The following is a 72,089-nucleotide window of genomic DNA, read 5'->3' on the forward strand; positions in this document are numbered from 1 at the left end:
AAAAATTCTGAATACTAAAGCAATTAATTGACTCAGATTCCAAAAAGATAACTGTAGGATGCAAGTGGCTTTTTTACTTATGACATAGTTTATTTTCCAAAACAATTTAAAATAATTCTTATGATGTTTATCTAAGTGTATCATTTACACACTCATCTTCCACCATCTAAAACACCAGCCCTCCTTTTCCTAAAGTAAATTTACATTTGGAGAAAGGTTTTGATAAGAGATTTTTTTTCCAGCCTGGAATTTGATAAGCTTATCAGTTTGAGATAAACTCCAGTTTCACAAACTGGCTAGAAAATTCAATGTCATTCTAGGGACAACATGATTTCTAATATTATCAGTTTTATTTGTATCTTCTCCAATTCTTGTTATATGCAAGTGATAAGAATTCCTTTAAGTTGTCTGCCTGGGCAACCAGGCTCCCTTGCTGAAGGAGTTTGTCAGCCTTGGGTCCTGTTGCTTCTTTGAGTAGACTCTAAAATGTATCCAGTTCAGGGCAGAAGCCTCCATATTAGGACTTTTCTTGTTCTTGTTTGTTTCTTTGCCCCATTCCCCACCCCACCCCTTTAAATGTTTACTTTTGCAAATGGAAAACATCAGCGAATCTATCTAAGCTTAAAAGAAAAGAATAGGCCGTTATAAAAACATCTACCATAACCAAGATTATCTATTATCTCCTTCAATTTCCAGGTGCAAAAAGAAATAAACTTCAGCTTTTCTAAATTTCTGTTTCATGTCATTGTATTTTTCAAAAGAAATACAAAATATAGAAAGGCTACTATCTTGGTTCTTACTAGGAAGAAAACAGAACAAAGCAGGGTTAAAAATAAAACCACAAAATCAAACTAGTAAGATCAAGAAAGAACTAAATACAAGCAACAGAGTCTATAATTTCCAAAGAAGATTCACTCTGGAGTATTTTTCTTCACTTCTCTTGAGAAAGTTGTCAAAGTTGGCCACACCTGTAATCCCAGCGCTTTGGGAGGCTGAGGTGGGTGGATCACCTGAGGTCAGGAGTTTGAGACCAGTCTGGCCAACATGGTGAAACCCTGTCTCTACTAAAAATACAAAAACTAGCCAGCGTGGTGGTGTGTGCCTGTAATCCCAGCTACTCAGGAGGCTGAGGGAGGAGAATCACTTGAGCCCAGGAGGCAGAGGATGCAGTAAGCCAAGGTCACGCCACTGCACTCCAGCCTGGGCAACAGAGTGAGACTCCGTCTCCAAAAAAAAAAAAAGAAAAAGAAAGTTGTCAAAGTTCAGAACAATATAACTTTTTTTAAACAACAGTTTTTCTTATTTATATACAATGACATGTTTTATGGAAAAGCAGAGAATAAAACATGGACAAGGGAAAAATAGTTCCTAAAACACTTCTTTTAACATTTCAGTTACAGTTGAAACTTCATAAGGAGTACTCCTTCCCATTCTGGAATCTCACTCCATAGAAGTGGCTGTTTCTTCTAATTTATATTACTGTATTTCAAAATAACCCCTTCTCCTGCCTTCCTACCTCCCTTCCCTCCTCTCCCCTCCCCCTCTCCCTTCCTCTTTCATTTAAGGGACAGGGTTTCCATCACCCCAGCAGAAGTACAGTGGCAAGATCATAGCTCACTGCAGCCTGGAACTCCTGGGCTGAAGCAATCTTCCTGCCTCAGCTTCCTAAGTAGCTGGGACTACAGGCATGAGCCACCATACCAAACTAATTTTTAAATTTTTCTTGTAGAGATGAGGTCTCACTACATTGCCCAAGCTGGTCTTGAACTCCTGGGCTCAAGCAATCCTCCTGCCTTGACCTCCCAAAGTATTGGGATTACAGGCATAAGCCATGGCACCCAGCCATTCTATTTCTTGTGGGGGTTTTTGTTGTTGTTCTTGTTCTTAATATTGTCTTTTGACTTTTTCCTATGGAAAGTCAAGATTTCTTACCTACCCACCCCTACCAAACAAGCAAACCACTTTACTTCCCCCCAATTATAGTTACAGCATAATGAATCAACTTTCTATGATTCATAATTACAACCATAAATCTGCACAGCGAAGTCACATAGGGTTCTATAAGTTTTCCCAGATATTTTATTTTGCTTGGTTTTTTTCTGTCTCTATCTTGAATTGATTCACACACTCTCCAAAGCAAACCTCCAACCTTCTGAGGGGTTGAGGAAAGGTAGCCGCCAAGCCCTGAAAGGGGAAGGAGGTAATCTGGAAGCCCAAAGCCTTTCAAATTATTCTTTGAATGTCAGTGCCACTTTGTACTCCCTGTTTTAGAGGTTTCTGCTTCCTACAAATTCCTGTGGCTTTCTGGGGTTCTGCAGAGAGAAGTGGCTTTTTTGGCTGGCTCCTCACCCAAGGTTTTGGGCATCATATTCATGCCACTAAATTAGTTATCCCTCATTTTGCTTTCCTGATCTTCCATCTCCGTTGACATCTTTCGTCTGTTGTCATTTCTTCTGCCATTCTCTTTGTTCTTTTTTAATCCTTTAATATCATTTTAGTGCGGTTTACAGAGGGAACATATATAAATGCATCTGTTCAATCCACCATGTTTAACCGGAAGCCTTTGTGCTGATTGTTTGTAAAGCATGATTGGGTATTTTTTTAAAAAATATCATCACACCCATTTCTCTTTTGTCTATTCAAAGTTATCTGCAGGTAAGTCTGATTAACTAATTAGAATGGATTTTTTTAAGTGGGGACAACACCTAGTCCTAAGCAAAACTGTAAAGCTGATGAGATTCACATCGAATGCTTTTAGCTTGCCCATTCTTTTGCCATTTTCCCCACTTGATGGCACCCTTTTCCAATATCCATTATCTTCATGGTCCCTCCAGAAACTAGATGGGGTAGTGGGGTGTGCGGAACAAATGTGCCTGGGAACTTATTCATACTAGAATGTAAATGATTGACAGCATTATAATGGTATTTGTATAATGGTACTTCCCAGCATACAAAAACAATGCAACTCCTCAGCTGAAATTAAGGTAAACTGGAATTTCCAAAGATGTGTTTTAGAAACTTTCTCTGGGAGTAGGAATGTGTTGGGAGGAGTGAAGTAGAGGAAAATGAGCAAGAAGGGACAAAGAAAATGAAACGGCAATGAAAAATCAGAGACAAGAGATTGGCGATAATGTCCGATTTCAAGAGATTTTTTTCCTTCCTATACATGCAAATCTTGAAAATTCCAGGGTAAAAACATTAAGAAAACAAAGTTCTATGGACTTCAGAAGTTATAACAAGAGATATGGCACTGGGAAAATGTAAATATCATAAAATTTCTTACATGCCTGGTAAACAAATTATAACAATGTGTCCCAAATTCCATTTATGCTCCTACCTAATATTAATTAGTGGCCTCACTTTTCTGATGAATGACATTAGTAGCCAGAACACTCAGATTTCAGATCAGAGAAATTAAATTTTTTTGACTACTCCAGCAACAATATAAAGGAAAAGAAGCCATTATTTACCAGAAAAAATAGCATCGTTTTTTGACATGACAATCAAGGAACTCTAATGGCTACTGGAAATGATGACTGGGCCTTTCTAGGTACATGATCTCTAAGGGGCTTTGGCCAGCACAAGCAGAGAATGAAGCTGTCTTCAGAAAAAAAAAAAAGAAAAAGAAACACTCATGCATCAGCCTTACTGAGCTTCTTAAAGTATGTTTAGATATCCATGGACAGGAATTCTAATTTGCTCATCCATAAAACAAAGAGATTGGCTTAGGTTTGTGGTTCCCAGTGCAGGCATGTTAAGCGACTTCCCTCTGTCATTAAATTTCCACCAGTCCACAGCATAGCAAGGAAAGAAGGGCTGTGTAACAGCTGTCCATGAAGCCAACTTTTCTCAATTTAAACAACCGTCCTCTATTTTGAAATTGAGTCCCACCTTTTATGAAAGAGTGATGAAAATGGACAGCAGTTTTTCTTTACTTCCTCCTTCTCCTCTCCCTACTGTTAAATCTTGGTTAGCAAAATTTAAAACTTAAAGGATTTGCATTGAACACCAACATTTATAAGATTTTAAAAATGCAAACACCTGCTGATCAATGATAGCTAAAGTTTCTGCCAATATTTATGCAAATTAACTCAAAACAGTCCTCCAGTTTTTTTACACCAGAGAATCTCAACATAGTTATTTTAAACCTCAGTCTTTCTCTTACACTGTTAAACTTCTATGTTGGTCTATGTTTAAATTATGGGTAAAAACCATTTAAAATGCATCAAATACTCAATTGAAGGTCAACATTGGTAGTTCTAGGGTCCACCTAGATGCTTGGTGATGGCAGACTAGTTGAGAGGAAAGCTACAGGAATTGCCTTTAAAATGAATTACACAGTAAGCACACTTTGCTTAAATTGTCTGTTACAGATTAATGACGATAGCAGTAATAGATCTCTAAAGACATTTTTATTCATTCACTCTATTCGATTATAAGAAAATGTCAATCACCTGTAACAAAGAAGAACAATAAGTATATGAAATCACTTTAATATGCAAGTGAATATAGTGATGCTTTCACTTTGTTTCATGTGTGTGTGTCCCCCTCCCCCACCCACTCTCTGGTATTGGAGCAAGTTCTCCCTGGCTAATGACATCAAGCTAATCTCCATAAGGGTTGGTAGATCTAGTGTCCGTGCTTGATAAGAACAGGCGTTTTATAAATCTTTGATCTTAAAGATCACATTTCCTCTAAAAGTACTAAATGAGGGCTCACAGACTTGAGCCGCTCTCCGGGATCTGCAATTCACCTTGGACTGTTGCCAAATAACTTCACCTCTTTGTGCCCTCAGCCTCCTGGTCTATAAGTAGGGAGAATAATATCTCAGTAGATCCTCAAGACACTCGTGAGGTAGATAACAGTCAGGAAAATTCTTTGAAAAATATGAAGCATAAAATGTTTAAAAGGTTATTTAAAATACTTAAAGGTATGCTCAGATTCAATAAACATCATTTCCTGACTTAGGACTTCCAGAATATATCCTTATTTGTGTACAGCATTCAATTCAAATACCATAAATTACTATGAATTTTTATTCATTCGTGTACAACCACTAGCTTTTCCATTTACTCCCAGTTACTTGTATCTCCACCAACACAGTGACCTCCACCAACCCAGAAACCACAGACAAAAGTCTGTGCTTTCTAAAAATGGCTCCATGAGGCAATTCCTTCATGATGGTTAATGAAAGTCTATGTTACCCTACAAAATGCCACTAAAAGTTCTAATCTAACTTTTCTATGGAATTTCTTTTCCTAGTCCATTGTTCAGTTTACTGTGAGAAACCAAATGATTTCAAGATCCAGAAACCAAATAGAGAGAAGAGAGTGATTCATCTGAAGGAATACTAGCAGCTACAAATCCATTGGCGGCTGGATTTAGGGACCTCCAGCAGTGGGTTTCCCAATATTTCAAGTATGAGAACTCTGTTTTAATGTTCAGATCCCTCCACAACTGAAAATTATATAATGACCAAAAAAGAAACTATAAAATTAGTGGTGCTTTTGAGTGAATTTGTATTTTTCTAATCATAACGACATCTGTATACATTTGAGAATTAGCACACAATGATTGGTAAGCATAGAGTTGGAGAAATTTCACCAGTTTTTGACTCATACGATGGCAACCACTGTCTCACAGCTAACTCTAGCCACGTTTTTTACCTTCCGATAGAAAATAATGAATTTCCCTCTTAAAATGAGAGAGAATAATAAAAATTCAGAAATTGATGTAGCAAGTTTCTGCCTTATTGGTTGTCTTTTTAAATCTGGGAACTGACTGGTTTTTAATCCAAGTGATCTATTGTTAGGGAAAAAAAATCTTGGCAAGTTGCTGAACCTTTTAAAAGTCATAAGGGGAACGTGTTTACTGTCTGTGACAGTGGTTCTCAACAATGTCTGATTTAACAACTCTTTTTTATAAGGATTATGCTGTAATGACTCCCTTTGATAGCCTATTTTATCTACCGAGTGAAATAAACCATCCTAAACAGCAATATATGACTTCTCATGATTCTGTGGGTTGACTGGGCAGTTCTGCTTGACAAAGTAACGGCAGCTGGGGCTCTGGGCCTCTAAGAAGTCAAAGTGGCCTCACTCACATAACTGAGCTGGCACTGGCTGCTAATCCGGAGCTCAGCTGGGGCTGCTGGCCTAGGACCACCCTTTTCTTCCAGGTCAACCTCTCATGTGGCTTCTCGGGCTTCCTGGTAGCATGGCAGCAAGGTTCAAAGAAAGAGCATTCCTGGAAGCAAAGGTGGAAGCTGCAAGCCTCTTAAGGCCAAGCCCCAAACTTACACAACATTATTTCACTGCATTCTATTGCCAAAACAGGTCACAGGACCAGCCCACATTCAAGGAAAGGGAAAACAGATCCCACCTCTTGATGTTGAAATGGCGGTTATATTCGATGTACATGTGGGGCGGGCGCGGTGGATCACACCTGTAATCCCAGCACTTTGGGAGGCCGAGGACTTCGAGACCAACCTGGGCAATACAAAAAATTAGCTGGGCGTGCGCCTGTAGTCCCAGCTTTTTGGGAGACTGAAGCGCGAGAATCGCTTGAGTCTGGGAGGCGGAAGTTGCAGTGAGCAGAGATTGCGCCACCGCACACCTGGCTTGGTCTGCAGAAAGAAAATAGATGTGGAATGGGAGATATTGCTATGGCCACCTTTGGAAACATAATCCATTACATATTTGGGAATGAAATTCCTGGGTGATATAATCTAACTACATAAACAATGTTTTAGAAATGAAAATAGCATCTCAACAGTTTAACAGAGAACTAAAAGGAAAATAATTCATACCATGTATTTCAATATGTAAATGCTCAGATATGACTACACTACAAGATCCATTAAAATAGCCAGATCCTTGCACTGACTTAATGATTACATTTTGATTTAAGAAAAGATAAGTCATTCCATAAAAGAGATCTCCTGAAATGAACAGAGGTACAGGAGAACACCAGAACCATAACAAAAAATTGTGCTAGGATAAATAATGCATCAGATTTATTTCAACATAATTATAAAAAATCATCAAGACAAATTAGAGAAGAAATACAATAATCTTAAAAACGATCTGGGCCTTATCTATAAAGAATAAAATTTAAAAACGCATGTGACTACAGAAAACATTTCAATTATTTCAAAATTCTACCACATGTCAAAGCATATTCTTAGCCTCCAGTACTTAAAAAGACTTTGGAGATCACATCTTTCAGTGGCCAGAGAATATTGGATGGATTCTTTTAAAGAAGTAAATAAAAGATTATAGAGAAGTTACAATAGATGTCAGAGACATATCAGACCAAGATTGAAAACAATAGGTAACACTCAGGTAATTTTAGAATGTGATTTTCACATAATTTCTTTTTATATGTAAATACAAGGATTAGTTCACGTATTTGTTAGTCAAATCCCAAACTCCCGTACCCACGAAGGATGTTAAGTGTATATGGATCCATGTCACTTCCTCTGGAGATTTTCCGAGCAGATGTCATTCAAACTAGACGGAGTGTAATAGTTGATCCTGGTATAAAGTCAAGGGCTTCAAATCCAGAAAATGTGGGACTCCTTCTTTTGGCCCAGTAGTTTGCTGCTGTTGCTAGGTTTGGGAACATTCGTGGTGATAGCTCCCCAATAACAGGGTGGCGAAGTACACCCCCAAATTCAAAGAAATCTCCAAGTGCCCTTTTAACCAGTGCTTTCTTCTGCTCAAAAACTGGAATCTCAGACACAACAGCAGGTAAAGCAATGGAACCATCCATGCACTGATCCAGGAACATTCCCACAGTGTAGTAGCACAGTGTAGTGTCGTCATCTGTGCTTTGTTGGCAACTACTTTAACTTGATCAAGTAGCTCACATGCAGGGATTCAAATTCTCCGAATAGAAATGTGAACATTAGGCCGGGCGCGGTGGCTCAAGCCTGTAATCCCAGCACTTTGGGAGGCCGAGGCGGGCGGATCACGAGGTCAGGAGATCGAGACCATCCTGGCTAACACGGTGAAACCCCGTCTCTACTAAAAAATACAAAAAAAAATTAGCCGGGCGAGGTGGCGGGCGCCTGTAGTCCCAGCTACTGGGGAGGCTGAGGCAGGAGAATTGCGTGAACCCGGGAGGCGGAGCCTGCAGTGAGCTGAGATCCGGCCACTGCACTCCAGCCTGGGCGGCAGAGCGACACTCCGTCCCAAAAAAAAAAAAAAAAAAAAGAAATGTGAATATTAATCCTCCAACCCATGGTCTTGAGTTGATCCAATATATAGCTGGCCCTGCATTATAGTTAATTAATAAATCAGCACTTTTACCATGCAAATGTCTTCCAATGGATATCATCATTGCCTTGAATTGTCTCTGTACTTGGAGGCTGTTGGTGCATATCGGGTCACTCGATCCAGCAGCAACGCCTATCAGAAGATCACAGCAGTGACGGAGAATTGATGACATCTCAAGGGCGGTGAAGTTAGGCATAACATCTTCGAATTTGCTAGAATAAAGAGTATCTGTTTCCTTGTTCTCATTCCCAATCACAATATTAGACCTTTTGCTCACACCAACACTGAGTAGTGCCTTGCGTAATCCATCGAATATAAAACACAAAAATACTAAGCTTGGGGTTGTAAGGTGAAAATGAGATCTGTGTGCTGGGTCTAGCATAGACTTTCTTGCTTTTTCAATGTCCTTGACATCTCCAATGCCAGGTTGGGGCTCCAATGCATCTGCTGGATACTGTTTGCTCTTCCCAGAGAGCTCAAATCTCCCTTGAAAGTAATAGAAGCTGCTCCCATCCATTGTATTGTCTTGTGGGCTGCTGGTCTATGGGTTCTTTCTTGGGCGGGATATTGTGGGTGATTGTTTGTGATTTTCACACAATTTTGTATTGCATTAAAAAAATACAGAGAATGGCAATAATACAAAATATTTTTAAAATAACATTTATTAATGTATTGTGACTTCTGTATTTCATTTACTTCTTAGTAATATTCAGTTTTTTAGTCTAGTAATTTCCAAATCTCCTCAATTACACAACATAATTTTGATTGTTCTTGCTTTTGCAATAAATGTGCAGCTGCATTAAAATCCTTTCCCCTGTAAACTGTGAACACCAGAGCTATGCCAACAGAGAGACGAGTCAACCACTGATTTCGAGCACAAAATTTAAGGGTTCCTTAAATTTAAACTCAATCATCAAGATCAGTAATATTGTAATGTCAACCTTTAAAACATCAAATTAATGCCAATAAAACCCCCTATAATGAACAAAACAAAACTTCTAACAAAGCCAGGATCCACAGAAAGAGTAAGTTGTTTGATGATTCTTATGCAATATCTTTATGTCGTTTAAGCTTTCCTCTACATAAGGACTTTTTCCTAAGTAAGGAGCCCTTTTGTGTAGCTTCTTTTAAAACTTTTCGATATTCCTTCACATGGAAGGCTGCTGACTTAGATCTGTATTAAAAGTACTACTGCCATATTTGTCATAGGATATTGTTCAGGGCATCTTTTGAAACTAGCAGGGCCGGAACATTTTTCATTGTGCAGAACCAAATCAAGCTTTGGGGCCATCAGGCAAACCTGGTCCCCTCCTCTAAGTGTCAGTGATACCCTATATCAAATCATTGTGTCAACCCCAGAATGCCCTCATGAATTTCCAAACTCGCTGGCCAAGTGCGTGCTGCCCAGAGCAACTGGAGATAACACTGGAAAGGGAATGGAATCAAAGGAACATAGGTTGTACAGGTCTTTTGAAAACTGTCTTGGACATACATCTAAGGTTGATTTGAATTTTAATTAAGTCTCACTTAAAGGCTCTCTGGGGTTTTTAAAAATTAAAGTGCTTTTAAGATACAATATTGCATGCCCTGCTTTAAAACCTAGACAGTGATAAAAGCTTAAAGCTGACACAATCACCATGCTAATCACAATATTCCATGCAGAAGTTCTCCACTGGAAGGGACAGAACATTACACGGTCATTCATTTCTTTCTTTTCTCGCCTCTTAATGCAATGAAAGGTTATTATGTTTTGTCATGTTTTTAACTGTCTTGTTCCAACTATAGGCTTTTGATCTGGGTGGTATGTTGTGCATCTCAATAAATATTTTTCTTGCATTAATTCAGAGTAATCCATTTTTATTCCTCAAAAGTCCATTTGGAGGTGGAAAAAGGTGAGATTTATGAAAAGAAATGTTCAAAACCTCCACACACTTGAAAACATCCTAAACCTTCATGGATTTTTCTGTGGTTCCCAATTCCGAAAGCACATATAAAGTATAGGGTTTTTGTTATTTCCTTATGTTTAGACAAAGACAAAATCTAATAGGTATTAAATCATGTTAACAAAAACCAATTTTTTTTTTAGACAGGGTCTCATTTTATCACCCAGGCTGGAGTGCAGTGGCGCAATCTCTGCTCACAGCAGCCTCGACCTCCCTGTTCAAGTGATCCTCCTGCCCCACCCCACAAAGTAGCTGAGACTACAGGTACTTGCCACTATGCCCATCTAATTTTTGTTTGTTTTCTGTAGAGGCGGAGTTTTGTCACTTTGCCCAGGATGGTCTCTAACTCCTGACCTCAAGTAATCCGGCCTCATCCCACCCCATCGCCACCGCCTCCCAAAGTGCTGGGATTACAGGTATGAGCCACCGCACCTGGCCTGAAAACAATTTAAGGTGAGCCTGTGAGCTTTTCCCTCCACCTTTTTGGTGTGCTAATTAAATCACTTAAAGCTGCTTGTGTTTTACCACGTCCCTTCTTAATCCCATGTCTCAAACATTTAGTTAATATGCAACTAAACTTAACTAGCAGTTATAATCACAATTATCTGAGAATTCTTTATTGTGAATAGGTATCTTCGGTTATTAAAACCAAAGGTCTTAACTAAAAACGTCCCCGTATTCTTGATTATTTGGATAATTAGGGACTAGGGTTGGTGTTCTCAGTGCCATAAACCACAATGTGTTGCATACCTCTAAAGCACTTGGTGGGATGCTTTGGGTACTACAGGATTTTGTGAGTTTTCCAAAATATGTATCAGCTACAAAGGTGACAGTTAATTTAACTAATAAGTTGAACTGTCCATTCTTCTGTTGTCCTACAATCTCTATATTAGAATTCAAAAACATCGAAGAGTAAAACAGAAATGATAAATGATGTATCTTCTGAAATTTCTAAAATATGCAATTTTCAAATGACCTGTGAAAATTAGATCCCTTATCTTATAAAATGCTGTAGTAGTAGTAGGATACATATACTAAATAACCTTTCTAATATTTTTTGTTTTGTAAATAGAATAAATCTCTAGCGAGACTCTTTAAATCTAGTCATTAACTTATGTTCAGTACTATTTAATTAGGAAGCTTTTCTTCTCATTTGGCTATTTTTGATCCAAGAAACCAGGTCAAATACATAGTTACTTGAATAATTTCTAGAATGAAAACTGTTGAAGTCTTTATACATATACTCTGAGTTCACAGCATTAAAACTATAGTAAAGTTGGATGTGGTGCCTTGTGCGTGTAATCTTAAGTGATTCAGGAAGCTAAGGTGGGAGGATTCCTTAAGTGCAAGAGTTCGAGACCAGCCTGGGCAACATAGCAAGACACCATGTCTCTTAAAAGAAAAATAAATAAATACTTTTTTTTTTTTTTTAATTAGCTGGGCATAGTGGCACACACCTGCAGTCCTAGCTACTTTGGAGGCTGAGGTAGGAGGATTGCTTAACTCCAGGAGCTCAAAGGTACAGTGAGCTATGATCGTACCACTACACTCCAGCCTGGGCAACAGAGTGAGATCCTGTCTCTAAAAGAAAAAAAAAAGGTTGTATTAAAAACCCAGTCTATGATGCAAGTTATATTATTCTATATATACAGGTCTGTAGCCTACACTCTGCATTATGGGCAAAATTATGTTGCATCTGAAGCATGAAACTTGGTGAGGAGCAAATTCATCTAGCTATGGCCTCAGTAAATACACTCCTTTATTTAGGTTAGTAGTCATCACTAAAAACATTTATTAATGATCTTCAATATATGGATCCTTTTCTCAACAAGTTTAAGATGTAGAAAAAATATTATAGAAGATGATATAAAGTTATTGCTAGTCACATACAGTAAGATTATTTGTATAGAAATTCCAAAATGGAAAAGTAGAAAACAGATTTTTTCAAAGTATTTTCTAAGTTTAGTTCATAGATTCTTTAATTCCTATGGGAACACAAGATAATATATTACAAATATATAATAACAAGATCAGCAAAGACATACCCGTGAAAAGAGGCCAACTGCCTAGAAAATAAAGGCAGCCCCAGAGCCCACTGCTTGCCCAGGCTCCTTCCAAGATTAGGTACCTAATTTTGTATTTGTAATTTTGTATTCACTTTCTTTAAGAAAACCCCCCAAAATCATATAAGCTTTGGGCCCCTCAGAACCTGGATCTGCTCCAGTGGGGAGTAAACCATATGTGATTTGCATAAAATGAGTATAAGACTTGGCTGAGCTTTTTCAAAAAACTATAACCAGAGAGATATACCAGGTTCCTGGATGACAAAATTTGCTGCTATTAAAATGTCAAGTCTCTTAAAGTTTAACTGAGCGTTTCATGCAAGCACAATAAGTATTCCAGCGGTATTTAGAAAACATAACAAAACTTTGGAAAAAGCTGGGAACCATCTGGAAAAAAATAAGAGTCACTAAGAAATTTTTGAAAACGATTATTAAATATGAGGTGCTGGGTTGAAGGAAATATTGCTGTTTTCCTGGGTACAAAACATATTCTAAACCTTCAATAATTTAAACAATGTGGTCCTGGTGCAGGAATAGGCATGCTGACCAAAACAGACATTAGAACATGTAAAAAAAAATTAATAATCAATAAAAAGGCAGTATCAAGACAAATTCAGCAGGGAAGAGAGGAAGTGTTAAGAAAAATGGTAATGGTACAACTGGTTAGATAATTGGGAGTAAAAATCCATTTTAATGTTAATCTGACACCATCCACCCAAATAACCTAAATAAAGTAATGAAATATTTTTAAAGAATATAGAAAATTACAAGAAAATAAACATTAATATGGCTCAAACTCCTCAGAGGAATAGGGTTTTTGTTTTTTGTTTTTTGTTTCTTGAGACAGGGACTCGCTCTGTCGCCCAGGCTGGAGTGTAGTGGCACCATCATGGCTCACTGTAGCTGCAACCTCCTGGGCTCAATCAATCCTTCCTCCTCAGCCTCCTGAGTAGCTGGGACTGCAGGCATGTATCACCTTGCCCAGCCAAGGAATGGTTTTTTAAAAAGCTTAGTAACAATGAAACCAGTTACAAAATAAAATATTGACTGAACTGACAATGTAGAACTGAAAAATATTTGCACACAAAATTCATTACCCAAATTAAAGGCAAGCAATATGGGGATTAAAATACTTTCTGCAAGTATACAAGGTTAACACTGACCTTATATAAAGAGTTCATGCAAATCTATAAGAACAGCACCAAGACACCAATAGATTAACATGCATAAAAGCATGTATGAACACTCCGGCAATTCCTCAAAATACTCAGCATGGAGTTACCATAGGACCCACCAACTACACTCCTAGTTGTAGGCCCAAGACAAATGAAAATATGTGTCCACCCCAAAACTTGTACATAAATGTTCGTAGAAGCATTATTTATAACAGTCAGAAAGCAGAAACAACTCCAATATCCATCAACTGATAAATTGATAAATGACTTACATCTGTACAACAAAATGTTATTAGGCAATCAAGAAGAAAGCACTGTTTCAAGCTACAACATGGTTACCTCTTGAAAACTTACGCTACATGAAAGAAGGCAGTCACAAAAGATCATATATTGTGTGACTTCATTTATATAAAATATCCAGAATAAGTAGACATATAGAGACAGAAAGTAGAGATAAGTGGTTGCCTAGGTCTGTAAAGGGGTTTGGGGGGAAATAAGGAGTGACTGATAATAGGTACATGATTCCTTGTTGGAGTGATGAAAATGTTGTAAAATTAATTGTGGTGATGGTTGCACAACCCTATGAATATATTAAAAAATCATTTAACTGTTTGCTTTAAATGGGTGAATTGTATGGTGTGTATTATATCAATACACAATGTATAATATATTATCACAATACTATCTATATGATATCACTGTACATTATAAGTAGCTTTATTATAAAGATGCTTTTTTAAAGTGTGTCCAGCCAAATCACAGAAGAAAGCAAGTTAACAAACTTGAGGAAATTATCAGCATTGCTAATAACCAAAGAAATACAAATTAAAGCAATAAGGAGACAGTATTAATATTTTTATCAAAGTAACTAGAAAATAGTTTTGACAATTCTCACTGCTGCTACAAGTATGGCAAAACAGACATTCTCATATATTGTCATTGGGAGTGCAAATTGATACTGCCTTTTTTGAAGGCAGTTTAGCAACAGATATCAAGAACTCTAAATATATTAATACTCTGCCTCAGTGGTGTAGCTTATAAAAACGTCACACAAGAAATTCTTCCCAAATATGAAAGAAAAAAATCATTATATACAAAGACCCTCATTTCAGCATTATATATGACCATGAAGAAATGAAACATCTTAAATGTTTAGTGATAGTAGAATAGTTAAGTGTGCTGTGGTATACATACTAGATGAAATATTACACAGTAGTGAAAAATATTTTACATATTAATATGGGAAAATTAGTACAAGATATCAAGAGAAAATGATAGTACAAAATTATATGCATAATATTGTTAGAACTACATTTAACTATTTTCTTTTTTATATTTTCAAATTATCTTTAATAAACTACACTTAAATTTTTCTTAATATCTAAGAAAAATAAAATAGTAACAACAGTGTAAAACACAGTATGATGTGTGGTTTATGCCATAATGAGAACAAGATACTCAGAGAAGAGTTTCAAACTCAGTGTTTCAATATTTTATCTGCAGGTGACTGTACTTCTATGATTTTTTTTACCCCAATAAAAGTCACTCAGTGAAACCCAATTTAGGGACACCTCATCTGGCATGTACTAACTAATTACCAAAAAAAAAAAAAATTAGTGATAACATATACCTCAATCCATATATGTGATGTATTTTTCCTTCACTCTATTTTACAACTATATTTACAGTAAACACTTAGTCTTCAAACTGCTTCAATCTAGATTTGTTAAGTATTTTAAAACTAAAGATAATATATAACCTACTTTGAATTATCACCAACAGACTTAAACAGGGCAACAATTTCTTTAAGGAAAACAAGCTACTGCATCAAAATGAGAATATTCTATTCTTTTGAAAAAATACCTAGGTGGCAACATTCTATGTACAATGGGTAATTTACTTGTGGTTTTATTTGAAAAACTTAGAATATTTCTTTGAAATATGTAACTCTCATCATTGGTAGTTTGGCACACGAAACTCTCCTGAAAATATAGGTTACATATATAATACAACGAAGACTGAGGAAGGACAGGATTTTAGTGAAAAGTTGCAGTAATTTATAAATTGTGCTAATACAATTAGAGTATAAGATTTCAGAAATTTTAACTTGATTTTCAAAACACTGGAAGTTTAATCAAGAATCATGAAGTACTTCTTGCCCTATGTCCACTCCATCTCCTTTTTGCCAAAATCCACATAATCAAAATGTTGTATGATTTTTCTTAAGACTATTTTATTGAGATCAAAAACTAAGTAAGTACACTTGAGCCTCAAGTCTAAAACACAAAACTTGTGCGCTGCTTCATTTTACCTTAACTTAGCCAATCAGAATCCAGTGTTGCCTGGGAAACCCTCTCACGCTTATTACAATAACAATTCTGTTGTTTGATTTTTAAAGCAATAAATACATACTCATAAAAAACAATTCTGTTGCTTGATTTTTAAAGCAATAAATACATACTTGTAAAAAAAATATATATATATATATATATTTTTTTTTTTTTCTTTTTTTTGAGGCAGTCTCGCTCTGTCATTGCAACCTTCGCCTCCTGGGTTCAAGTGATTCTCCTGCCTCAGCCTCCTGAGTATCTGAGATTACAGGCACGTGCCACCACGCCCAGCTAGTTTTTCTATTTTTAGTGGAGACAAGGTTTTACCATGTTGGCCAGGCTGGTCCCAAACTCAGGTGATCCCCCAGCCTCAGCCTCCCAAAGTGCTGGGATTTTAGGTGTGAGCCACTACGCCTGGCCTCAGAAATTATTTTTAAAATCTATTGGTAAATAGTCAACATTTCAGGAAAAGCAATGCAAAAACTTACTATCCTGGTTGCTTTTCCCTGATCAGTATGCAAAGGCACAAAGGAATAAAGAGAACCGTTTCACTTTCATACTGTTCTCATATTCATTTTTTTTACGTGCCAAGAACTTTGGTAATATAAAGAAAGACAGACAAACAGGAAAAAACATATCCTTTGCTTTTTCTATATATCCCGCACACTATGCATTTCATTACACACCAATGTGTTTGTCAGATTCAACTGCATTGTTACTTTGTATCTTCCTTGGTATATGCAAGAAAAATGGAAACAAAACTTTTAATGGAAAACAGAAAACTTTAATAAATGACAAAAGTAGATACTATATTGGCTACCTTCTCTGACTACACCATGACATAACCATAAATTCGTAAAATTAACTTTGCAAAAAACAACCACTTGAAAAAGGTTATTAAGTCTCTCCTAAATAACTTCTAAGTCAAAAAGCAAGCAACAAATACAGACTATTTAGAAAATAATGTAAAGAGGAATAACTACGTGTATTAGTCCGTTCTCACACTGCTATAAATATACTACCTGAGACTGAGTAATTTATAAGGAAAGGAGGTTTAATTGACTCACAGTTCCGCATGGCTGGGAAGGCCTCAGGAAACTACAATCATGGCCGAAGGAGAAACAAGCAGCTTCCTCTCAAGGCAGCAGGAGCTAGAGAAAAAGCAAGGGTTGAGGGAACTGCCAGACGCTTTTAAACCATCAGATCTCGTGAGAACTCATTCACTATCACGAGAACTGCATGAGGGAAATCCACCCCCATGATCCAATCACCTCCTACCAGGTCCCTGCCTCAACAGTCGGGAATACAATTCAACATGAGATTTAGGTGGACACAGCCAAACCGTATAACTGCATAGCAAAATCTCTGTCTTTTAAATATAAATCTTAATGACTTTGCCGTGTTTTAAAAAATTAAAGTATACAAACCAAATGTGTAACAAAAAAGAAAAAAAACAGCAATGACCTAAAAAGACAGGAAGAAATAATATATATATATATATATATATATATAAGGAAAAATAAGAAAACTAACCACTCCTAGGAGACTTGTCCCATGGATACTATGGCCCCTCACCCAGGTCCCCTTCAGGTTCAAGGCTGTTGCTGGGAGTAATTATTGGCTGTTGATTGCTCACAGCTGAATCCATTTTCTGGCATTGACCTTGGTTAAAGGAAGTTGCCTCAATACATTTATGTCTCTTCTTCAAGGGCAGCCCACAATCCAATGACTGGATTCAATGCAGGGATTCAAAGACCCAGCCCTGGTGCCTTGGATTGATACATCTCTGAATGCTCTTTCAGCCTCGATGCTCCCCCTGGAACCAGCTGAGGCTACTGATGCAGCTGCATCTCAGTTCGGCTTTTTCCTCTGCTCACTACTATTTTCTCCCTGGTTTCCTCAAAGGAGTTGCTTCTGAGAGCACTCTTCAATAAACTCCTACATGCAAATCTCAGAGTCTCAGGGCATCTGACCTGCAGCAGCTAGTGCTGGAAGTGATCCTAGGAAAGTGGCTTTAAAATGAGATTGCAGGCGCCTGTAATCCTAGCACTTTCGGAGGCCGAGGTGGGTGGATCACGAGGTCAGGAGATCAAGACCATCCTGGCTAACACGGTGAAACCCGTCTCCACTAAAAATACAAAAAACTAGCCGGGCGTGGTGGCGGGCGCCTGTAGTCCCAGCTTCTCTGGAGGCTGAGGCAGGAGAATGGCGTGAACCCGGGAGGCAGAGCTTGCAGTGAGCCGAGATTGCACCACTGCACTCCAGCCTGGGCGACAGAGCGAGATTCTGTCTCAAAAAAAAAAAAAAGAGAGAGAGAGAGATTGCAGGCACAGCCAGATCACCCACTGGCGGGCAGGTACTGAAGACCCATCACTGGGGATAGATGGAGCATGGATGCCTCTGGCATGAGACAGTGGTACAAGTATTAAAACGTTCCCGGTGTGAGCAGTCATTGGATACCAGCAAAAGGGAATGTACTGGCAGATGAAGTATTTTAGGATTTTGAGAGATAGAAAAAGTGGTAATTACAAGGATTAGGGAATTGGCTGCTGCTGACAACAGTGGATGCCCTAGAGGAAGACAATGAAAGGCTGAGGTTAATTAATCACCAATTAAGCGTAAGCAGGAAAGTCAGATGGCCTCTTCCACACCATATAAAGAGATTCTCATCTATGAGCCAACACCAAAAAAGGCTAAGAATCAAGCCCGAGCCTCAACAATAAGAGTAACAGAGCTTCGGAAGAGGTTGAATAAGGAGAGGGCCTGTTGGGAAGAAGTTGACCTTAAGGCATGGCATGGGGGCATCTTGAATTCCCATGTTCCGCCCAGACTCTGGGCCTACAGAAGTGGCCCACTTCATCCTGTCAAAGGCCAGCACAGCCTGCTTGCTTGAAGATGATGCAGTCATCTGCCTTGCAAGGCCACAAGCACTCCTTTCAGATCCACTTCTACTTTCTCTTTTGGCCATCAGATAAATGAGTAGGGTTGAGTCATAACATGAGCCAGCCTCCTGAGAGAGGGAAGAGATGCTCTCAAAAGGAAATGTAGGACCAAGCTGACATATACCATCACAAACCAAGAGAGTACAAGATAAGGCTGAATAAAGGACGGCCAACCAAGACAGAGCATTGTCCTGTGAAACAGGATTTAACCCTGACAAGCAACCTAGGAGTTGGTGACAACACACTACAAGATTTCAGAAGCTTGTAGAAAACATGGCCACATTATGTGAGAGAAAGTGCTGGCACTTCCATGACAGACAGGAAAACAAAGGATCGAAAGGTTAGGAAAATGGTCTAGAGTGAATATACCCTGTTGAGTGCTGGAAAACCCACTCACCAATGATAGACTGTGGGAGGGGCCAGAGGACACTGTTTAATAAAGCAATGAAGCCATCGGGATGAGGGGCACCAGCAGCTCTGTGAAGGTCAGTGTGGCTGTCCCCTGTGGCTTGGGCTGAGATTGGGGATACTGGTACAGAACTGAGCTCCCTGATAATAATGGGGATGATAGTGTCCTGCAGTGATAAGGGCAGATTGTGGGCTATTATTCTAATGGCTGGCAAGTTTGGACTGAAAGAGGGAGAGGTGTCTGACTCACAGAGATGTGAAGTTGGTTAATGGAACATAGCATCTGTAGGGACATCTTGGATGAGCAGCCAATAAGCATATTACTCAAATTATACAATCAGGATAAATCGAGACCAAGAGTGGTGGCTCGCGCCTGTAATCCCAACACTTTGGGAGGCTGAGGCAAGAGAATTGTTTCAAGATCAGCCCAGGAAATGTAGGAAGACCCCCACATCCCTATAGAAAATTTAAAAATTAGCCAGGCATGGTGGCATGCATCTGTACTCCAAGCCACTTGGGAGGCTGAGGTAGGAAGATCCCTTGAGCCCAGGAGTTTGAGACTGCCACGAGCCATGACGACACATGTCACCGAACTTCAGCCTGGGCAACAGAGTGAGACCCCCATCTCCAAAAAGAAAAGAAAAGAAATCAACCATGAATCTTCAGGAGACTGAGACCAATCACCCCAATAAAAATGACCATATTCTGCCTCAATTCTGGATCCGAGCCACTACTCAGGCTAGGAACTCACTGACTGAAGGATAGACCAGGTCCCAGGAAGAATTCTATCACCCACAGCAAGTATATATGATAGAGTCCCCAGTCCTTTTTCCAAAGGGACATATAGCCATTTGTGTGGGTGAACTGGGGGAAGAGGAATTCCTGACATTTCAAGGGTTTGAATTCACATTGATACTAAAAGATCCAAAGTGTTACCACGTCCCCACTCGCCATAGTTAGAGTGGGCACATTCACAAGCCAGGTAATAAATGCAGTCCTGGGTTCCACGCCAGCTTGGGCAATGTAGGGAGACCTTGACTCTACAAAAACTTTAAAAAATAGCTGGGCATGATGGCACACACCTGTGGTCCCAGCTACTTAGGAGGCTGAGGTGGGAAGATGGCTTGAGCTCAGGAGGCCAAGGCTGCAGTGAATTAGGATCACGCCACTGCACTCCAGCCTGGGCAACAGAGCAAGACCCAATCTCAAACGAAATAATAAAAAATTTTTAAAAATTTAAAAACCAAGACATATGATAAAAAAAAAAAAAGGTTGTTGTTTTTACTCACTGAGTTTTATGGTGGTTTATTATGCAACAGCAGATAACTAAGACAGAACCTGATATTCGGAAGTGGTATCTGCCTTAAGAAAAACTTGCAGCCGAGCGCGGTGGCTCACGCCTGTAATCCCAGCACTTTCGGAGGCCGAGGCGGGCGGATCAGGAGGTCAGGAGATCGAGACCATCCTGGCTAACACAGTGAAACCCGGTCTCTACTAAAAAATGCAAAAAATTAGCCGGGCGTGGCGGCGGGCGCCTGTAGTCCCAGCTACTCGGGAGGCTGAGGCAGGAGAATGGCGTAAACCCGGGAGGCGGAGCTTGCAGTGAGCTGAGATCGCGCCACTGCACTCCAGCCTGGGCAACTGAGCGAGACTCCGTCTCAAAAAAAAAAAAAAAAAAGAAAAAAAAGAAAAACTTGCAGTCTTACCTTTGGGACCAGGTGGTAGGCAGGAGATGGAAGTCCTTAAAGAGCCCATTATTGAAGGCTTAAAAGACAGTAATGAAATAGCTATTGGAGGCTGAAGGAAAGGGGACATATTATAATTTATTAACAGGAGGTACAAACTCCACAGAAGACAGTGGTGAAATGTCTTCTGCAGGAACATGGAAAACAGAAAACGTACATAAGGAATTCTTATAGGTCTGGCTGAGGATATTTATAGGCACACTGTTGAAAGTACTAATTGTTTTTATTTTGCTTTGTTTTTGTTTTTAGCTGCCTATGAAAAGTACATGAGGAGTAGAATAGAAAAACAAGATAAATGTACAGTTTTAAAGCGAAATTTAGGGGAAATATAAAGGAATCAGGATTTGGTTTGGTACCCCTTTGTGGGATGACCCTCTATTGAAATTTGTTTTCATTGTGAATAGAGTGGGAATATAAATTTTTGGAAGGAAGACCACAGAGGTGAAGAGCTACATCCTATCAAGGGTACATACCATCAACATGACTTAACACTGTTGGTACTGATCGTGATCACCTGGCTGAGGTAGTACTTGTCAGATTTCTTCACTTAAAGTTACTCTTTTCTCCTTTCCATACTGAACTATTTGGAAGGAAGTCACTTAAGGAGTCAGGAGTTGTGCTCCTCTTCCTTGAGGGCTTCCCTTCTCCCTTCCCTTCCCTCCCCTCCCCTCCCCTCCCCTCCCCTCCCCTCCTCTCCCTTCCCTTCCCCTTTCTTTTTTTTTTTTAATGTGTAGAGACAGGGTTTCTCTATGTTGCCCAGGCCAGTCTTGAACTCCTGGCGTCAACTGATCCTCCTGCCTTGGCCTCCCAAAGTGCTGGAACTACAGGTGTGAGCCACTGGGCCTGGCCTTCAACTTGCTTTTTTAATTAAATGTGCTTAAATCTGTTTCTAGGTTCTGAATTGTTTCCATTGGTCTGCTTATCTATCCTTGCTTCAATATCACACTGTCTTACATAATAAGGGGGAAAAATCCCCGCAAAATAATTTATATTTTCATTTTTAATTGTGATTAAAATGTACATAACATAAAATGTCCCATCTTAGCCATTTTAAAGGGTAGAGTTCAGTAGAATTAGTACATTCATGTTGTTGTACAACCAGTCCCTAAAACTCTTTTGATATTACAAAACTGAAACTCTATACTCATTTAAAAACAACTCTCCATTTCTCCCTTCCCCCAGTCACTGGCAACCACCATTCTACTTTCTATCTCTACGAATTTAACTAGTCTATGTACCTGATACAAGTAGAATTATACAATTCATACAAATCATCAATTTGTCTTTTGTGAGTGATATATTTCACTTAAGCATAACATCTTCGAGGTTCCTCCATGTTGTAGCATGTGTCAGAATTTCCCTCCTATTAAGGCTGAATAATGTTCCATTGTGTGTGTGTGTGTGTGTTTATCACATTTTGTTTATTCATTCATCATTTACCAAGTTTCTATGGGCACCTGGGTTGCTTCTACTTTGTGGGTATTGTGAATAACACTGCTATGAACATGAGTGTACAAATAGCTCTTCAAGATTCTGTCTTCAATTTCTTTGGGTATATGCTCAAAAGTGGAATTACTGAATCATGTGATAATTCTATTTTCAATTTTTTGAGGAATCGCCTGCTGCTTTCCCACGATAGCCATGTAATTTTAAGTTCCCATCAACAGGGCACAAAGGTTCCAATTTCCCCACATCGTCACCAACACCTGTTATTTTATGTTTTTTTGGATAACAACCATCCTAATGTATGTGAGGTGGTTCTCACTGTAGTTTTGATTTGCATTTCCCTAGCGCTAATGATGTTGAGCATTTTTCATGTGCTTATTGGCCATTTGTACATCTTCTTATGGAAATGTCAACTCCAGCCCTTTGGCCATTTTTTGGCTGTTTAGTTTTCTATTGGTTGTTGAATTTTAGGAGCTCCTTCCATATTCTAGATATTACCTCTTTATCAGATACATAGTTTGTGAGTATTTTCTCTCATCTTGAGAATTACCTTTCCACTCTTTTGATAGGATCCTTTCATGCACAGAAATTTTAAAGTTTGATGTAGTCTATTATCCACGTTTTCTTTTATTGCTTGTGCTTTTGGTGTCATATCTACTCAAACAAATACATAAATCATTGTCAAAACCAATGCCATGAAGCCTTCCCCCTATGTTTTCTTTTAAGAGTTTTATAGTTGTAGGTCTTATATTGAGGTCTGTAATCCATTTTGAGTTAATTTTTGCATATGGTATAAAATAATGGTCCATCTTCATTCTTTTGCATGGGATGTTCAGTTTTCCTACACCATTTGTTGAAAAGAATATCCTTTCCCTATTGAAAAATCCCAGCACTTTTGTTGAAAGTTGTTTTATTGTATATTTAGGGATTTATTTCTGGGCTCTCTGGTCTTCATCAATATAATTTGTGATGGTTAATTTTATGTATCAGCTTAACTGAACCACAGGGTGCCCAGGTATTTGGTAAAACACTGTTCCTGGGTGTGTCTGTGAAGGTGTTTCTGGATGAGTTTACCATGTGAACTGGTAGATTGAGTAAACAGATTGCCCTCCCCAATGTGGACAGGCCTTGTCCAATCAGCTCAGATTCAAACTAGAACTAAACCATTGGCTCTCCTGGGTCTTCAGTTTTCCAACTGTAGATCTTGGACTTCTCAGCCTTTCTAATCACATGAGCCAATTCCTTACAGGAAATATATACTGTTCCTGTTTCTTTGGGGAACTCAAACAAATGCATAAATTTTAAGATAGAAAAACAGCATTCAAAATTGCATATAGAGTATGAGTTCAGGTATTTTTATATTAGAAAAAAGTTAACAAATTAAAGTAATATATATTTGTTGTAGACAACTTGGGAGGTAAAGCATAAAAAAGAAAAAAAAATCAGATCCTCTCATTTTGATGTATTTAACTCACTATCAAGAAATAATTATAGATCACCTATGTAAGTAATTCAGTCTTATTGCAAAATAGGGATTATACTTTTTGGACAGTTTTGTATCCAGTGTTTTGTGCCTAATGCCACATTTTAACATTGCACAAAGGCATTATTTCTGAAGAACACTAAACATCTGTATAAATGCTTTTTATGTATTCTCATGTCTAAAGAATATACCACAATTTATTTCACTATTTCCATTAGTGTTTGATATTTTCTCTTGTTTATAGTTTCTCACTATTTTAAGTAAAGTTGCAATAAACATAATTATACTGAAATTTTTATAGATATTTATTATTATAACCTTAGGCATATACCACTTTAATAATAACAATGAATAATTTTGTTTAAACAAAGTAAAACTTTTCTTGAGACTCTTGTACACTGATCCTTTCTTGAATGCGTTTCCTCAGTGGTATTTTTGGACTTTCCACAACTTTAAATATAGCTTTTTTCATATAGCTCTAGATTTTCCTCTTTTTTTTATAGTTTCAAAATGACAGGACAACTAATTTTTTTCCTCCAATATAGAACTCTAGGTTAAAATCCTTAAGATTTTTGGTTATATTATCTGGGAAATTATTGAGTTATTTTATCTTACGGCAACTCTGAAGATCAAGTCTCATCTTGGTTTTAAAATTTACACTTTATTTCCAAAAATAAAATTGAATTAATTTAAATGACATAATCATTTCTAAAAGGTTGTTTTTGTTTTGTATCTTTGATGGAAAGGGATAAGAGCACTTTTTATTTGTTTATAGACAAAATTAAACCCTTCAAGTAAATAGCAAATTTCTCATATTCGCCTTAATACCACAATTTTTTTCTTACCAAGTCTATCATAGATGGTTAGGTCATAAGTGAGTAGGCATGGAAAATTGATTTCTAGTTTCTATTATTTTTTCTAATCTTCATCTGTAAGTATTCCTCTGATATGGTGTTAAGGATTGAATGTTTCTGTCCCCCCCAAAACATATATTCTGAAGCCCTAATTCCCAATGTGACAGAAGCTGGAGATGGGGCTTTGGAGAAGTAATTAGTGTTACATAAGGTGATGAGGCTGTGGCTCTCATGATTGGATTAGTGTCCTTATGAATAGAATATCAGAGAGCTAGAAATTCCTCTCCTAGGTACATGCACAAAAAAGGGGTCACATGAGCACACAGCAAGATGGCAGCTTCCCACAGGCCAAGAGAAGAGTCAGCAGAATAAAACCTACCTTGCTGGCACTTTGATCTCAGACTTTTCAGCCTTTAGAACTGTGAGAAATAAATTTTATCTGTTGTTTAACCCACCCAGTCTGTGGTGTTTTTTTATTGTAGGCTGAGCAGAGCAGACTAAGACACAGGATTTAGTCGTAAATTTATTTTTCAATACTGTTCAATGACAACTTAAAAATTCACATTTTAACCTAATAATCTGTATGTTTATAGTTTAAAACATATTTTGGTGACTGGTAAAAAAAAAAAACATAAAGCGGAGTTCTGGGATGTTGAGAGCTGTTTACAAAGATGTGTTAACTTTATAAAAATGTATTCAGTTATACTCAATAATTCTTGTACATTTCTATATGTATTTATGCTTAATCAAAAAGTTTCCTTTTCATTCGTATTTCAGACAATTAAAATATTGAGATTTTTCTTAAAAATGTAGGCTTTAAAAATAACTTAAGATTTAAGTATTTGGTGTGATCTATAAACATAGTTTATTCTCACCCTATTCCTGTAAGCTCAAAGCTTATTTTCAACATGTAAAAACACAGAATACACTGACATTACCAAAAGGGATCAATACCGAGGACTTAAAATGAAATAATACAGTTGATAAAATTAACATTCTTACTTATTTAAAATGTTTCAAGTGCTTTAACTATTTTCTGGTTAAATGTATTATAGCTTATTCTACCCTCAATTCATTGCTGTTTTCAATTGTAGCTATAAATTGAACAACATTTTAGGCCCTGTGTCCATCAAAATTCAGAGAAATAAAAGTTCATATTTGCATTATTCATTATCATGTATTATGCATGCAGAAACGGAGCAGTTCGGTTTCTTCAGGCTTTTTTTCCTAAACTTTGCATTGCATGACATCAGACATAAGTGTTAGAAATGAAAGCAGAGACATGTTAAACCATGTGGCTTCCTCCTAGCCTGCATTATGTTCTAAAGAAACACTTGCATTATAAAAATACTTTAAATGAATGATTTCTATGATTTTTGTGACAGATCTTTAATTTTTATCTATCATCTGTTTTGTCCTTTCCTAAATTAGATGAATAGTACATTCTCTAATGAGTTTTTATATTTAAATCATAGCAATTGGTTCACCTTTTATTATGTTACTTCAGTGAATTTCCCTCTGATTTTGTATATGCAGTTTAAGTGTACAACTCTATTAGCAATATTAGGAACATATTTACATACTCAAATATACAATATAGCGTTTTAAATGCTATTCAGCCTTTAATTAAAGCTTTAAATGATCTTGACATATATCTGGGTTTGGCTGGTATTACACAGCCAAGAAATTAAGGACAGAAAGACATTCCTCAGAAATAGCATTTATTGCAACATCTACAACCATGACACACTGAAATTTTATAAAGCCAATGCAATTATAAATATTTATGCAATTCTTCCAAATTGTTGCCCACCTACCTTTTTTTGTTTCCTGAGATAGGGTCTTGCTCTGTGACCCATGCTGGAGTGCAATGAAGTGATCACCATGCTGGGTTAATGTTTTATTTTGTGTAGACATGGAATCTCATTCTGTTGCCCAGTCTGGTCTCTAACTCCTGGGCTCAAGTAATCCTCCTGCCTTGGCCTCAAAAAAGTACTGAGACTACCGGTGTCAGCCACCCACACTGGGGCCTACCTATCTTACCTGCCTGCAAGAGCCAAGGAAATGGCCTAAGCACTTGTCCACATAATAACAGCAACTGCTTCTGCTTACATTAGAGGGGAGTTTTGCACTCAGCGGGGCACCTCCATTCCCATTTAATTCTCCTTCATTTTCTGGTCTCTAAATCATATTAATACCCAAAATAGGATGAAATAGAATGTACTTAGAAATTGAAGATTGAATTTTAAACTGCCACCTAGGCCCCTAGTCAAGTACAAATTCTGGTACTATCTCACAAAAGTGTCCCGAAACAGGGGTCTCCGTGGATGTCCCAATTCCCAAACATCAGCTTGGGGTCAAAGAATCCTTAGTTTCTAGACTCCATGGCCTGAATCTATCTCCTTCCAGATTTTGCCTGTCTCTCTCTCTCATCTTGCCTTCTGTACCTAAATGCTAACAAACTGTTTCCCTAAGACACATTCCCCAGGAAGACTTCATGTTCACACACAGCCTTCATTTGAATAAAATTGACCAGCCCAATGAATGCATAATTTAACAATACCCTTTAGCACGCCATAAATGTTGTGTTGGTTTTTATTTTACTCCCTTTACGAGATTTGGAGCAAAATATTAACGAAACTTCATAAAAACCAATTCAAGTATCATTTTGGTTTTAAATTAACTAATTAGGTAGCTGTATTTTAGAGGAAGGAACTTCCAAGCAGGCAGTACAGCAGGGAGGAGCTTGGGCATGGGCCTGACTACCCAGGTTCCAAACTCACTGTGACTTCAAGCAAATTACTCAGCTGATTACTCAGTCGCACTGTGCCTCAGTTGCCTCATCTGTACAATGGCAGTAATAGGACCTGGAAGGCTTATGAAGATTATATACCTTTCTCCATGAAAGCGCTCAATAAAATTAGCCTTTATTAATATGTCAACTGAGCTGAAATATAACGAAGAATATAAAACAATATATCCACAGGAATCATTTGTACTAGTTCTTACACTTTTCTTCAGAATTCTCTTTCAACTTTCTGTAGTCCAAACCAAGACAATAATTGTTATGATGAAACTAGGATTATTTCTCAAAGTAATAAAATAAAAAGAAACTATTTTGAGAGGGCTTTGCATTTGGGGAAATAAAAGTAGGGGACGTTGAAAGTAGAAAGTTGAAGCGAATTATGTAGCAGCTTCACTTTTAATCTTTCTCATCCTTTTTTTTAGGTTTAACAATCATACTATTTTAAAAGAGGTTTTTCTCCTTTTCTGCATCGATGGGAAGTGTTGCAGGCTTATTCCATTCTCTAATAAATTCAAGCGTTTTAGTAGAAAAAGTGAATATAATATATATTCTTACAATATTGTCCACACGAAAGATTTACTGCAACAAAAATTATTTCTGTAGGCATTAACACCAGGAACAATTAATGTTTAAGTCGCAGACGAAGATGTTTACGCTGACAGGGAACAGACAAAAGGGCGGCCATGCTTCAACAAAATGTGAGAGTTTTCAGTTTGCAGCTCGAACTTGACACTGTTGAAATGCATGCATTGCGGTGGCCCCGTGACATTTCAGGCGTCCCGAAGCCCAGCAAGGCCAGCCCGGGCCGCGTTCACTGTGTACGCTCGGGCCTCCGGGAACGCGCACAACTGGAGAGGCGGTCACGCGCGGCAAACGGGCCCGCGCGGCCTCGGCGCGTCCCCGCTCCGGGACCCTGGCGAGGCCTAGATCCCTGCGACGACCCCGGGGAAGGGCTGGCCGCGCTCACCTGCAGCCGGGGGAGGACAGCGGGGTAGAGGAGGTAGCTCAGGACGGGGCGAAACCGAAGGGCTCGCCGGCTGGCCGCGCAGTGTAAGGGTCGGTGGTTTCTCCGCTTGGTCCCTGGAAATCCACCCCAGCTTAGCCCGAGGCCTGAACTCCATTTCTACAAAACTACCCGCGACCACCTCGTAAAACGAGGGCGCGTCCCTGGGTGGGCTCGAACCACCAACCTTTCGGTTAACAGCCGAACGCGCTAACCGATTGCGCCACAGAGACTCCCATGCTGCGTGCCTCTTCTGCCACAGCCTTTATGAAGAATAATAAAGGCAGTGTGCGGCTTTTCCTTTCTGCTTTCTGATTGGTACTATCAGAACCAAAATGTTTCATTTCATGTTTCCAACCCTCTTAATTCTATTTCCCACCTTTTAAGCATATCGAAAAATTATACAACAAAATCAAACAGCACTGCAGATTGCAAAATGTGTTAAAATACTGTTGCTTCCCCTCGCCAATTCCCATTTGGAACGTTGTATTTCAGGAAAATAATTATTTCTTAACAGTTTTCTTTTATGAGGAAATCAAAGCTTTCATCTTGTGAGCTGAGAAACTTTCCCTTTGTTTCAAATAATTTGTCCAGTGCTTCGCTCGCTAATCTCTCGTGATTTACTTGTGTAGTACTCCCAAGGTCATCTGAAATGTATTTATTTGCCTGCTTTATTTTTATGTTCAGGTATTATTAAAGGCATAAATGAAATCCCTATTTGTTTGGTACTAAATACAGTACAATGATTTCACACTAACATTTTGTTACTGGAAAGAAACATCAGGGGAAAAAAGGTACAGGAACATTCCTTAGTTCCAGTGCGTTGTAGTTTATTGCTAACTCTGCCCTCCTCCCTGGAATTAGCTTACACACCCACATCGAAGACATACCACTTAAAACACACATCTAGAAGGATAATTAAAACCCGATTTGAGGAAAGAGACGTTAAAGAAGAAAAAGGAATGATCTATAACTAACTCCTGAAAATTTTTAGCACAGAAACACTGCAGGCAAACATGTTCCATTCCTATAAATACTTAAACGAAAATCGTTCCCTTTGTGTGAATGTTTCCTGGTGCCTTTTAACGTACTCTTCTAAGTTCCGAACGCTCTTTTTCTCCCTTTTTCTCTCCTCAAATAATTGCGAGTTTCCACTTGAGAACGTGATGTTTAAATTTTTAACAGTCAGTAAACTGCTCTGTACAGAATCCCTCCAAGAACAATCGCTATCATGATTTATAGACGTTGTAAGCGACGCGTCTTAGTCCAATCAGCATTTTGAGTTCCCGTTGCGTGATAAGACAACTTAAATTGGCTTTGGAACCAATTAGAAGCCGAGTTCTCTGAAAGCGTTGAGATGTTAAACAGCTGTGAATTCACGCCAAGCTGCACCACGCCACTTTCAACAAACTTTTGGAAGTGCACTTGAAATTTTTGAATTTGAAAAAACAATCTAGGAAATGCTTCTACAGAGCGTATGAGAAGTCTCATTTCATTAGACGATGCTGCTTTCTACTTGGTAATATTTTATGTACCTGCTAAAACTATCAGGTACTGGCTTTTCTTCTCCCAACACCAAACTGAGTGTCCTTTCCTCTATTGTTTTTGTGACTATCCAGTTAGAACAGACTGCAACTGGTGTACCTCACTGCCCTTTCATTCAATGTTTATTCTTCTGTTTAAAGTAGTATTAGGAACGGTTCTACTCATGTAAATCTCTTCAGCTCCAATATCTTTTCCTCACTTCAGTCATCATACTAGCATTTGACTTCTAAAAAGAGAGATAATGAGAGACAGGTGATAAGGAAAACGAACTCAGAAAGGAATATTAACTCATTCTAGGCTAAAAAATTGTCTATATAAGTACCACTATTGGTTTTAAAACTGTCTTCAAGCTTGCTTGTGTAGTTTTTAACATTTTACATAAAATGGCTGTTTCCACGGTTACTTAGCTCTGCCTTTTTTTCCCTCTCCACTTGAAACTACTTCAAAGGAGCATATAAATATTTAAAATATTGAATGGACTCTGAACATTTTATTCCAATGGTATATATCAAACACAGCTTTTATGCAGAATGACCACTAACAAAAATAAGGGAGAAGAATACAGTGTCATCTAAATCTTTGTGATTATCTCATCTGAGGCCATAATATTTATGTTCAGTTTTTAAAGCCAAACTAAGCCCACTGGATTAATTTTAGAAACATACATTATCTTTTCTTAATTTTAAGATAACCCAAGATAAATGAGTCCTATAGCTTCATTAGCACTTGGGTCTTTATAATTGCTAAAAGTAAAATGGACTGGGCATTTTGTCCCCTTTTTTATATATTATACACAACTGAATTGCAAATTTACTTTTCCCAAGAATATGCTCTATCAATGGGGCTCATCTGTGCAGATTAATGGGCATATATATTTTATTTTCTTCCCAGAGAGGAAGAGAGAAAAGCAAGAACATCTGTGCAAATAGGATTCACCTGTCTTAACAGGCAAGCCACAATGGACCACACTGATCTATAGACCTTCCAGATATCATGAATCCAAGGCTTTCAGATAATATTCTTCCAGCTTCATCCCAACAGCATAGGCAACTCACAGGATTGCCATTAGCATGATTGTGCATGACCTGAATTCTTCTTCGTTTCTGTATTTCAGAAGTATGGTGACAGAATTGTTAAAAACAAAAAATCCAGTTAGAATTTTTTTTTTTTTAATAGCCAGGTACAGTGGTTCACGCCTGTAATCCCAGCACTTTGGGAGGCTGAGGCTGGAGGATCACCCGAGGTCTGGAGTTCGAGACCAGCCTGGACAACATGGTGAAGCTCCGTCTCTACTAAAAATACAAAATTAGCCAGGCGTGGTGACAGGCGCCTGCAATCCCAGCTACTCGAGAGGCTGAGGCAGGAGAATCGCTTGAACCCAGAAAGTAGGGGTTGCAGTGAGCCAAGATCGCACCATTGCACTCCAGTCTGGGCGACAAGAGCAAAACTCCATCTCAAAAAAAAGAAAAAAAAAAGTTTGGAATTTTTTTTTTTTAAATCAAGTGAGTTACAGAAGTCACCCCAATAAATGGAAGATGGTGGCACCAAGAAATAAGTTAAAAGACAACACTACACAGATGTTACTAAGAGCAAGAGGAGAACTATGAAATTAATTCTCAAAACAAATGCAAGTCATATTTTACAACTGATTTATAAGTAAAAGTAAATTGAACCCTTCCAACCAGCCTCAAGCTTAAAACGTTTTCTACTCACCAAAAGTATTCTTCTCATACAAAACTGGAGGACTAAGGTCAGTTATGTTTAACAAGCCAAAAGCAGCATCACAGAAACTAGCATTCAACTGGGCATGGTAGCTCACAACTGTAATTCCAGCACTTTGAGAGGCTGAGGCGGGAGGATAGCTTGAGATCAGGACTTGAAGACCAGCTGGGGCAACATAGGAAGACCCCATCTTTAGAAAAAATCCAAAAATTAGCTGGGTGTGGTGGTGCGTACCTGTAGTCCTAGCTACCTGAGAGGCCGAGGCAGGAGGATCACTTGAGGCCAGGGAAGTTGAGGTTGCAGCTGCAGTCAGCTGTGATTATGCCACTGCACTCCAGCCTGGGTGACAGACAGAGCAATACCTTATCTCAAAAAAAAAAAAAAAAAAAAAAAAGGCAATCGGTATTAAGATATATTAGCATATTTCTTTTTTATTATTTTTTAAAGTTGTATCACTTAGTTGGAAAATCTTGTGAAATTATTCAGATAATTATCTCTTAAATGGGGCAAAATAATGCACCAATATTCTACCTGGTGGGTTCTAACGAAAATTTAATTTTTTTTTGTTTTTTTCCTTCATGAACCTCTCTTTTGTATATGGAAATACTTTCAAACCATTTTTATAGCTTTAATAATGCAGAGCTAAAATTTTAATTCACTGCAGATCTCTTAGTAGAAAAGTGTTATTTGCAAACAGTATCAATGATTTCATCTGGGTCCAGACCAATAGAATCTTGGATCTAGCTAGAAATGGTTGAGGGGTGGAGGGGTGAGAAGGAGAAGAACTTTAACTTTCTTCGGTATACTGGGGAAACTTCTGCTGAAAGACCTTATGGTTATCTCAGTAAACTGGCTAAGTTGTATCACATTTTCCATCTCCTGACTGCAGTGCTATTAGCAAGGGAGCCATGGTCTTCAATTTTCCATGATGTGTTTACAGAAGCAACTTGAGGCAACAGTTCTTTGCTATTCAATCTATACAGTAAAAATGCTGATAAATTGGCAGTCTCGCCTATCTTTCTGAACTCATCTATTAAAAATCAACATTAAAAATTTTAGAATAGATACAAATATCCTCTTGCCATTTGCTTCAAAATAATAAAGTAAGTAGGTGCCCAAGGAAGACTTGATTCCTCAGCTGTGACTGCCAGGGACTGTGGGTAGGGAATAGGCTGGTCAAACAATCCACTGAGGAACTCAGAGACACAGGGGAGAAGAAAACAGTATGGAATGAATTCAACAAGGTAGGCAGACGGAGGAGGAAGAGTACTAAATATTGCATGATTCAGGGTAAGTGCTCCTTTATCTCCTCCTCTATAAAATTAATAATATTTGCCCTACCTAATTAATAGGCCTATTAGAAAATAACATGTGGATTTATGTTTTTTCACCTCTAAAATGTTAGACAACTATGCCATTTAAAATTTTTAAACTCAGGCCAGACATGGTAACTCACACTTATAATCCAGGGTTTTGGGAGGCCAAGGTGGGAAGATTGCTTGAGGCCAGGGGTTCAAGACCAACCTGGACAACACAGCAAGACCCTGTCTGTACTAAATAATAATAATAATAATAATAATAATAATAATAAAATTAGCTTGGTTTGGTGGCATGTGCCTGTAGTCTTAGCTACTTGGGAGGCTGAGGCAAAATATTGGCTTGAGCCCAGAAGTTTGAGGTTACAGTGAGCTATGACCATACCACTGCACTCCAGCCTGGGCAACAGAAAAAGCCCCTGTCTCTAAAACAAAGTTAAAGATGAATAGTTCTGTTTAAAATAAATGAAAGAAAAAAAATCCTACTTCAATCACAAGGTACAATTTTGATTAAAGTAAAGAATCTAAGCCTCTTGCATTGACGTAAAGATGAGTTATTCAGGAAAAGTCACCAGGCAGCATCACACACTTCCTAGTGGTCTCCAGGTGTTCCCGGCAGTGGCATAGAGGGCATGACATAAGGATGAAACCATCCTGGACAACATGGTGAAACCCCTTCTTTACCAAAAATGCAAAAAGTTAGCCGGGTGTGGTGGTGCATGCTTGTAGTCCCAGCTACGCCGGAGGCTGAGGTGGGAGGATCCCTTGAGCCCAGGGAGATGGGGGTTGCAGTGAGACAAGATTGTGCCACTGCACTCCAGCCTAGGTGACAGAGCGAGACCTCATCTCAGAGAAAAAAAAAAAAAAAAAGATGAAAACACTGTTCTCCGCTTCCACAATTCCAGTAAAATTTCAGGTATGGGGGGTATAGACCAAATGCCCCAGAAATGGCTCCCTCCTCGCTACCTTGAATTAAAGGCAACTAACTCATGAAGACAGTTGTTCCTAGTAAAATGTTGGTACTCAGCGTATTGTTCATTCAACAAATAGTTGTTGCATCATTATAATTCTGAAAACACAGAAACATTATCTTTGGGATTTATAGATATAGGTGCTGATCTAGATTTTAAGCAAACTTTATATAAAACCCATATTTGAAAAAAAAATTTTTGTAGAATTATGGAATGATTCACCTTAGAATAGTGTAAATAGCAAGTGCCCTGTGTATTTACAGTATGATTCCACCAAAAGGATGATTTTAAAATATGAAATCACAGGAATCAAGTACTCGCCCAGTGCCCGGAATTTATGGGGTATAGAAAAAGTTCGTTTATTTTCCCTGTGGCTCTTTCAGGTCATGATTACTCATCTAGCAGCCCAAGTTTCCTCTTCTTTTATTTCTTATCTGTGGTCAGTCGCATGGATTCGACCTTTGCAATGTCTCTCAACTTTAACTTTGTCCTCTCTTTCTCACCCCCATTCACACCACTCAATATTAATCCAATACATTCCATGTACCTGTTTTCCTGCCATAACCTAAATTCCAACAAATGTGTACCAAAAATACTACAGCATGATAGATAGCATGTATAATGCACATTTACTGTTAGACCCTGTGCTAAATACGACACAGGCATCATTTTTCTCCCATCTACTCTGTAAGACAGGCACTATGTTATGTCTGTTTTATGGATAAGGAAACGACAGCTTACAATGGTTTACATTTTAACTTTAAATTAGTTTAAACTTCAAATAAGTAGCCCAAGGTACCACCTGCTCTGTCTTGCTTTTTTGTTCATCCTGCTACTTGGAACACCTGCCCATCTATCTCACCTACTAAAATCTTATTCCTCCTTCAACTTTATCCTCATCCTCTATGAAACCTTTCCTGCTCTCACCATCTAGATGTAATCTTTCGTTCTTGTAAACCCTCTCCCACTTTTTACTTCTCCAAATCTCACATTATAACCATTTCTGTGCTTAATTTCCCCTTCTAATTTGTGTACTCCTTGAGGTTAGAAACATTATCCATCTTTAAATTTACTGTAGCATTTGACTTAGTCAATCATAAATATGTTGGATAATTGAAAATTGATAAGTGAAAATAAAAGAACTATATTAAATATTTTTTATGAAAAACCATTGCAGTCAGCCAGGCATGGTGGCTCATGCCTGTAATCCCAGCACTTTGGGAGCCAAGGCGGGCTGATCACCTGAGGTCAGGAGTTTGAGAGCAGCCTGGCCAACATGGCGAAACCCCGTCTCTACTAAAAATACAAAAATTAGCCAGGTATAGTAAGGCATGCCTGGAACCCCAGCTACTCAGGAGGTTGAGGCAGGAGAATCACTTGAACCTGGGAGGCGGAGGTTGCAGTGAGCCAAGATCGTGCCACTGCACTCCAGCCTCGGCAACAAACCAAGACTCCGTCTCAAAAAAAAAAAAAAGAAAAAGAAAAGAAAAGAAAAGAAAAGAAAACAGTTTACAGGTTCCTAATATGAAGGAGATCAAAAAATTAGCACAAGAGTTTATCAAGGAAAACTTCAAGAATCCCAAGTTGGCCAAAGAAAAGACTAATAAAAATCCAAATCAGTTATTTGTAAAAACAAAAACAAAAACAAAAACTTTAACAAACACTTTATACAACACTTTATGTTAGACACTGTTGAAAGTCATTTTCAAATATTTACTCATTTAAATTTCATAACAACCTTATGAGGTAGGTTTCAGTATTATTATCCCTCTTTTACAGGTAAGGAAATTTAGAAGTTAAAGTAACTTACTCATGATCACACAGCTAGTGACAGAGCAAGGAATCAAACCCAGGCATCCTTCTCTAGACTTCTCTCTAAACCATGGGCCCATACTGTTTCTATTTTTTTTTTAATTACAGAATAACTCTCATGTACTGTATAGTTAAATATTTTTAAACAATTTTGAAACTTTAAAAATCTTCCATTCATTTCAAATGTGTTAATTTTGACAAAATTTCAGGCTTAAAAGTTGTAAGACTAGTACAAAGAATTCAACCAAATTCCCTAAACGCTGTCTTTACTCTTTTGTCTTTCTTTCTCAATATGTACGATCTTTTTTTTCTGATCTGTTCTGATCTTTTTAGTGAACTGTTGGATTTGGTTAGCTAATATTTTGTTGAGGATTTCTGCATCTATGTTCTTCAGGGAGATTGGCTTGTAGTTTCCTTTATTTGTGTCTGTCCTTTTCTGGTTTTGGTGTCAGGTAATGTTGTTCTCACAAAATAAGTTTGGGAGAATTCCAACCTCTTCAATTTTTGGAACAGTTTGAAAAGATTGGTATTAGTTTCTGTTTCTTTTCTTTTTTTTTTTTTTTTTTTTTAGCAGGAGTTTCACTCTGTCTCCCAGGCAGGAGTGCAACGGCATGATCTCGATTCATTGCAACCTCCGCCTCCCGGGTTCAAACGATTCTCCTGCCTCAGTCTCTCGAGTAGCTGGGATTAAAGGCACCCATCACCATGCCCAGCTAAGTTTTTGTATTTTTAGTAGAGACACGGTTTCACCATGTTGGTCAGGCTGGTCTCGAACTCCTGATCTCAAGTGATCCGCCGGCCTCAGCCTCCCAAAGTTCTGGGATTACAGGCGTGAGCCACCATACCCGGCATGGTATTAGTTTTTTAAGTATTTGGTAGAATTCAGCAGTGAAGGCATCAGGTCCTGGGCTCTGAGGGAGACTTTTTGATAAGAGACTTTTTATTACTGATTCAATCTTGTTACTTGCTGGTCGAATAACGAGACCAATGTGCTATTGGATCTTCATGGTTCAATCTTGGTAGATTCAATGATTCAATCATTATTCTTCAAATGTATTCAGGAAGAAATAGAAATGTTTAGATCTATTGGTCCATTCAGATTTTCTGTTTCTTCATGATTCAATCTTGATAGGTTGTATGTGTCCAGGAATTTATCCATTTCTTTTAGATTTTCCCATTTTTGCTTTATAGTTGTTTATAAGTCTCATGATCCTTTTGTATTTCTGTGGTATCAGTTGTAATATCTCCTTTTTCATCTCTGATTTTATTTATTTGAGTCTCCTCTTTTTTTTCCTAGTCTAGATAAAGGTTTGTTGATTTTGTTTATCTTTTCAAAAAAGCAACTTTATTTCAATGATCCTTTGTATTGTGTTTTTTAATCTCTATCTTGTTTATTTCTGATCTAATCTTTGTTACCTTTTTCCTTCTACTAATTTTATGTTTAGTTTGTTCTTGTTTTTCTAATTCCCTGAAATGCAAGGTTAGATTGTTTGTTTGAGATCTTTCAGTTTTTTTGATGAAGGTGTTTATATTATAAATACATTCAGAACTGCTTTTGCTGTTTTCTATAGGCTCTGGTATATTGTGATTCCATTTTCATTTGTCTCAAAAAGTTTTTTAATTTCCTTTTTAACTTCTTGGTTGACTCATTGGTTATTCAGGAGCACGTTCATTTTCATGTATTTGTAGAGTTTTCAAACTTCTTCCTGTTTTTGACTTCTAGTTTTATTTCATTGTAGCCAGAAAAGATACTTGATATAATTTCAATTCTTAGAAATTTGTTCAGATTTGTTTTATGGACAAACATATGAACTATCCTGGAGAAAGCTCCATGTATTGATAAGAAGAATGTGTAATCTGTAGCTGTCGGATGACATGTTCTACAAATGTCTGTTAGGTTCATTTGGTCTTTGGTGCAGTTTAAGCCTGATGTTTCTTTGTTGATTGTTTTTGTCTGATAATGTGTCCATCACTGAAAGTTGGGTGTTGAAATCCCCTATTATTACTGTATTGCAATCTATCTCTCCCTTTAAGTCTCATAGTATTTGCTTTATATATTTGGGTGCTTTTTTCATGATCTGTTTGAGAGTAAATTGCAGACATGATATCCTCTGAATACTTCAGTGTGTTTTCTAAATTAATGTATTATTTTACATAACCACAGTACAATTATCGAAGTAAGGATCTTTTTTTTTTTTTTTTTTTTGAGACAAAGTCTTGCTTTGTTGCTCAAGCTGGAGTGCAATGGCATGATCTTGGCTCACTGCAAACTCCGCCTCCTGGGTTCAAGTGATTCTTCTGTCTCATCCTCCCAAGTAGCTGGGATTCCAGGTGTGCACCACCATGCCTACCTAATGTTTTTGTATTTTTAGTAGAGATGGGGTTGGTCTTGAACTCCTGACCTCAAGTGATCCACCTGCCTCAGCCTCCCAAAGTGCTGGGATTATAGGTGTGAGCCACCGTGCCTGGCCTAAAGTTAGGATCTTGACATGGATACACTATTAGAATGAGGTCCCAGTCCCAACTATAGACCTTCAGATTTCACTAGTTGTTCCCATGAGTTCCTTTGTTAAAAAAATAAAAATAAAAAAAATCCGGGACCATGATTTGCATTTAGTTGTCATGTCCTTCGGTCTTCTTTAATCTATAACAATTCCTGGGTATCTCTTTCTCTCTGTATCTCTCTTATTTATTATCATGATGTTGACATTTCTGAGGAGCACAGGCCAGTAGAATGCCTATAGAATGTCCCTAAACGTCAGGTTGTCTGGTGTTCTCTCATGATTAAATTCAGGTTAGGCACTTTTGCTACCTCTATTGAACACATTTAGCAAACTGGATACTGCAACGTCAACCTGAAACAATGGCAAAATGAAAAAGGAGGCTACAACAACCACAAAGAGGTGTGTGATGCTGATCATGAGTTTGACAGAAGCAGAACTTCTCAGTACTACTCAACTTCATACAGTTAGAATAGTCCCAATTATTGAAATAGTAATATTCTTGAAATAATATTAAATGTTTTATTTTAAAATTCCCTAACTGTATCTCTTTCTCTCTCTCTCATATTCCAGGTACATATTCACCAGATATTTCTAATCTGCTGTTTCATCTCCTGAGAAATACCCATCAGAAAGGAGAACAACTATTGTATAAAATTGGTTCTTATTCTTTGGTGAGAAGGAGCCCTCAATGAATGGTCATTGAGTTTTGTGGTTTGAAAACCAACTACTTTTACATTTGGTTATGAAAACCCAGGTTTTTCATACCTATTTACCTCTTGGTAAGCTGATAAACCTGTATTTCTGAATATGCAAAACTGAGACTCACAGGAAGCCACTGGGGTATATCAACCTTTAGCCAAGTGTTCCTTCTCTTATCCTGGGTTGCCTCTCACAAAACAGTTCCTAAGCATGACCAATAAGACATAGGAAACAGAAAATTTTCATAAATTTAGCACTGTCTAAATAATCACAAAGATCAAAAATCCTTTCAGAGTTGACAGAGGGTATAATTCAGCAAGTGACTTCAATAGAAACATTGTGCCACAGGCTTCCCTTTGGCAAAACCAGAAAAGAGTTTGTGACTGTTTACTTAGAGAAAAAATATTTTTTTATGAGCTAAAGAATCAAATACAACTGTCTATGGCATTTCCAAGAGAACCACTTTTCCCCTTCATGAGAGCTTCATCATGCTACCATATCTCCTTATCTAGATAATATTTTTAAAACATTTGTAAAATTAAGAGTGTCAGTAACCAAAACACAAAGACAATAAATTGAATTACGAGATGCCATGGCCCTAGAGTCAAGAGATTTTTCATTATGGGAATCCTTGCATTTAAAGTAGAGGAATTTTAAATCCTTTGTCTAAGTCTACAAGATATAACAAATACATATTTTTTCTAAAATTAATAATTTGAAGGCTTTTGCATGAAATTGAAGACTAACTTTTAAATTAGACTAGTATTATGCATTCTAATAATTGAATGCTTCAATTCATAATTGACTTTTTAAGCTATTTCATAGAATACAGTGAAAAAGAGATTGCCAAAGTCCACATCATCAACATAAGTAGAATTCTATAAAAGAGCCCTGCAGGTGAGTATTTAAATTTAGGTTTATGCATACGATTTAGTTATTTTAGATGGGGTTGAGGCAGAGACTTTTTTTTTTCTAAAGAGATGTGAAAGAAAACCCAGAACTGAATTGCCCACAAGTCTTTTGAGTTATGAAGTAATTTGAGAATAGATATTTCTACTATGCAATTCACCTTTTCATTCTGGGATTATAGTTGTGGTACTAGAATAAGCATGAACATATTGTTCAATGGAATAGAATTGGGAGTCACTACATCTATGGCTAATCTAGTTCAACAAGGGCACTAAGACAATTCAAGAGGAAAAGAGGAATCTTTTCAACAAATGGTGCTGGGACAACTACATGTCCACATGCAAAGAATGAAATTGGATCCCTAACTCACATCATATACAAAAATTAATTCAAAATGGATCAAAAACCCAAATGTAAAACCTAAAGCCATAAAACTCTTAGAAAAAATACAGACCTTAATTTTTGTGATCTTGGATTGAGTAATGGATTCTTTTAGATATGACACCAAAAACACAACCAACAAAAGAAAAAATAAATTGGACATGAACATCACCAAAATTAAAAACTTTTATGCTTCAAAATATACTAACAAGAAAATGAAAATACAAACCAACAGAATTGAAGAAAATATTTGCAAATCATATATCTGATATGGTTCTAACATCCAGAATACATACTCTTAAAATGCAACAATAAAAAGAAAAATAATCAATTTTTAAATGGGAAAAGGATTTGTAGACATTCCTCTAAGGAAGATATATAAATGGCAAATAAGCACATAAAAAAAAAAGCTCAATATCATTAGTCACTAGGGAAATGTAAATCAAATCACAATGAGGTATCTCTTCATACCAATGAGGATGGCAATTATGAAAAAGATAGATAATAACTAGTGTTGGCCAGGACATGGATAAATTGGAACTCTTATACATTGCTGGTGGGAATACAGAGTGATGCAACCACTCAAAAAACCAATTGGTAGCTCCTCAAGATGTCAAACATTGAGTCATCATATGGCCACACAGAAAAGTTTCTGTAATGTCCATGCAGGACATACATTACTGTCCATAGCAGCATAATTCATAATAACAAAAAAGTGGAAACAATGCAAATGTCCATCAATGGATGAATAAACAAAATTTGATAGATCCAATTAATGGAATATTATTTAGCCGTAAAAAGGAACGAAGTATTGACACACACTATAAGATGGATGAATCTTGAAAACATTATGCTAACTTTTTTTATGGTTAAACATTATGCTTAAGAGAAAGCAGCCAGACACAAAAGACCATATATTATATGATGCCACTAATATGAAATGTACAGTATAGTAAATACATAGAGATAGAAAGCAGTAGCCAGAAACTGGGGTAATGGGGAATGGGGAATTAGGGCATGAGGGTGTTTTTTAGGGTGATGAAAACATGCTGGAATTCATGATGATGGTTATATGAGTCTGTAAATATACTGACTTACACACTTTAAATGGATAAATTTTATGGTATGTGAATTACATCTTAATAACCATAAACACATTTTAAAAGAAAGCATTACTAGCATGGAAACAAAGACACAGAGAATTAGCTGAATTTCCCAAAGTTAACAGCAGAACCTGGATTCTGATTTGTAAATCCGTGTTTAATCCATTCTTCACTGTGATTAGCTGCACCTAACCCAATTTCCATAGTGAAACTCTCATCTGCTTTCCAGTTAATTACTGAGGTTTTAGGCCCAGCACAGTAGCTCATGACTGTCATCTCAGCACTTTGGGAGGCCAAGGCAGAAGGATCACTTGAGGCTAGAAGTTCAAGACCAGCCTGGGCAGCATAGCAGAACTCCATCTCTACAAAAAATTTAAAAATTAGATGGGCAGGCTGGGCATGGTGGCTCATGCCTATTATCCTAGCACTTTGGAAGGCCTACATGGGCAGACTGCTTGAGTCCAGGAGTTCAAGACTAGCCTGGGCAACATGGTGAAATCCCATCTCTACTAAAAAATACAAAAATTAGCCACCTATGGTGGTGTGTGCATGTAGCCTCAGCTATTCGAGGGGGCTGAGGTGAGAGGATCACTTGAGCCCGGGGGATCAAGGCTGCAGTGAGCCAAGATCACACCACTGCACTCCAGTCTGGGCAACAGTGGGAGACCCTATCTCAAAAAACAAAACAAAACAAAACAAAATTAGCTGGGTATAATGGACTGCACTTGTAGTCCCAGCTGCTCAGGAAGCTGAGGCAGGAGGATCCCTTGAGCCCAGGGGTTAGAGGCTGCAGCAGGGAGCCTTGATTACATCAGTGCACTCTAGCCTGGGTGACACAGAAAGACCCTGTCTCAAAAAAAAAAAAAAAAAAAAGTATTGAAATTTTATGTCAAATCTATTGGGAAGTATTTCCTTACTTACTCACTGTGTAAACTTCAGTTTACTTGATATCCAAATTTACTCCCACATCACCAGTTTATGTTGTTAGGATCAACTTTTAAATGAATTAGTAGACATTTACTGAGGACCTCCTTGTGCCCGGTACTATGCCCATTGTTCGAAATGCCGAACTCAAGCTCAGTAAGTCAGTAAACTAGAAATACAGATTGAGAAATCACTGGTCTACAGGTGCTAGTTAGAATCCTAAATTGGATGAAATTGCTCAGGAAGAACACGCAGAGGAAGGAGAGGAGCTAGGCTGGAAGCCAGTGCACCTGGACATTTCAGAGCATCAGAAACCACCCTACCAGTGACAGTTGCTGATAGGAAGTGGCTAGTGAATAAGAGAGGTGAGAGAAAGTTATCCCACCTTATATTAAACCTTACACCTTATCACAGTGCATTGTTTTGTTTTGTTTTGTTTTTACATGGCTGTCTCCCTTGTTATACCCTGAGATCCTTAGGGTTCTGACTTGCTCTATTGCAAAAAAAAAGGTATTTACATAAGTCACCAGGGCCCTTCAAATTGTAAGATTCCACAGATCTTCTCCACTCCTTATTTAATCACTGCATTGCATTTGATACTGTTAACCAGTACATACTTCATTGTTTCTTACAACATGGGCATAAAAATGGTGCTCCTCTCTTGGAAGCCCAGAAAGAACAGCTGCTTTGAACACAGGCTGAACTGGCATGGCACAGAATCTTCGCACTGTGTGCTACCACCTCTCGCCTACCCGCTCCTTCTCCCCGCAATCCCCCACACTTTGCCCTGCACTGTCTCCACTGCAGAACCAATTCCTTGCATAGCTCTTTGTGATGCTGCCTCTCTGAGGTTCTATCCAGGGGGTGCCACCACGAAAGAAGAAGAAAGACCCAGGGTCTCTGTTGAACAGAACAACAGTAGGGGAAGAGTCTTGGCTCCACCCAAAATATATCACCTTACACAAGCTTCATGATACGTGTCCTGGCTCTGTCTCCTAGGCAGGACCCTGCCCTTTGTTGGCTCTCTAAACATGATGTATTCATTATAATATATAAGGAATCCAGAGCAATCATGGTGTCTCATGCCTGTAATCCCAGTGCTCTGGAAGGCTAAGGCAGGAGGATTGCTTGAGGCCAGGAGCTCAAGATCAGCCTGGGCAACATAGTGAGACCTCATCTCTACAAAAATTAAAATTAAAATTGAAAGAAAATATTATTATAAGGAAAAAGTCCCACAGTCTGCTGTCTTCAAGCTGGAGACCCAGGAAAGCCAATGATGTACTTGGAAGGCCCGAGAGCCAGAAAGCTAATGGTGTGGTTCCCAGTCTCGGCTGAAGAACTGGGAACCAAGACTGTCAAGGATAGAAGAAGACCAATGTCCCAGCTCAATCACACCAATAGTGAATTCAATGTCCCTCCCCATTTTTGTTCAATTCAGGCCCTCAAAGGATTGGTTGGTGCCCACTCACACTAGGGAGGGTCATTTGCTTTGTTCAGTTCACCAATCCAAATGTAAACGTCTTCTAGAAACACCCTCACAAACACACCCAGAAATAATGTCCAACCATATACCTGGGCAGCATGTGGCTCAGTCAAGTTGACACATAAAATTGACCATCACATATGGGCAGGCTTCTTTCTATTCCACACTCATCCTGAGCCATTTCATCTACTCTTATGTTGTCAGCCCAATCTATATATTCATAATTTATTAACTTATATTTATTTTTCAGATCTGCTCCTGAGCTCCAATGCCCTATATCCATCTCATCCTTACACATATCTCAAATTCAGCATGCCAAAAAATGTTACTCTTTCTCCCAAAGATATATTTTTTCTACGTGTCTGCTATCATATACCCTTTAACCCAAGCCTACAGTCTAGGAATCATCCTATCTCTTTCTCTACAAAAACCAATTGATAAGGAAATCCTCCTCTCCATTCTACCTCAGTAACACATTTTAGATCCAGCAGCATGCTCATTAGTATGTCTCATTTTATATCCCCATCACTTCTCTCCTAAATGACTACCATTAACTCATGGTCTCCTTACCTCCCACCATGCCTTTACTCCAGTCTACAGAAAGGTGGAGCTTTCTCAAATACAAAATCAAATATTTAATTCAGAAGATGAAAAATCTTTCATGACCTATACCATGGTTCTCAAATTGCACATCAAGTCACCCTGGGACAGCACAGGGAACAAACTCACAAGGTTGCCATGGGATATTTTAAATGTTTGAGAGCAATACAGCCCCATCTATCAAACACCACACAAATGACCACTAATGTGTTGTTTAGACTTACCTACTTAATGAATGGAATTGAATTATTTCTTCTGGCTGAGGGCACCATGAACAAATTACGGAGATGATACAGATGCAGTGAGCTGGAAAGTTTGGGAACCTATGACCTACCAAATATCTTCAAGCCTCCTACATTGGCATGAACTCATCTTTACCTACTGCTACAGCCTTGTTTTGATCCTTACTGTGCCTTTCTTTTCCCCCCAGTCCTACACTACAGCCAAGCAGACAGGCTTGGATCTCCCCAAATACGCCCTTCTTGCCATCCTGAGTGGTTAGGACCTGAAACCTAAGACAGTAAAGACCTGGAGCTCCCAAGTCTAGGTGTGAGACCCGGTGCCCTTCATGGAACACAGATGAAGTAAATAAATCAGGAAGGGCATTCCAGAATTCTCATGCCTGGTGGATTCTGTTTGAGTTGGATTCTACATGGATTCCATATGAGCTGGATTCTAATATGAAGTTAAAAAAAAAAAAGGTTGAACATTCCTAGGAATTCCATGCATATTTGTCAGGCCAAGGGAAGGGAGGAGGCCAGCTCCCTTATCCCTACCCTGCTTGTGATTTTCTATAGAGGTCTGTATTATTCCAGGGGAGGAGGCAAAGAGACAACCAACCAGGAAAGTGAGATTGCTTTTGTTAATGGCTGTATCACCCCTGTCCTTCCCTGAAAAGAGAGATCGCACCTGAGATCCAGAAATGGCTGCTCCTTTCTTTGTGCCCCATTTTATCTCATTCATCATTCTAAGCCTGGCATGGTGGCTCATGCCTGTAATCCCAGCACTTTGGGAAGTCAGTTTGGGAAGGTCGCTTGAGCTCAGGAATTCAAGACAAGCCTGGCCAACTTAGCAAGACACCATTTCTATAAATGATAAAATAATTAGCCTGCATAGTCCCAGCTACTCAGGAGGCTGAGGCAGGAGGATTGCTTGAGCCAGAGAGGCCAAGGTTATAGTGAGCTATAATTGTGCCACTGCACTCCAGCCTGGGTGACAGAGTAAGACCCTGTCAAAAAAAAAAAAAAAAAAAAAAAGACCCACAAAACATAGTATTTATTTACTTATTTATTTAGAGAAAAAGTTTCGCTCTTGTTGCCCAGGCTGGAGTGCAATGGCGCGATCTCAGCTCACTACAATCTCCACCTCCTGGGTTCAAGCGATAATCCCCATTAGCTGGGATTACAGGTGCCTGCCACGACACCCAGCTAATTTTTGTTATTTTTCAGTACAGATGAGGTTTCACCATGTTGGCCAGACTAGTCTCAAAATACTGACCCCAGGTGATCCACCCACTTCAGCCTCACAAAGTGCTGGGATTACAGGCATGAGCCACTGCGCCCGGCCCACATAATTTTATCACAGTATCTATAACATTTTTTTGCACTTATATATTCACCTGTCCACCCCACTAGGCTATAAACTTGTGAAGGTTCAGGACCATGCATGATTCATTTTTTCATTCTCTTTGCCCAGCAGAGTGACTAATACATAGTAAGTGATGAGTGGGTACTTGATGAACACATAAATTTCAAAAAGAGTGTGGCTAAGCCCCACAAAAAGTTCAAGTCAGTTAGAAAATAAACACTGTCCATTGGATGAAAAAGTTCAGAAGTCACTGATGACATTACTCAAAGATATTTTAAGGGAGTGATGGCTTTCAGGGAGATGTAGCTGACAGTGTTTACTGCCTACCCCAAAAACCATTCCTCTATTTCTTCTTTGCTTAACTGAATTCCAGTTTTATTTAGGCATTGAGCAAATTCCCTTTGATGTGGAAATGTGGGCCTGTACCCCAGATAAAGGGTGATAATATGTCCCAGTTCTGGCTAATATGATGTAAGAGGAAATCCTTTGGTGGGGCATTTTGGAAAATATTATACTTCCTTGAGGTGAGTAAGACTCACCAATAACACATTTTTTTTCTGCTGCCTTCCCACTCAGAAGTCAGTGTGGTATTTGTACTTACTATGGCAGCCATTTTGCAACTATGATATGAAGGTCTATTGAATCACAGAGCTGATATCACTGAACCCCCAAGAAAACACTAGCACCTCTTTATCTACAGACTTCTTGTCACATAAGAAAAATGAGCCTCTGTGTTAGCTGGGTTGTCTGTTATATTCTAATTGATATAAGAAGAGAGAAAAGAGAGACAAATGAGAGACCGCTGTTCTTAGTGAACATATTACAACTAGTACAGTTTGGTGGCTGCAGGATACAGAGTTTGTTTGGTAGTATTGGAAAGAGGCTGGAAATGGAAAAGCAATGAGGTTACAGGGGCTTCTAATGCCAATGAAGAGAAAGGTTTTAATTTTGTTGGCAATAGGGGGCCATAGAGGTTTTTGGGTAATGTTTTGGAACTTTAAGAAGAGTGCTTTGGCAGAAATCAGCAGGGTCTATACATGCCCAAAGAGTGATGCATCAGAAGCGATGCATTTGGCATAATCACATTGGTATTGTCCACCATGAGAATCACTTGGTATGCAAACTTGGCTCACTCAGTTCACACCAAATAAGCAAAACAGTAACCACTTGGCTTCATGATGCTTGTGGACCTAAAATAAACACAAGGTATCAAAGTAAATGAAATGTTACATCTTTCCAGTGCTCCATATGAATAATCCCTGTGGAAGTAATAAGCAAACAAAACTTCTGTTCATAAAAAGTATCAATGACAGATGTAAATACTGTATAAACTCCTGCCATATAAAAGGAGAAAATGAGATCTCATATATCCTTCCACAACACCAATTCCTGACACTTAGCACAACAAATTAGATACACTTGAATAATAATTATTACACACTAGGCCTCAAATTATTCAATAGTTTTTTTTAACAGTGTTTCTATAATGGTGTGGAGGTTTTTGTTTGCTCACTTTTTAAAAACATATATCACGATTTCATTATAAGAGAATAAATGCTCTCATACCTAGTCATAGTTTCAAATATGTTTCTGTTCTTCTCATTTAAATCTACTCAGAAAACAAGCTTACACCAGAGAGACGCCAAACTAGGAAAATCTCTGCTGTACGTATCACATAATATTCAAACACTGCCCAGGAAAAACACTGGGGAATGGTGTTTTCTTTGCCATCAAAGAAAAGCATGTGAACACCATCTTACAAGATTATTACTGATGAAGGAAAAGAAATGTGTCATTTGTTCATTCTTTAGACTAGGAATTGATGTTAGAGATTTTTAAATAAAGTATAACAAGCTTTAAAAAATCTACAAAGAACAAAATGTGTTAACATCTTCCCATAGTTGCCTCTGATCTTTTTATAAACAATTGTGGTGGGCCAGGCACAGTGGCTCATGCCTATAATCCCAGCACTTTTGGAGGCCGAGGTGGGAGGATCAACTGAGGTCAAGAGTTCGAGACCAGCCTGGCTAACATGGTGAAACTCCGTCTCTACTAAAAAATACAAAAATTAGCCGGGCATGGTGGCAGGCGCCTTAATTAGCTACTTGGGAGGCAGAGGCAGGAGAATCGTTTGAACCCGGGAGGCGGAGGTTGCAGTGAGCCGAGATCAAGTCATTGCACTCAAGCCTGGGGGACAAAAGCAAGACTCTGTATAAAAAAACAAAAAAAATAAGATTGTTGCCCCCTGGGGCCTCTTCCTATTCTCCCTCCTTCTTTCTTTCTATCCCAAAGGAAATTACATTTTTTGAAGTTGATATGTATTCATCCTATTAATAGTACTATACTTTCACTTCAAATGCATATATCCTGGCCCACATCTTTTATTTATGAAATTCTTTATACATGAATTAGTAAATTATTTCTATATAAGTTATTTATACACTTTGAATATTAATCCTTCACCAAGTACATGCCTTGAAAATATCTTCTCAGTTTATCTTGTAACATTTTATGATATCTTTTGTCATATAAAAAGTATTTTTTAAAAATTTTATATACAGTCACATGGCACTCAACTATAGGGACATATTCTGAGAAATAGGTCCATAGGCAATTTTGTCATGCTAACATCATAGAGTGTAATTATACAAACCTAGATGGTTTGTATATGGTACAAACCTATTGCTCCTAGGCTGCAAACCTGTACAGTATGTGACTGTATTGAATACTGTAGGCAATTATAACACAATAGTATTTGTATAATTAGACACAGCTAAACGCAGAAAAGGTACAGTAAATATACAATATTGTAATCTTATGGGACTACTATTTATTGACTGACATATCATTATTTGGAGCATGACTATCATCCAATTTACCATTTCCTTAATGGATTGTGCATTTCAATGTTTTAAGAAATCCTTTCATACTACACATTCTTTATTTCCTTTCAATTTTTTTTATTTTTGTTTTTTGAGATGGAGAGTTACAGAGATAACTCTGTCGCCAGGCTAGAGTGCAGTGGCGTGATCTCAGCTCACTGCAATCTCTGCCTCCCGGGTTCAAGCGATTCTTCTGCCTCAGCCTCCCGAGTAACTGGGATTACAGGCATGCACCACCACACCCAGTTAATTTTTGTATTTTTAGTAGAGACGGGGTTTCACCATGTTGGTCAAGATGGTCTCAATCTCCGGACCTCGTGATCTGCCCGCCTTGGCCTCCCAAAGTGCTGGGATTACAGACGTGAGCTACTGCGCCTGGCCTTTCAATATTTTTTTAATTCTGTTTTTCTTATTTAACTTTGTAATTGATCTGAAACTGAATTTGTGTGTGGGAAAAAGAAGGGATCTAATTTTATTTTTTTCTTATGAATGTTTGTTTTCTAAATAAGAGAAAATAAAGAAAGATCAATTGCTTTTTATAATCTGTAAACTCCTTAACAACATTCACTATGATTTATACCCATCTCATCAATACATTTCCTCAAAGTACTTTGAACATTACTGGTACACAATGTATATTTTTCGGAGAAGTGATATTTTTTTCTAGCCCCCATTGCTTAGAATATATACCAAGTTGTCCATCTAAAACAATCTGAGTTGTGCTTAATTTATCCCCCTGAGCAGGAAATAGCATCTTAATAGGATTAACTGGGTATAAGCACTGAATCATTCCAATTAAACTGAAGGGTATTAATCACTTCCCTAACTTTGCCCATTTTTAGAAAGTTCATCTGGAGAAAAATCTACCTACTCATCAAGTTAGATTCATTTATTTATCTACCAGGAGAAATGCATAAGAAAGAAGTAGGAACCTAGACTAAAAACACATTTTAACCTGTTTTATAAGACTTTTAAAAATCAGCTGTTCGAGGCAGAGAACTACCTGTACCAACCTCAATTTGATTAATGTTTTTTAAGGATACCAATTTACAGATTTAGGCTCTCAATAGGGCCTAGTTGCATTGGTTTAGTTCTTGCCAACACCTATTTACTTTCTCCTTTCTTTCATAAAGAAACAGTCTGAAATTAAGATAGGTTTATAACCTAATTTTAATCAATGACAATTAATGAAAAACCAACAAAGGTAATTTTTAAAGGAAACATTCTAAGATTTTTTTTTTTTAAGAATACTTCTATAACGCATTTTTAAAAAAAGAAACTCCTTACAAAATTTTGCTCTTTTCAAACAATTCCAGGGGCATTAGCATCTCATAGGGATGAACACCTGTTTGTTTGTTTGTTTATTTTGGGGGGGGGTTGTTTTGGGGTTTTTTTTTTTTTTTTTTGCCGGAGGATGTGGTTCTATCAGACGATGGTGAGAAGATGAAACTGACCAGGTGTGAGAATAAACTGACAATTGTAAATAAAGTGAAATATAGTTGGTAAAAAAAAAAAAAAAAAGAAAATACATACAAACTTGGGAAGCAAAATCATTTTCTTTTCAAACACTGCATGTAAACTAATTTTATTTTATTTTAATTTTTTTTTACCACGACTAAGGAGAGGCACTCAGAAAAGATGTCATTGCTGCCAGCTTTTTAATGAGGGAAGCCCATCACTTGAAATTGCTTCTATTAGCAGGTTCCCTAATAAAACCAAGGCAAATCCTGCACAGACTCAAAAAAAAAAAATTTCTACTACGATTCAGCAGTAGCAGTCAGTATCACCGTCTATTTTTAATGTAGCAATATATTTTTCATGGTTCCGCTTAACAGAGCTTAGAGACCTTGAATTTCAAAATCAGAACGCATCTTAGATGAACTATCCCAGCATCACAATTTGGGGACGTGGGGACGTGGGGACGTTGTGTATTCAAAAGCATCAGTCTGTTTTGACTTCATCCTTTTTTTAAAAGGATCAAAAGTCAGCCATAAGTGTAAAAGAAACACTAATTTTAAAAAAGTTTAGCCTTAAAGACGTAACTATCTCAGCGCGTGGAGCGTGGGGCGGGGGGGTTCCCTCTGTTCAAAAGAAAACAAGAAAAAAAAAAAAAGGACATTGCTGTCTTCTTTGCACGCTTCTCTTAAAATCCTCGTTGGAAGCCCCCTGGGGAAATGAGACTCCGATTCCTCACCTATTTAAAATCACGCCACAGCCACGAATCACTGCAAAAGCAAGGCTCTAGCTTAAAACAAAAACAAAGTATTCGCTTCTGCGGAGAACCCGAGGCTCCTCCTGGGCGGGCGACGCTCGGCTGGTGGGACCCGGCCGCGCAAGCCGCGGGTGCAGCCGGGTGGGGGGCACCAGGCGCGAGGCGAAGGAGCGCACCACCAAAGGAGATGCTTGGCTCCTAAGATAATACCTTTAAAAAAATAAGAAGGAAAGAAAAGAAACCAAACAAACTCGATACTCAGCCTGACGATCCTTGCCACCCCCTCCCCTGCTCCGACACCCACACACAAAATAAAGAGAGCCGGGCGGGGGAGTGCGCGCCCAGAAAGGGAACAAGAAGCAAGGCGCCTGTAACACAAAATGGAGAAAGAGGAACCGAGAGTGGAAAGGAAGAAGGAAAATCGAGTAAAGGAGATTATTCATAAGAACAGGAAAGGGGCCGAGGGGTAGAGAACACCCGAAGGAAAGCGCAGGAGGCCCTCGTGAGAGGGCAAGGGGGAAAAGATCGACGAATTAAGAGCCAGAAGAGGAAAGGAAAGCAAGACTTTCTAGATGCCGAGGCTCCATTTTCAGCAGCGCCATATTCGCTTTTCCTCTCGCCGCTTTTGGCTGGGTTTTGTGTGCAGCGGTGGACAGGCGCCAGCACATTTCTACAGCTTCAGCAGCTCTGCTCAGACACCTGGGGAGGGCCGCAGGGCCCGGGCGGGGGACGCGCGCTCTTGGCCCGGGCCCGGGCGTGGCCCCCTCCCCGGCCTGGCGGTTCCTGCGCCGCACACGCCCCGCACTCCTCTAGGCTGCAAAGGGGGCCTCCGACTCGGGCCCGGCCCGGAGGGGACACCTCACTCGGGGTCTCGCGGCAGCCCCCAGGGGACGCAGGCCCTCTAGTTTCGCCCAGGGTGTGGCTGGGCACGCGTGCCAAGGGGATGCGTAACCGAGAACCGAAAAACACGAACTTAACTTTCGGGGAGGAGGAGAGGGCGCACGCTGGGGGCACCGGGACTTGGGGGCGCTCCTGGAGGTGACGGGGCCACCTCCACCTGCGCGGGGCCACTCGCTGGGAGCCAGCGATCGATGCCTGCCGCTGCGCCTGGCCCAGGCCGCGAGGCCTCTCGCAGCTCCCGGAAAAACGTCCGAGGTCGGGGCTCGGCCGGGAGCCCCAGGCGGGTCCCCTGGCCTCGGGGCGCCAGTCCGGGAGGTGGCTGGGACTCCGGTGTTCGCGGTTCCCAGCGACTTTAGGCGCGGCCCGTGTCTGAAAGCTCCTCGGGGTTACGTCCCGGGGCGATTGGAGGCGGCTCACGACTCAGAAAGTCGGGGCTTCTCGTCCCGGGTCCCTACCGCTGGCGTCTGTCGAATCCCCACCTCGGTCCTCGGGTAGAGGCGCAAGCGCGCCCCGAGACCATTCTCCTTGCGTCCACCCCCGTTATTCTTCACTTGCACTCGACAGCGTTCTTCACTCAAGGTTAGGACCTCGCTAGTGCCAGAGAAGTCCCTGGGTCCCCAGTGCCCTCAGTCTCGCAGCGTAGGGAGCAGCCGGCCCGGGAGACAAGGAGGCCGCGGCCATGGAGGCCCCAGGCCCGGAGTCCCCGCGCCGTCGGGTTTTGCGCAGCTGACCAGGACCACCGGCTCCTTCTCTGTCCCGGTCCTCCGCTCTCAGCCCCGCAAAGGTGACGGTAGCTGGAGGCTGGAAGCGACGATTTCTTCGGGCCGGTGGAGGGGAACATGTCAGGGTAGACTCAGGATCACAGCGAAGGAAACCGAGCCCCAAAGGGGTCCCCGGGCGTCCCGGGCGCGTGGCTGGTTTTGCTCCTAGAAGGAAAGGCCTTCCCGCTTGTGTTCCACCGGCTCACTAGGTCCTCCCTTCCTGGCCAACTCTAACCTCAGCTTTGTGCGTGTCACCGGGCCCCGGGATAATCGGATCCTCCCGGACCCGGGAATCCATCAGAAGCGCTACCCGAACTTGGCGCCCTGGAAGCTCCCCAAGCGCAGCGGCCGCGCCCTCGAGTTCATCCACTCCGCGAGCCACGGACGGCGCCTGCCCACCCGCGGCTCGGCTTTGCGTGTTGTAAGCCGACTATTCTATCACCACTGCAGGATGAGCTGGCCTTTAAACATTCAAAGAACATTTAGGTTATTTTCAACAGTTCATGCTTTTTGTATCTGTCTTTTCAGACTGCAGATTTCCACAAGGAAAAATGTATCTTTCCTAGACGGCAAAAAGCAGATTTCTTTTATTTTCCTTTTTTAAAAGTTGCCTTAAAATGCCTATCTCATAGTACTTGGGGATTAAACTGTTTCCCGTAAGAGAAAATTCAACGACTAAGCTCAAACGTTAGTCTTGACACCTTTAGTTAAGATGATCCTTTCCCAGTGTGTTAGTGAAATGTTAAAATCAAAATTTCAAAATGAAACAGCTGTTTTACGGCTCTAGAAATTCCAGAAATTTAAGAACTAAAAATATTGACAAGGTGCAAGGCCTAGTTCACAAATAGCATTCCAGCTTCTGTTTCTGTGAGAGTTCTTTTTTAAGGCTATGAAAGATTTTTGAAGTTAAAGTATTCATGGCTGGAACAGACATTTATCATTTGACAATATACGAAATTTTAAATTGTGCATTGTAAGTCTTATGTTTATGTTATGTTTCTTGGATATACTCCATGGCATTTTGTGCTTCTCTCTTTTATGGGAAAACTTACAATTAACTTGCCAGGTTTTTTTAAACATTTAATCTGGATTAGATTTTTTTAAAAAACCCTAAAGCTACTTAGAAAAAGATATTTTATGGTAGCCAAAAAGAAAAATGAATAAAGCTTAAAGTAAGTTATTTTCTCATCTATCAAGGATTGCTTCCTTCTGAAATAAAAATTGGGAGTTGTAATTTGGTAGGTGTTGTTATCCACTCAAATCTAGCCATTGAATGCAAGTGATTGGATATTAAGGCCTACTTTAAAAAAAATCATTGTGAAACATTTATTAAACCCTAGAAAGAACACGTTTCTTTTCATGAGGCCATGTACTGATCAACTTTCAATGCAGAGCAAAGATCAATGAGTGCCACTTGTAGCATTTCATGTGTTAAATATTGCTAGGTAATATGGAATTCAAAAAGAAAATCATCTCTATTTGATGTTTATAATGTAAAAGAAGGCATACAATCAGAGTCTTGGAATTAAGATGCAGAATGTTAAATACAGCTCTTATGTTTTATTCAAAATCCATTTAGAAAGGAAATATAAATGACCTTCACAGCAAGTTTTTGGAGAGATAATACTTAGGATTAGGAAGAAGTTAATTCACAAATGTCCAGTATTTGATAGACAATATATAACACACACAATCTTTACAGAAGTATATACTTGTTTTTAATATTACCTGTTGGTCTATTTTAAATGGTCCTTATTTGTGTTATAAATACCTCAAATTTCAATTATCTGCAATTTTTACATTTTTGAAGTACATTTTCTTAAATCCCAGATTTTGTTATATGTCAGCACATGGAATACATACAGGTATTTCATTCTAATAGAATGAAAATGTGAATATCTAAAATAAGGTATGTATGATACTATCATAGGAATCAGCAAAGAAAATAATTTCACTATAATTCTATTGGCACTTTAAGAACATTCAATGGAAAACATAAATTTCCAATTTATTAAGACCTTATTTTTGTACCTAATTATTAAAGAGTAATACCGTCTATGTTCTCTAACAGCCCCTTCCTAACCCATTGCTTTATTTAATACTCTTCTGATTATGTCTACTTGATACCAAGCATTATCAAACACTTAAATAATTAAATGAAATATTTTCATTTCCCTTTTTGTTTATGCTGTTTCTTAATTGTTTTATGAGAAATTGATATGGTTCAAAGATAAATTTAAATCTAAAATCAAGATGAACACTTGCATTCATTTATTAAATACATAAAATTCATTGAGGTCCAAGGTCACAAGAGCAATTAGTGTGTTGAAAATAAATGTTAATATATACAGGAAGTTCAAGGGTTACAACTCTTTATGTTACCTGGAAATGTAGGAGTAGCATTCTCTTTTTAAATTTTTGACATTATCTCTTGCTTTAGGCGAGTTGTATATGATACCAAACATGCTGAGAGTGTGTGTGGCAGGGCTGGTGGTGGTGGTAGAGGCGATGGAGTGGGGGTGATATTGAGGTCATCTTATAGCTTTTTAATCTACATCCTTGTTTGAAAACATTTTTGTTTGTTTTCAGTTAAATATCCGGCAATATGTTCAATGCCTCAGGCAATTCCTTAGGTAATTGTAAAGACCTAAAAATAAACAAGCAAAAGAATATTGATCAGCCAAAATGTTACAGTTTTCATGTCACAAAAAAGAACTGCATATAAGCCATTTATTTTAAGTGGAATTAATGAAAATTCTACAAAGTACTAGAGAAAAATTACATAGTCATATTGCTGAATAAGAGAGTATTGCTACAATAAATGCAATATATTTTAGAAGTCAGTAATCTTTTACAGTAGTTTCCACACTTTTTATCTAGTTTTTAATTCTTCAATTTATGATAGTACAGGTGTTCCAAATTGAATTGTTTTTTAACCTATGGAATACCCAGATGATTTTGTACATGAAGAATAAGAAGAAACTATTGGAATTCTTGATTACTAACAATGGTCTCAACACAGTGATAACAGAATTTCATAAATCAATTATATGCTCCATTTGAAGATGATAAAGCATAATTAACTTACTTGACACCAACACAAACAATGTTTTGTTTCTTCACAGAAAAGGCTATGAGCTATTTTCAGTTATTGCACTGAAATGCTGTCCTCTAAAATTAACAAATAAATAAAGCATTTGCAAACTGGACATTGCACTGAGAACAACATAGAGTGAAACTATCCAGTTGTTTTTCTAATTATATTTTATCTACTTACATAATAGGAACTAGCAATTACTAATGGTTTTTTTTTTTTTTTAACTAAGCAACTTGGTGGGAAAAAACAACACCTAAAGTAATGTATTATTTTTATGAACAGTGTGAAACAAAATCATTTGGAATGGCATCTGGATAGTAGGACTTTAATTCTTAATTTAGAATATTGAGCATAAAATACTATAGTTTTATTGAACCTTTTACCATGCCATTTCTTACAGTAAAAAAGGAAAATTAGAAATGAAGATCTAGATAATTAAAATAAACATTTTCTGGTTATGTAAAACAAAGGAGAGTTTTAAGGGGTGGAAGAGGAAGGTGCAGAATTCTTGTCTGCCTTCCTAGCAGACAGAGTAGGCAAGTGGCTACTTGATACAATTTCAAGGACAACTGTAAAGAGTGCATCCTCCCCAAATATTTCCATCACCCATTTACTGATGCATTCAACATTTTTGTAGCTTAAAAGTTTGAACCTCGGTAAAATCCAAATGCTACTGAGAAAACTCACATTCTAAGTTGTTATCAATTATTTATACCTTTGAATGAGTATCAGAGCAAACGTTGCTGGAAGAAAAAGTTTCGGGACCTCGAATAATTAATATGAATGGGAGAGGAGAACTTGAGGGAAGGATGTGCAGAGAAACGGCTGAATTGCTGAGCAACAGAGAGAAACGTTTTTGTGTACAGTTTTACCTGGTCTAAATTAACTAACTAGATAATACCTTATTTTATCATTAACATTTAATGATGCATAACACACTTCATTTCATACTGTTCCCTATAGCTGGGCAATGATTACTCCAAGGTGTAATGGAAAACATGAATTAATTAGAGATTTCAGGTACAAACGTGACATGAATGTAAAATATACAGATCATTAAAATCAAGTCTATAAAATAGAAAGCAAAATATGAGTTTTGTAATGTATTTGACAACCAGATAATTTGTCTATCCACATAAATCAAACTAACCAGATTATTGCCATATTTCAGCTTCACTATGAACTGTGTTAATAAATATCATGACCAAATACTATCTCTTAAAGCATTTTGTAATAGATTTAAGGGTTTTTTCCCCTTTGGTTATATTAATAATAAGTTTTCACATTGTGTGGAAATCAAGATCAACTGTTAAGATAGCCAAGCAATAGTTGAAGTAATAGTTCAGTTACTTCAAACATGAAGAGGACTCAGATTTATTTTTTCTTAACAAACTGGTTCTGATCCACTCAAGATTTTATCCAAAAAGCAGTATTTAGTACTTTTCAGGCTAATTCCAAACAAATGAAGATTAACAGATCATCAGAAAGTTTAGCTTCACACGTGAAATTGAAAAATGAATTGCTGGTCAAAATGCTAATGACACAAATGTGAAATTTATATGTGTTCCTTGTTCCTAAATATTTGAAAAATATCAACTAATCATCAAGTTTGCCAAAACAAAAAAAAATTGAAATATGATTCCTAGTTAATTGGTTTACCATTCATTATTGATTACTTCTCTTTGAATTCAATAACTTATCAATGATCAAAGATGTGTTTCAACAAATTAATTCTTTAAGTTCAAATGCTTGGAAACCATTTTCTCAATGGTGCAGCATTTCTTAATGTCAGTTCAAGATGTTTGGAGACATCTTGCTGATTTTAGAAGCTGATGTGTGCTGATTTATGAAGGAATTGTTTAGCTTGTTCTCTGGGCTCTGAAGAAGGGAGATACACTCTCAGATACAGCCAGGCATTTAAGGGTACCTCTTTCCTAGCTGGTTATCTGCTTCCTGAGTTCAGTTTTAGTAGCTTGCGAGCTTCTCCCATCCCATATGACTGGATTCTGTTTTCTTATTTTCTGATAGCAGGGTAAACTTTGTTCTCCCTTATTACTGAACGTTGACTTGACAAGTAAAGAGACCTCCTGCATTTTAATATTTGTCTGTTTTCGAAAAGATTCTCATCTGTTTCTCTGATCACAGCCTCCCGATCCCAGTGCATGAAAACCCAGTGGCTCAGCCAACAGTCAATGCTATTTCTTCTGGTAGCATGGCGACCTGATCACCTGCCCCTCAGTAAGAATAGGGACCTGTCCTCTGTTGACAGGGTTTCCCCCTCAGCTGTGCCTGACGCCAGGCTGTCTAGGAATGGGAGTTCCAGCAGAACAGACCAGGAAAAATAGTGCCTTTGCAGTACCTGACAGTTGTGCTAGAACTTCTCTCAATTTCTCTTATTAACTAGATTAAAAATGAGTAATATGTTTTCCAGTTTGTTGGTTGCCAAAGATTACCTTCCACCACCAGGTTTATCTGAGAACCTGGCCAATTAGTCCATCTTTTTTTGTTTTGGAGACAGCTCTGTCACCCAGGCTGGAGTACAGTGGTGCAATCATAGCTCACCGTAGTCTGGAACTCCTGGGCTCAAGCGGTCCTCCCACATGAGCCTCCCGAATAGTTGGGACTAACAGTGCTTGCCACCACACCTGGCTAATTGTTTTTTGTTTCAAATTTTTTGTAGAGATGCGGGGGCAGGGGGTTGGGGGGAGGTCTCGCTATGTTGCCTAGGCTGGTCTTGAACTCCTGGCTTCAAGGAATCCTCCTATCTCTGTCTGCCTCCAAAAGAGCTGTGATTGCAGGCATAAGCCACTGCACCCAGACTGGTCCATCTGCAGTTGAAAGGCAATAGAGGAACTATCTCCTGCATATTCCCATTGTCCCAGTGCTGTGCTAGCCCTGGCAATGACTGGTAACTTCCCTTCTTAGGACTAGATTTCTGGGTGGTAGAATATGAACACTAGAAAGACCTGGAGAAAGGCATCAGCATCCTTGGCCTCGTCTTGGCCTTCAGGCTTAAAAACTGTAGGGAGCACTGTGACTCTATCTTTACTAGTATTAGGTCCCCTAATCCTGGGCCACTGGCTTTGTTTGGCCCTGTGGCAGCTTTTGCTGAATTGCAGCATGTCTTTGAAGCATCTCTACCAGCTATACAATTATAGTGAGCCGATTCTAGACTGTTTTGTATAGAAACTGAAATATATGTTGGTGATTTAATTTATCATCATGTTTTCTGCCACACAGATCTCTCTGTTTTTACCAATACTCAAACTACCTCTCTAAAGGATTCTTAATTAAATAAATGGGTGGCAGGGCCTAACCTTGCCGCTGAGTATTCCACTTCCTTGAAGATGTGGTTTGGTCCTCTTATTCTCAGATTTACCAGCTGTAATCGATTCAGATGGAGGTATGAGGAAGACCTACTTCCTATACCTGTTTTTAAAATCTACTTTTCTAAAATGTAACATTACTTCTGTATTCCTTTAACAAGTTTATTAGGAGGGTGTTATCAAACCTTATTTTATACCAATGCAAGCATTTGTTCTCAGCTAAACTAACAACTCATATTTAGCCAGGTCTTGCACAAAGTGTGCAAAGTGCTTTAAACACAAAAACTCTGGGAAGTAGGTAAATTATTAGGGCATTTCACAGAGGAAGACAAGCTTGGGATCATTAATAAAGTGACAGATACTTCGAGATGTTACTGGTGGTCTCCATGTTGTCAAATCCAAAGGATTCTTCCCTATCATGATCTTACTTAACCACCTAGCACCAGGCAACCCTCTGACTGACACCGCAATTGCTTGCTTTTTTCCTATCTCCTTGATCTTCTTTTCTGTCTCTCTCTCTCTCTCTCTTTTTTTTTTTAACCAACTCTAAAGGAAGCAGCTCTTTAAGATAGTCCTGGTCTTCTTCTCTGTGTTCTCCACCCTCTTTCCATGGATGACCGCAAACATTCTCACAGCTTCTATGACAATCTGTATGCCTACAATAACAACACTTACGCTTCTTTCACAGACCTCTTCTCTGAGCATCAGTTAGGGATCCAACAATCTACCTGAAGCTACAACCACCTGGTAGATGCTTCAGGAGTGTCTAAAAATCACACAATATCTCCAAAGCTGAATCCTTGACCTTCTGCCTACAATGCACTGAATGGCATGGCATCACCCTTCACCTGGCTGTGCAAGTCAGAAACCTAGAAGTCATTCTTCTCTTTAAGATGCCAGTATCTGATCCATCAGCAAGTTCCAGCAATTTCATTCCAAAATATCTCCTATCTGTCTAATTTTCTCTATCTTGACAACTGTACCTTTTTAAAAAATTTACTGGATTTTTTTTTTTTTTTTTGAGACAGGATCTCAGTCTGTCGCCCAGGGTGGAGTGCAATGGCATGATCATAGCTCACTGCAGCCTTGACCTCCTGGGCTCAAGCCATCCTCCCACCTCAGCCTCCCAAGAAGCTGGGACTACAGGTATGCATCACCATGCCTGGCTAATTTTTAAATTTTTTGTTGAGACAGGGACCCACTATGTTGCCCAGGTTGATCTTGAATTCCTGGACTCAAGTGATCCTCCCACCTCGGCCTCCCAAGATGCTGGAATTACAGGTGCGAAGCACCGCACCTGGCCTGACAGCTGCCATATTAGTTCAAGCCAACATCCTTTTCTGAAGGAGTCTCCCCTCTGCCTTGTCCCTGAAATCTGTTCTTCCTCAAACTATTGTAAGCATGTATTCCATTTTTTAGCTAAATTTTTACCAAAATATTACAGAATACATTTTACAGAAAAGTGCATAAATCATAAATATGCAGCTTAGTGCTGTTTTATAACCTGGACATCCCTGTATACCCAACACCTGGATCAAGAAATAGATCAGCACCTCAAAAGCACTCCCTCCTTCTCCCTCCCAGTCATCACCCCCAAAGGTAACCGCTCTTCTACCTTCTATTGCCATCAGTTTTGCCCATTTGTGAACATTGTATAACTGGTGTCAACAGTTTTGAAATACAGATTATGACACTTTTACTGCCTAAACCTCTCAAAGGCTTTCTTTACACTGATAGTAAAATGCAAACATGTTACTGTAGTCCCAATACTATCTGTCCTCTACATACTTCCTTAGGCTCATGTCCTGTCTCCCATTTTCTCAATATACTCCAGCTCACTTGGTCTTTTTTTTTTTTTTTTGTCTCCCTCTGTTGCCCAGGCTAGAGTGCAGTGGTGTGATCTCAGGTCACTGCAACCTCCGCCTCCTGGGTTCAAGCAATTCTCCTATCTCAGCCTCTCAAGTAGCTGGGATTACAGGCGCCCACCACCATGCCAGGCTAATTTTTGTATCTTTAATAGAGACGGGGGTTTCACCATATTGGCCAGGCTGGTCTCGAACTCCTGACCTCAGGTGATCCACCCACCTCGCCCTCCCAAAGTGCTAGGATTACAGGCATCTCAGTCTTCTTTTATTCCTTGGATATGCCAAGAAATAGCCAAATGCCTTGACATAGGGCCTTTGCATATGCTGTTTCCTCTGCTACAATGCTAGTTCCAGCATAGCTGGTTTCTTCTTCTCCTGAAATTCTCACCTTAAACATTACTGCCCCAGAGAGCTTTCCACAGTCATCATATCCCATGTACTTATCCCACCCTCCTGTCATTGGACACGGCTTCTGTGTATCAGGGATGGTTCAGTGTCTTTTGTAGCTTGGCAAACAAGAGTCACAAGAAGGTTTTAGCCACTGTGCACACACACAATTTGTGGGGGTATTTGATTTGGCTAAATTTGGTTAACAAGAAAAGTGGAAGAATTAGAAAAGAGATGTCAAACAGAGACCAGCTTCAATGGTTCACACCTGTAATCCCAGCACTTTGGGAGGCCAAGGTGGGAGGATGGCTTGAGACCAGGAGTTCAAGACCAGCCTGGGCAACATAGCAACACCTCATCTCTACAAAAAGTTTTTTAAAAAATAGCCAGGTATGGTGGGTGCATGCATGTAGTCCCAGCTACTTGGGAGGCGGAGGCAGGAGAATGGTGTGAACCCGGGAGGCAGGGAGCTTGCAGTGAGCGGAGATCATGCCACTGCACTCCAGCCTGGGTGACAGAGCAAAGACTCCATCTCAAAAAAAAAAAAAAAAAAAAAAAGAGAGAGAGAGAGAGAGAGAGAGATGTGCTGTTGGAAGTCCTGGGTCCTGGTTTACTCTCCTCCACCTCACACAACATGGGCCAGGTGACTGGGGAGGAAGGCTGCAAAAGTATCTTCCTTAGAAATCCTTCTTTAGTTTCACAGAATGTTTCAGTTTCAGTGGGATTTTTGAATGAAATGCCTCATGTACAATTTAGGTTTTCCTTTAGAGAAAATAATGTCTGAGGTGTGGGGTGGTGGCTCACACCTGTAATCCCAACACTTTGGGAGGCCAAGGAGGGAGGATCACTTGAGATCAGGAGTTTGGGACCAGCCTGGGCAACACAGTGAGACACCATCTCTATACAAAATTTTAAAAATTAGCTGAGCATGGTGGTATGCACCTGTAGTCCCAGCTACTTGGGAGGTTAAGGTGGGAGGATCATTTGAACCTGGGAAGTTGAGGCTGCAGTGAGCCATGATTGCACTACTGCATTCAAGCCTGGGCAACAGAACAAATCCTGTTGAAGGAAGGAAGGAAGGAAGGGAGGATGGATGGAAGGAAGGAAGGAAGGAAGGAAGGAAGGAAGGAAGGAAGGAAGGAAGGAAGGAAAGGGAGGGAGGGAGGGAGGGAGGAAGGAAGGAAGGAGAAAAGGAAGGAGGGAAGGGAGGAAGGAGGAAAGGAAGGAAGGAGAGATGGAGGGAGGGAGAGAGGGAGAGAGGGAAGGAGGGAAGGAAGGAAGGAAGAAAGGAAGGAAGGAAAGAAGGAAAGAAGGAAGGAAGGAAGCTAGATCATAATGTAATGTCTGGGATTATTCATATGAAAGTATTCCATGAGCCCCAAAGGCTTGCTCTCATGTAGCATAAGCTTGGAGAGAACACAAAAGTGTAATTATTTGTATTTACAGTATAAAAGATAGTAGAATTTGTTTCTGTTTGGGGTTTTGGTTGGGCTGCTTTGGTTGGGCTGTTTTGTTGTAAAAGGCAGAGCCTGAGGTATAAGTTTACAGGAGACAGAGGCCACGTTGGCTTTGTCTGTCCTCGAAGGTCTTTCAGACAAATTCGCTGACTTCCTGGCTATCACTGGTTTTGGCTATTGAGGCTCATCTTGCCACTGCTGCAACCCGGGCTTCCTCCTCCTGCCACCCAGTGCTAGGCAGGAGAAGAGGCACATGGAGGGAATATTCTACCATCACAGACTGTGACCTGGCTCTCTGTGCTCAAGCCAGTTACTTGGTTTGCCATTCCCCACTCAGGACCTACCTGGAGGCTCTCATGGCATTTCTTTACTCCAGGCTGGAGTGAAGGGGTGCAATCACGGCTCACTGCACCCTTGATCTCCTGAGCTCACACTATCTTCCCACTTCTGCCTCCTGAGTCACTGGGACCACAGGTGCACCACCACACCTGGGCTGCTTTTTAAATTTTTTGTAGAGACAGGGTCTCACTATGTTGCTAGCCTGGTCTCGAACTCCTGGGCTCAAGCGATCTGCCTGCCTCAGCCTCCTGAGTAGCTGGGATTATAGGTGTGTGCCACCATGCCAGGCTTACCTCATATCTTTCAAGTTTCACCTTCTGCTGAAGACTGCTTCATTCACTTAAGTTTTTTATATCAATTTTCTGACAGGAGGTGAGGAGGGGGATTTCAATGACCCATTTACCCTTCCAAGCCTACTCATGCCAACTTATGAATGTGTTATCCTTCCAGCTGGGGTTGGGAAGGGGATGACGAGGTCATGCAATATGTGTACCTAAAGGCTGCCCTTTCAGGAGGTATAGGGGGGTGATGCATCTTCTTTAAAAGTAACTGTGGTTATAGCTGGAAATGTATTTGACATTCCTAGTTTATTCTCATCAACAAAAGTAAAGCCTTAGCAATGTAAGAATAGACACAAAATATACACATCATGTAACTGTTTTACTTGAAATTTTTAAATATCAAAGTGCTAGGATTATAGAATATATAGATATAGATAGATAGATGATGATAGATAGATGATAGATAGATAGATAGATAGATAGATAGATAGATAGATAGAAAGAAAGATATGGTCTAGATGCAGTGGCTCATGCCTATAATTTGAGCACTTTGGGAGACCAAGGAGGGAAGATTGCTTGAGGCCAGGAGTTCTAGACCATCCTGGGCAACACAGTGAGACCCCCGCCCCCACCACCATCTCTACAAAAATAAAATAAAATACCAAGCATGGCGAGGCACAGCTGTAGTCCCAGCTACTCAGGAGGCTGAGGCAGGAGGAGTGCTTCAGCCCAGGAGGTCGAGGCTGCAGTGAGCTATGATTGCACCACTGCACTCCAGCCTGGGCTACAAGTGAGACCTTATCTCTAAAAAAAATTTTTCATTAAAAAAAGAAAATATTCTTTTTAAAAAAATAGCTCTGATTTGAAATGCTTATTTGATCCAGCTGTGGAGCATTATTTACTGACTCGAGAAGTTAATATATTCTTTAGAAGTATTAGTATTCTAATAGTCTATTCCTGCAAGCAATAAAAACCAGAACATAATAGTTGATGTAAGGATTTTGTTTTGTACACCTGGACTTTGATGGAAAAGAGGCTTGGGAGATGAGAAGGCATGGAGAGGCTGCAATATGTTCCAGCTACAGTGTCCAGAATAGCTGTTAGGAATTTCCAACTGTCTTCTGCATTATTTAACATTAATCTAACCCAACTTTTTGTTTGCCTCAATGGAAAACAGGTTTCAAGGGAGCAACAAAAGTGTTTTTATCTTCCTTAGGTATTTCTGCAGCAGTGAGAGTAGGAACTTTCCCACCTTCTGAATTAAAACAAGATTACACATTTCCATCAGTCATATCTAGCAAAAAACATAGATGACATCTTTGATTTTTTCCATCCCCTTCTCTTCTGTTTTCAGCCAACCTGTCATCAAGTCCTGATGGTTCTACTTCCAAAATATATCCTGAGTCTGACCATGTCTTTGCATCTTCACAGCTGTCTGTCCGAGCCTGGCTGCTGCAACAGACTCTAGATTAGGAATGCATCCAGCAGCAAACAGAAAGTTCAACTCTGGTTGTTTTAACAAATGAATGTTTATTTGTCTCAAATAAAAATGGTCCAAGGGAAGTCAATACAGGTCTGGAGCAATGGCTCAACAATGCTATGAGGGACCCAGCTCTATCTTTCCTATTATCCTTAATGTGTTGACTTTTGTTCTCATACTTATCTCCATGTGGCTGCTACATAGCCAGGCATTGCATTTGGGCTCCAGAGAGGAAGAAGGGTAAGGGCAGAGAATGATTTCCTTCAGAAGTTTTTTTCTGTCTATTCAGGAAGGGAAGCCCTTGCCAGAAGATACCACCTCACATCTTATCAGCCAGAAATGGGGTCCAAACCAATTCTTAGACCAACCAATATCCAAAGGACTAAAATTACTGGGGTGGTGACATAGTTTGGCTGTGTCCCTACTCAAATCTCATCTTGAATTGTAGCTCCCACAATTCCCACATGTCGTCGGAGGTACCCAGTGGAAGGTAATTGAATCATAGGGTCAGGTCTTTATCATGCTGTTCTCATGATAGTGAATACATCTTCTGAGATCTGATGGTTTATTTATAAAGAGGAGTTCCCCAGCAAAAGTTCTCTCTCTTTGCCTGTTGCCATCCATGTAAGATGTGACTTGCTCCTCCTTGCCTTCTGCCATGATTGTGAGGTCTCCCCACCCATGCTGAACTGTGAGTCCATTAAACCTCTTTCCTTTATAAATTACCTAGTCTTGGGTATGTCTTTATCAGCAGCATAAGAACAGACTAATACAAGTGGATATAGTAGACTCGTTACACAATATCTCCCCCAGCCTTCTTCTACTGTGCCTTCCTGTACTGAGAAGCTAAAAATTACATTTCCCAGGCTCCCCTGCAGCTAGGGAATGGAGCGGAGTGGGGAGAAAGGTAGGGTACACCTGTCTATTTTGTTGATGTCAATTAGCAGAGGTAGAGTGGTACTGGAGCAATTAAATAGGTGCTTCTTTGCCTCTTCTTTGTAAAATGATTTGAGTCATTATTAACTCCATTAAGTTTGTCACATTTTGGCTTTTGTTTCCTGCTATTTCAATAAAAAGTGTTGTGAAATTAAGTAACCCACAATAGAGCACTTCATAGCATATATGGTTGATGAGTGGCGCCTGGAGCAAGAAAAATTTCTTTGGTCTCAGAACCACAAATTACCAGGCTTCTCCAAGGGCACAGTTGCTGCTGCTGATGGTAATGGTGGTGGTGGTATGTGATTTCTCTAAATCACCTGGGCACTGGGAATTACAACTAATGGTGTTTTTTTTCTCCCTCTTGACCCTTAAGAAGTTTTAAGGCAAATGCATGGCTTTCTTCCTGAAAGCATAGTCTTCTTTGTATATATTTTGTGTGATAACCTCTCTTCTCATTCTGTCTTTTCTACTCGTATTTCCCTTTTTCTTGGTTTCCTTACTTATTTTTATTTCACTTTGTTGCATATGTTTTTTCCACCTGGCAGAAACTCTTTCTGGAAATAAATAGGATTATAAGACTATGTCTGCTAAAGGAGAAAAACTATTAAGTAAAGACATCTGGCTTCCTTTCCAACTTGGGCCTGGCAGAATGGCTCCTGCAAAGAAGGGTGGCAAGAAGAAAGGCTGTTCTGCCATCAGCAAGGTGGTGACCCAAGAATACACCATCAGCATTCAGAAATGCATCCATGGAGTAGGCTTCAAGAAGTATGTCCCTCGGGCATTCAAAGAGATCTGGAAATTTGCTGTGAAGGAGGTGGGAACTCCAGATGTGCTTGTTGATACCAGGCTTGACAAAGCTGTCTAGGCCAAAGGAATAAGGGTGTTCCATACCCATCCATGTGTGGTTATCCAGAAAACGTAATGAGGATGAGGATTCACCAAATGAGCTCTATACTTTGGTTACCTATGCACCTGTTGCCACTTTCAGAAATCTACAGACAGGCAGGATACGATGGTCATGCCTGTAATCCCGGCACTTTGGGAGGTCGAGGAAGGTGGATCACTTGAGCTCAAGAGTTTGAGACCAGCCTGGGCAACCTGGTGAAACCGCGCCTCTACAAAAAAAAAAAAAAAAAAATACAAAAAATGCCGGGCGTGGTGAAACCCCATCTCTACTAAAAATACAGAAAAATTAGTTGGGCGTGGTGGTACACACCTTTAATCTCAGCTACCTGGGAGGTTGAGGCAGGAGAGTTGCTTGAACCTGGGAGGCGGAGGCTGCAGTGAGCCGAGATTGCGCCACTGCACTCCAGCCTGGGCAATAGAGTGAGACTCCATCTCAAAAAAAAGAAAAAAAAAAAAAATGCTGGGTGTGGTGGCTCACGCCTGTAATCCCAGCACTTTGGGAGGCCAAGGCATGTGGATCACCTGAGGTCAGCGGTTCAAGACCAGCCTGGCCAACATGGTGAAACCCCATCTCTACCAAAAATACAAAAATTAGCCGGGTGTGGTGGCACGCATCTGTAACCCCAGCTACTTGGAAGGCTGAGGCAGAAGAATCGCTTTAACCCAGGAGATGGAAGTTGTAGTGAGCCGAGATCATACCACTGCACTCCAGCCTGGGTGACAGAGCAAGACTCCATCTCAAAAAAACAAAACAAAACAAAACACACAGACACACACACACAAATTAGCTGGGCATGGTGGCACGTGCCTGTGGTCCCAGCTACTCTGGATTCTGAAGTGAGAGAATTGTTTGAGACTGGGAAGTCAAGCCTGCAGTGAGCCGAGGTGGCACCACTGCACTCCAGCCTGGGCAACAGAGCCACATCCTGTCTCAAGAAAAAATGATAATAATAATCTACAATCAATATGGATGAGAACTAAGCACTGATTGTCGAATACATGAAATAAAGTTATAAAACCGCAAAAAAGTGAAGACATCTGATCTCCCAAATTAGAAAAACTGTCATTAATGCTACATATCATAAGTAAAAATTGGGGAATAAACACTTTATGGCTATAAAATAATGTTAGTAGAATATTTTAAGTTGGTCTCAAACATGAATCTCTGCTTTGTTTCTCAAAAAAAAAAAAATACAGACTTTCCTCCATATGCTTGCCATAAACTATGAACAGGATGAGTGTAAAAGATGGTCAGTATTGGCCTTAAACCATCTTACTATAGTGAGAAAGACTCCACACATCACGGAATTTAACTGGACGTGTTTGTACCAACACTTTAAAGAAGACAAATGCATATAGCAATGTTCCGAACACTGGTAGACAGCACTGCCAGGTGAGAAACCCACACCCAAATGACGGTGGTGACATCTGAGATGATTGAGAGTGGGACCACAACCTAGATTGCGGAGCGATGTGTGGGAAGCAGGCAGTGGTTGCTCACAGCCCTGCTCTGACTGCAGCATCCTGGCCCCAACCAAAAGCTTCCCAGGCTGCCATTTTCTTAAAACTAGAAGAGATACTAGAAGAGATTCTAGTTTTGAGGTAGTCTGCTGTTATCAAGCCAGTTAAAAACGTGATTGGCCATCCAATTAATAAATTCAGACGCATACAAATGTCTGTTTTATGAAATGTAATAAGATGCAATGATTCAGCCTCATGGCTTTATAATCAGAGCAAAATTTTTACCCCAAATAATAATTAACCTGCTTCATCATCAAGTTTGTTTATTAAACACAGTTCCTCTACAAGGTTTCTGTTTCCCATTCCACTCTCAGTTCAAGCTCACTCTCAAATGCATTTATTAGCATTGAGTCCATTCAAAAGAGTGAGCTGAAGGCAATTTAAGAGGCATTCTCTTAAATTGAGAAAATCTAAGTTTTGAGTAAAGGAACATTATTGAATAAGGGAGTAACCTGTTGGAGTCTTCCCTCCTTAAAACCAGTCCTTGCTTCACCAATGCATTCACAATAAATTCCAAAACCCGGCCGGGCATGGTGGCTCACGCCTGTAATCCTAACACTTTGGGAGGCTGAGGCAGGCAGATCACGAGGTCAGGAGTTCGAGACCAGCCAGTTCGAGACCAGCCTGGCCAACATGGTGAAACCCCATCTCTACTAAAACTACAAAAATTAGCCGGGCATGCCTGTAATCCCAGCTACTTGGAACGCTGAGACAGGAGAGTCATTTGAACCCAGAAGGTTTTGGTTGCAGTGAGCCGAGATCACGCCACTGCACTCCAGCCTGCACGACAGAGCAAGACTCCTTCTCAAAAATTATAGCAATAAATTAAAATCCAAAACCCTTGGTATGGTATACATGATTTTTTATTATCTGAACCCTGTTCTTCTCCCTAGCTGCATCTCTGGTCACTCCCCACTGCCCTACAAGATGGGACCATCCTGAATTACATGTGGCTCCATAAATATGCCACACACTCTTTGGCCTCTAGGTATCTACACAGTAACCCCAGAACTGTAGCCCAACTCCTCTGTCCACTTTTCTTGCCTGATGACTGAGGCCCATGATCTTCACCTCCACCAGGGAACCTCCTTTCACCCCTATTTTTTTGGTACCTCATTGTATCCCATACTCAGTTGTATTCCTTAAGCTGTCCTAAAGTTGTCTGTGTACTTCTGGCTCCAGCTGTAAGTTCCTGAAAAGCAAGGATTGTGTTATGTTTATCACTACATCTCTAGCACCCAAAAGAGTCCCTGGAACACAGGAGGTGCTAAATACGTATTTGTTGAATGAATGAAAGCTATTATTCTGAAGGAAACATTATAATTGCATGAATAGTTTTGCAGTATTCAGGGAAGAAAGCATTAATTTATGGACACAATTTATGTCTTATCAATATTCAGGTTTCCTAATAAGTACCTAAAAAGTATCATGCAAGTTGGTAATCCTACTACTTGCATTTTTGTCCCATGTTAAATTTATGAAAACTTCATCATAGCTTAAATGAGAAATGTATAAATCAAAATATTCTTTTAAAGAATAAAAATACTTTCTAAATAGAGCTCGCTATTAAGTTAAAACTTGAAACAACTCTTAGTCATAGTTTCCTGTAGAATAGGAGACTAGCCAGGTGCAGTGGCTCACAACTGTAATCCCAGCACTTTGGGAGGCCAAGGCAGCCAGATCTCTTGAGGTCAGGAGTTCAAGACCAGCTTGGCCAATATGGTGAAACCCCATTTCTACTAAAAATACAAAAATTAGTGGGGCGTGGTGGCACACTTCTGTAATTCCAGCTACTCGGGAGGTGGAGGCAGGAGAATCACTTGAACCTGGGAGGTGGAAGTTGCAGTGAGCTGAATTCACACCACTTCACTCCAGCCTGGGCAACAGAGCAAGACTCCATCTCAAAAAAAAAAAAAAGCAAACTAGTTGTATTTTTATTTTCTAAAGAATGAAGGGCTCTTTTGCAAGCTGGGAAGAAAAATATCAAGAATCAAAGCTGTCAGTCTCTTATCTGACCTGACGGTAATAATAATGATGATGATAATAATTTATCATTGTTAAATGTGTACTAGATACCAAGCACTTTAAATTACTGAATTACTTCATTCAGTTCTTACAACAGTACTACGATTACCTTCATTTAAAGACAAAAAAATAAGTTTTGGAGAAAAGATTCATGCACCTGTGCACACTCAATAGCTAGTAGACTTAAGATTGAAGCCCAGGCAGTCTGACATTAGAGCTTAGATCTTTACTGACTTCTAGAAAATGAAATTTCACATTAAGAAACATAAGATGCTGGCCTGGTGCAGTGCCTGTAATTCTAACACTTTGAGAGACCAAGGTGGGAGGATTGTTTGAGTCCAGGAGTTTGAAACCAGCCTGGGCAACATAGCGAAACCCCATCTTTACCAAAAATAAAAATAAAAACGTTAGCCAGGCACGGCAGTATGCACACTCCTGTAGCCCCAAATACTTGAGAGACTGAGGCAGGAGGATCACTTGAGCCCAGGAGTTAGAGGCTGCAGTGAACCCTGATTGTGCCACTGCACTCCTGCCTGGATGACAGGGTAAGACCCTGTCTCCAAAAAAAAAAAAAAAAAAAAAAAAAAAAAAAAAAAAAAAGCTACGTCTGAGTTTTGGTGAACTCCTACTCTGTACATTATATAACACTACCAGTTATTGAGTAGAACGTGGTCTAAAATTGGGTTTTCTGGCTTCCATTCAATGGGTTTTAGTTATGAAAGTATTAGAAATTGTGTTCTATATTGTTTATCTACTGCTGCAAAGCAAGTTACCTCCAAAATGTAGCAGCTTAAAACGACATTCTTTATCTCCCAGCTTTTGAAACTGGGGACTCTGGGGGCCGCATAACCAGGAGGGTAGTTCTGGCCCAGAATCTTCTGTGAGGTTACAGTCAAGCTGATGGTCAAGTCTATTTCAAGGGTCTACTGGTGCTCAATGACTCCCTCATGCAGATGTTGGGAGGCCTCCATTCCTTATGGGATGTTGGATTGGGGTCCAAACTAATCAAAGAGGAAGACTTCCCTGAGTTCCTTACAGCACAGTCCTCTCCATAGGGCAGCTCACAGCATGGAGGCTGGTTTTCCTCTGAGTGATCCTTGAGGCAGCCAGAGACTGGGCAGCCAAAAGAGAAGGAAGCAGCAGTCTTGTAAACCAGTCTCTGAAGGGATGCTTCATGGCTTCTATTCTGTTTCAGTCGTTAGAACTGAGTCACAAAGTCCTGCCCTGACTCAGGGGATTATGCAAAGGCATGACTACGGGAAGATGAGGGTTACAGGGAGTCATCCTAGAGGTTGCCTACCACACATGCTCTTTTTATTGAAACAGGGTCTCCTTCTGTCACCCAAGCTGGGGTGCGGTGGCTCAATCGTAGCTCACTCACTGCAGCTTCCAACTCCTGGGCTCAAGCGATCCTCTTGCCTCAGCCTCCCAAAGTGCTGGGATTACAGACATGAGCCACTGTACCTGGCCCCCCACATGCTTTAATATGCTAAGAAGAGAGGAATGTCTTAGTTTCACTGCTAAGTTCTAGGTTTCCATTTATTGGCTTTTTCACTTTAATCAAATGATTTAAAAATTAGATTAGAGCCAGGCACGGTGGCTGATGCCTGTAATCCCAGCACTTTGGGAGGCCAAGGCGAGGTCAAGAGTTGGAGACCAACCTGGCCACATGGTGAAA

The 72,089-nt window shown here is 39.4% G+C and overlaps 1 protein-coding gene, 1 long non-coding RNA gene and 1 other non-coding gene across 4 annotated transcripts; all 3 read right to left on the reverse strand.

Annotated features, from left to right (window-relative positions):
* Positions 1-7,019: 7,019 nt before the first annotated feature.
* EBLN1 (endogenous Bornavirus like nucleoprotein 1) lies at positions 7,020-8,853 on the reverse strand (the record flags this gene model as incomplete). The annotated part of the gene is given in 4 exon segments (XM_065520182.1): positions 7,020-7,806; positions 7,809-7,879; positions 7,882-7,901; positions 8,222-8,853. Coding segments are annotated over 4 exon segments (1,116 nt in total), but the record flags the coding sequence as incomplete, so codon positions are not given.
* A 16,321-nt stretch (positions 8,854-25,174) lies between these two features.
* On the reverse strand, positions 25,175-53,125 carry LOC102145995 (uncharacterized). 2 transcript variants are annotated; one of them, XR_280485.4, is made up of 2 exons: positions 31,979-53,125; positions 25,175-30,248 (listed from the first exon to the last, which is right to left on the reverse strand). It is a non-coding gene; the product is annotated as an uncharacterized lncRNA (long non-coding RNA). The 2 variants fall into 2 exon arrangements; XR_010577865.2 differs by having other exon boundaries at positions 30,959-53,125.
* On the reverse strand, positions 28,637-28,710 carry TRNAN-GUU (transfer RNA asparagine (anticodon GUU)). Its single transcript has one exon. It is a non-coding gene; the product is annotated as a tRNA-Asn (tRNA).
* Positions 53,126-72,089: the final 18,964 nt, after the last annotated feature.

The sequence above is a fragment of the Macaca fascicularis genome, chromosome 9, assembly GCF_037993035.2.
Source record: "Macaca fascicularis isolate 582-1 chromosome 9, T2T-MFA8v1.1".
Classification (NCBI taxonomy): Eukaryota; Metazoa; Chordata; class Mammalia; order Primates; family Cercopithecidae; genus Macaca; species Macaca fascicularis.